The sequence below is a fragment of the Passer montanus genome, unplaced genomic scaffold (genome assembly GCF_014805655.1).
Source record: "Passer montanus isolate IOZ18808 unplaced genomic scaffold, ASM1480565v1 scaffold72, whole genome shotgun sequence".
Lineage (NCBI taxonomy): Eukaryota > Metazoa > Chordata > Aves > Passeriformes > Passeridae > Passer > Passer montanus.
Window position 1 is genome coordinate 2,207,205 of NW_024372370.1, and position 71,719 is coordinate 2,278,923.

Genomic DNA, 71,719 nt, shown 5'->3' on the forward strand with positions numbered 1-71,719 from the left:
CTGTTCCTTGAAAAAGTTTTTTATAGTGAGGAGAGCAGCAAGTGACCCAGCAACATGTTATGCTGACAAGTAGATTATTTATGTGCTGCAGTTTCAGTTTATGAAATATATTATGTAATTTCAGGTGGTTTATATACTGTCATATTGTAACCTTTGTATTGAATGCATTTTACTCAGCTGCCTTTGCAAGAAGGAAAAAGCTGTCGTTGGTTGGATTTCTGTTATTGTGGTTTGGGGTTCTTTTTTTTTTCTTTCTTTCTTTTCAAAGTCTCCCACTCTTTAAGAGGAAAATGGGTTGACCTGTTCGATTTGTTTACACTTCCTGCAAAGTAACAGCAGATCCTGGGCTTTTTAAGTGTGAGAAAGTAAGAGAACCTCCTTTTTCTAGAAGCTGACAGAACAAAATAATTGGATTGTGTTGTGGTGCTTATTGGGAATCCATTGCTCAGGAGTGTCAAGAACAAAGAAAGTAAGAATACAACTACATAGGTCAATAACATCCTAACATATCTTTTTGCTAATGTGGACAAATATCACAACAATAAGGAGAATACCTAGAGAAGGTTAGAGGTGCTACTGGAAAAGACTAAAGAGGAGTGGAGAGGCAGGGAAGCACTCAGGGGTACTGCAGTGCACAGGTGAATTAATCCAGTTGAGCCCTGGATGCTGTGATCTTTCAATAGCAACAGACCTGACCAAGACTTCTAAGATGAAATATAAAAATTGGCTTTTTAGAAACTTCATGAGAGAGCAGTGAGATAAGTGAATCTGTTAAAATCCAATTATGTTAAATTCTGTCAGATACTGCTGTTAAAATTTTCATTTAAATCTGAACAATACACAGGACAGCTCTGGGTAGTGAAAAAAGGAGGTTTTGTAACCTGTGGTGAAAATATGAATGTGGAAATAATATAAAAATCCATTTCAGGAGGAGTGAATCCATCTGCAAACTTCTAACAGGGCTTTAACAGGTAGACAGTGTCAGCTCTTGATCTCCAGCTGCAGAATTTCCACACTGGAAAATTTGTCTTTAGAAAATTAAATTATATTGTCCTGTTATCTAAACTCAAAATACATTATTTCTACTGTGGACATTGATGTCATCTGTATTCAGGTATGCTTTGTATATCAGTGCTGTCTCACCCACCCCAAAAATTCTGTATAAAGTCAAAGGATGTTAGGATGCTTTCCCTTGAAAATGTGAGCACCCAATCTTGTAAGATAGTTTATTTGAGGGTGGTGGGGTGTTGTGTGTGTTGGGTGCATCACTTAAAAATAATCCCTTAAGTATCTTCACAAGTTAAAATACAAATCTCATATCCATTCCTAAATATTGTGTCAGTTTAACTCCAGTCTTTTAACATCTGCTTGAGTCAAAACACAGATTGGTCAAGAGATGACACTTGTACTTGCATGGTCCAGTCAACAACATGATTCATGTTGTAGGGCTGGTTGCATAAATTGACAAGATAATCCAGTCAGCTCTACCTAGCAGCTGCTGTGTTGATGACACTCTCATATGCTCTCCTTATGAAAAAAAAAGCTGAACACAACGCGGCTTAAAACATGCTAGAACTGAAACTTCAGCAGACACAATGCAATGAGAAGATAAAAAGTTCACTTGAAAATGTTAGGTCTCACAACACAGACCTGAAGTTTCAAAAGAATAGCAGTGTGGCAGTACAAAGAAAAAAGACTGTTGAGATGTTTGGATGGTTTCAAGGTGGTTTGAACAACATTCAGCATCCTTGCACTGCCTTAGGTGAGAGAGGGTGATGCTGTGTGTCAGGAAAATTCACATTTAATATGAAGAAAAGCAGAGGTACATAATTCAAAATAAAAAAAACAACTTTCATGACCCAGTGAAAGGCTAGAATCCCAGCTTGGGTGAAGGATACTCATACACTTGTTTATTTTTTTTTTCCTTGAATACAGTACATACTTCAAGGGTGGAAATAGGTGTTTACCTGGTGTAGAAAGGAGTATGTAAAGGCTTTGAATCAGGAGCTCTTTTGTTCTGCCCTACTTCCCTTGCCAGCTGCCCTTAATACTTATGCTTACACTCCTATTTGTCTATCCCACATACCTGCTGGGAGTGCCCTCCCTTGGCAGGGAGAATCTCCCAGCCTCAGAGATGGGTTGCACAACATCTGACCATAAATCAGCATCAAATCTGGGATTACTGCGTGTGTTTCTGTTCTCCTTGCCTCATGCATTGTGAAGGCACAACACAATGACAGCTCACATTTGGCTGTGGCTGTGGTACAAAGACTCAGGCTGAAGGCTGGATCCACAAAGGCCTTTCAGGGCTGGAAGGGATGGTCACATCTCTAAGTGCAAAGTGAAGATTTTGAATGCTTCCTTGCAACTGTCCCCTAAGGCTGGTTTCCATACAGACTTGCATTTCCAGAACCAAGGTTCCCTATTAAATCCAGAAATTGCAGAAAAGATCCCCTTCAGATTCCCCAAGGGGAAAACCCATGGAAGGAAACAGCATCAAAGGTGTTGTCAGGATGAAGATAGATATAAAGAGAACTGGACAAGGTGTAAATCTGGCTCTACCAAGGAAACAATGTTATCAGAGTAAATGAAGGGGAAACAAAAGGACTTATCAACCTCAAGTTATGTTTTCGGTAAAAACAAAAGGAACAAACCCACATCTTGGCAGGAGTGACTTCACAATGTATTGTTTACCATGAACTCATTAGGTCTACATCTGCCATATTAGTTAACTCTGCATGTTGTCACAGGCACTGGTAATGAGTCAAAGACTTTTGCCATTGCTTTTGCCTGGGAGCTCCGGTAAATAGAGCTCACTCGTTTACTTTATTTAGATACAAGTCTGCGCTCTAGTTCCCCCTGCCCTGCTTTACTCTCCGCCCACATCCAGTGTGTGTACATAAAGACATGCCAGAGAAGCCAAGTCCCTTGTGGGCCACAGCACATTAACTCTTTTCCGTTTTGTGGAGACGATTACTTTGAATGCTGCTGAGCTGGGCAGGCAGGCTGGGCTGGTAGAAACCTCTTTCTCTGCATGTCCCTGCTCTGGTTTAGAAAACTCTGGAAGAAGCAAGTCCATATGTTTTAGGGCCAGAGTTGCTCCTTGCACCCAAGCTGAGTGAGCATCTCAAATACTAGCTTATGCCACTATGTGTGCACAGTGCCCAGTAGCTGGACTGCTGCTGCTTGAAAGCACCTGAACTGCTGCAGACCCCTCCCGGAGACCCCTGGTGCCCTCCTTCCCAGCAGTCCCCATCTCCTCCAGACTGTCCCATATGTTATTTGTTCTGCAAGCAAAACATGACACAGTGCATGAAAAAAGTCAGAGCAAACAAATCACTTTACTCCCTGAGATTCCCTATATGGAAAGCAGGAATAAACTTTTCTTGGAAGGATGTATTATCTTGGGAGGAGTAGTTACTGGGAAGTGACAAGTGTTAGTGTTTGCCTACTACCATCATGAAAGCCCAGTGGATTGTGGTTGTAGAACAAGATCCATTAGCCTTTGTTTAGAATGAATGAATGTACAACCTCACTCAGTTTGCAGCATCCCATGCTATACTGGCTATCCCATGATGAGCTGCACACCCCTGCAAATTCTTCATCCTTATTACAATTCTTCCAATCTAAAAAAAATTAGTCAAAAACATCTATTAATATTTATAAATCACATGTTTTCTAAACAGATAGTCATATGCCCTGATTTTCTTTAAAATACTTCAATCTCAAGTCAGGTTGTTGGTCCTTAAATAATGAACAGTTGTTATCAACTATTCCATGTTATGGACTCACCTCACCAGCTCCTCTGAAACGACTGTATTCTTCCTTCCTAGGAGGTGCAAGGAAAGAATCGGACAGACTAAGCTACAACCTTTAACTGAGCAATATGTGGAACGGTCCCTCCTGTGGAAGGATCATTACAGTAGGAACACACAGCCTGGGAGGTTCCTGCAGGGCACTGTTGATAACTTTTGGACATGGGTGGTGGAAGAGTCATTAAGGATCTGTGCTGCTGGACCTTGAACTAAGACAGAAGGACTGGTTTGGGATATGAGAGCTGGGAGTAGTCTTGGTTGTAGTGACCATGAGATGGTGGAGTAGAGGATCCTGTGTGGAAGAAGCAGGACAGTATTCTATTACACCTTGAAAATATGATTCTGTGACTTCAGAGTTTTGTAGAAAACAGCAGAAATGCATTTCTGCTTGCTTTTTTTTTTTGAATATTTAACAGCCCTGTTGTGCTCTGAGTTCTCCTAGAAAAGGGAGCCTCACAGGGAAACTTCAATCCTCTGAGAACAAATTCTGACCCCCTAACAAGTACAACCATAAAATAGCTCCACAGAGACCAACCCCGTGGCATCCGCTTACTAAAGAACAGCAGAAGCCAATTCACCTCAGAAACAGTTGTGAAGTGATTGTGTGTCCTTTTATCTCTCTCTGTGGTACAAATTAAAATGTGTACTCATCAGGGTGAATACTTTGTAGATTAATAGAGACCTTAAATATTGAAAGATAACCTGAGTGAAAGTCAGGGTGACCAAATTACCTCATTTATCTCAAATTTTTAAGAAAACAGGTGTTTTTCCTTAATTTCTGCATTTCACTTGTATGTTGCTTTCTAAGAAGAAACAAAGGCCTACTCTTCTCACTAAATGCATAGGTCCATATAAGATGTGCCTGTGAACTAACCTTTTACTGCCACTGGTCATGAAATGGCAAGTTTTCCATTATTCAGAAAAGAAATTACATCTTTAATTCCATATTTTAACAGAAAATGGTGGTAATATCTCAATTATTTTTGTAGATGAATGAGCCACTGGAGATTTCAGCATTCTTTGCTGCATTACAGATTGCTTGTTTTGCTGGAGTAACCATAATAGAGAAACGCAACACTGCCTGTGCTGTGTGGCCAAATATGTATATCCCACTGAGAAGTGATACATGACTAGCATCAGCTGTGTCAGTGGAGCTTATACAGCAAGATTTATGTTTCTTACTGGAGAACTTGCTATAAATATAGCTATAACCACCTACTCATGTTTTGTCTTAAGAATTTATTCACTAATTTTTACAGTCAAGGCTACAGGTAACTGCTAAGAGGTTAGAGATCTTTTGAGTAGATTACCCTCATATAGATACAATTCACAAAATCCAGGATCAGCTGTAGCTCTGTATCACAAATCAGAGCAGCCTTCTTTAGCAGCTGAAGTGCTGGCTGTGGATATTCCAAATTGCAATGCATTGCAATGCTTGTTTGATTTGTACCCAAGACAAAATGAACCTGTTCAGCAGCCAGGTAATTATTAAGTGCCTGCCATAGAAAATGCTATTGGATTGGTTGCATCAACTAGAGCATACCACTTCAAGCCTCAAAGAAAGAGCTCATTCTTCTTTCAGAAAATTCTTTTTATTGGTAATGTCTGCTAATGTTTTACTGTTTCTGCATTCTGAGTTCATTCAAGCCTTAGTAACATGTAGCTTCCCCTAGCTGTTCTTCTTGTCAGCCTTGCCCTCTGGCTCTCCTGCTCATGTTAAACTTCTCATCCATTTATTCCGTGTACATGGCTCAGTAAGGTGTGTGCATGAAATGTACATCACGTTGTACTGATGTGCATTATCCCAGCTTTCCATATGGCTTGTGGCACAAATGGCACATGGGACAGACTTCTGCTGTGGACTGACCAAGAGATGATCAAAGTGGGTCATAGAAACATAGACTCACAGGATGGTTTGAGTTGGAAGAACTGAAAGTTCTTCTATTCCCATGCCCTGCTTTGGGCAGGGACACCTTCCACTGGACCAGGTTGCTCAAAGCGCAAAGTGGGTCATAGAAATATATAAACTCACAGGATGGTTTGGGTTGGAAGAACTGAAAGTTCTTCTAGTTCCCATGCCCTGCTTTGGGCAGGGACACCTTCCACTGGACCAGGTTGCTCAAAGCCCGATGCAGCCTGGCCTTGAACACTTCCAGGGATGCATCCACATCTTCTCTGGCCAACTTCTCAGAAGCATCTGTCCACAGGAGCCACAGGTCATCAGAATCATTCGATCATTAGAAACCGGTGGCAGCAGCAGTCTAGGAGATCTGTTTCCTTGGCTCGAGAGGAGGGAACGAGGCAGAAAGCTGCTCTCCACATAGTGTATTTCACTTGCTTGCTAAGTTTTCCCTCACGCCGTTGGCATCAAAGGGACAACGCGGAGCTGGCAGCCCCGCAGGGCGCTCGGTTGAGCTGATGGCGCTGTGTGTGTCGGTGCTTCCCGGCGGCCGGAGAGCGCAGCGAGCCCCGAGCAGCAGGTGACAGCCCTCATTTGGCAGGGGGAGCGGAGGCAGGGAGGAGCGCTGGGCTCCCCGGAGCGCTGGGCTCGGGCAGCCGGGGCCGCTGGCGGCGGCTGCAGGCCAGGTGAGCCCCGGGATGGCTCCGCGGCCAGAGCGAGCCGCTCCCCGCCCCGACACCTGCGCGGCGCCGCCCCGCAGCACCCGGGGCCAGGCGGGGCCCCGCCGCCGCCCTTAAAGCCCGGCCGCCCCCGGCAGCTTCCTCCCTTCTTTCCCTGCCTTCCCGCTGCCTTTCAGCCCCGAGCGCTCCGGCGGGACCGCGCCGGCGACATGGGTAGGTGTGGCGGTGCGGGATGGGGCAGCCCGGAGCGGGTGGCGGGCTGGCGGTGCCCGGCCCGCGGCAGGGATGCCGCCCCGGGATGAGCATCCCTCCAGCCGCTCCACCCGAGCCGGGTGATCGTGCCGGGCTGCGAGCTGACGGCGTGGCCAAGGGTCTCGCCCGCCCAGGGCTGTCTCTGCTGCTCGGTGTCGGTCTGAGGAAGTTCCCGGCTACTCTTGGGTCTCTCCCTCTTCCTCCGGGGCAACTCTCCCTCTGCCAACGCTGTATCCTGGTTTGTACGACCCTGCCTTGAAACCCGAGTGAGAGCCGAGAGATGGTGCCTCGGTCTCTCTGTGAGCTCTGAGAGTTGAGCCGCTGGCCGGTAAGGCTTTCCTACACTACACTTCTAAGGCATGTGGAGCTTGAGATCTGAGCACAAGTTAAATATGGTGTTCCTTGCAGATGTTATATAATGCTTTTTCATTGAGGGTGTTTGCCTAGGGTTGACCTAGTGCTTTTTAAATACATAGATACATAGCTGGAAGATTCATATAAGGGCAGAACCCATGTATCTAATTAATCCTGAAGATTTTTTTCCTGTCTAAACTGGAACACTGAGTAGTAGAGGTACAAATCCAACTTTTTTGTGATGTATCTCTCCATTGCCTTTTGTCTGGACTTTTGGTCCTGCAGTGTCTGAGTGCATTGGTGTCTCTCACAGCAAGCAGTTCCGGGGCTGGAGAAACCATGTCTCACTTAGGAAAGGAGCCTGAAACGCCCACCCTCCACCCCCCAAAAAAATGAACCTAAGAAAGTGCCATTGCATCTTCAGCAAGCAAATCTGTGTTGTGGGGACAAGCAACCATAGTGATGAGCAGGCAGGACATGTCAATGGTGCTGCCAGGGATCGTGCTGGCTTGGGCAGACAACAAGAAGAATGGAGATAGTACTCTGGAGAGAAAGAAATGGGATGCAGCTGTGTCTGCCCATTTAATATCAGGTTTGTGGCTTTATGGATTTGCTTAGATAGTTTCTGTGTGGGTGTTTTTCTGGAGTAGCAAGGTGTGAAGCAGGGGCTCCAGAAGGGGTATGTCCTGATGGTAGCAGCAACCTTGTGAAGGTGCTGTAGGGCTGCTCCGGGGAGCAGAGGCAATAGGCTTGTCTGTGCCCCAAGTCAGGTGTTAGGACTGTAGGCTTGCTCTGGAGCCAGAAGCATCCTGGGTGACAGCATGGTGCGTGCAGATTTACGGTGGCCATGGACAGAAGCATTTCATCTGGGCAGAGTTGCTGTGACGGCTGCATGGAACAATACAGTGTGCTCCCATCTTGTGTCACAGACTGTGAGCTGCAAGACCTGCAGCATCCACTGCATCTCTGTGACTGCAGGGAAGGAACCACCCTGGTGGGAGGGGGCTATAAGGCTGCCCCACCTGACCTGCAAGGTTGGGATGGAGAGAATGGCACACTGATCATTATTTAGATGTGGTGCTGAAACCAAGAACTGAGTGGCTGTTAACTTTCCATGTCTTAAAAAATATTAAAGGGAATACAAAGTGCACAACTGTTTAGAGCTTTATATTGAAAATTGTGGAGCTCTTTGGTATTTTGGTGTTATGAAAATGAGCAGTTCTGCGGGTCATTCTTTGTGGGGAAACAATAAGAGAGGCTGAAGGTTGCCCCAAAGAGGGACTGCTCCAACATGCCACTAGCAAACTTCAGATTTATTACTGAAAATGATGCAAGATGGTGGGTGCTCTGTGCTTTGTAGGTCAGACCCTGAAGCTGCCTGACAGTGGAGTCCTCAGTTTAGGTGCCTGTGTTGAAAGGTTGGCTTTAATTCTGTCTGGAGTTTCCCCAACCCTCTCTGCAAAATGAGAGTAGAGGGGTGAAGTAAAAATGTTTAGAAATAATTGTGTTTCTTAAACATTGAAGTCAGACAATGTTGTCTGAAAAAAATCGCCTCTGTGATGTCTTGTGGGTAAGGTTTCTTGCAGAGGTGATACTTTTGCCATCAGGAAAGCAGAAAAGACCTCAAACCCAACAAACAACCCAATCCTAAATTTTTTTTTTTTGCCCAAGGCATAGCTGCCCAATCTCTTTTTCTCTGTGCATGTTAAAAAAACTGTCAGTGTAATGCACATGTGCTGGGAAGGCCAACAAGTGGAAATAACCGAGGAACTGATAGGGAGATGGGCTTTTGGTGGCACCTTGGTGTCCTTGAATGTATCCTCTCTGGTGGGTTGTGGAAGGGACATTGCCAATAACTTCGATAACTCGTGTACCTGCAAATGCCCTGAATGGAGTGTGTTAGCACTTTCAGAATGTTGCTTGCTCTCTAGGAAAATATATTCTTGAATCATCTACATAGTACTACTGTCTCTGTTGTGAAGGTACTTGTCCACAGCAGTGAAGAAAAGAATTGGAATAATCTGTTTCAGTGATTTCTAAAGATTTAATTGATTTAATATTTTACCAAACGCTATAGTGTTGCTGTCAGCTGTTTTCATCTGTTGTGGACTATGGACTAAATAATGATTTTCACAAGCATACTTTTTAATGTATTATGGCCTTATAGATGTATTATGGCCTGACTTGATTTACAAGCAGGGATTTCAACGTTCACATCTTGTACTTGGTCTTATCTTAATGATAATGAGCTTGCTCATGTGGTTTTATGTAAAATGTTGGCATCCACTGTATGGGCACGGGGCCTTTATCTGACACAGTGAAAGCTCAGCCTCCAAGCCTGTCTGCTGAGCTGGGGAAGCCCTGCAGGGCTCTACTTGGAGTGCTGCCAGGGGTAGAGGACCTGCCAAGAGCAGCTGGAAGTGACTTCAGGGCTGCAAGCACCTCTCTGCTCTTGCTGCTCTCAGTGGGACCCCTCTGCTCTTTCAGGTCTTCCCAGGTTAAAGGTTCAGGTTATGAGAATGCCTGCTGAAGTGGATCACTCAGTTGGGCTTTATATTCAGTCCTCTGTAAGTCCCTTTCTGGGACTTGACCCATCCCTGGCAGGTCATCTCGAGCCTCTTCTTTAATCTTGACTTGCCTTTAAGGTAACATCCCCAAGAGTGAGTTGTTGCAGGACTCATCATCTGTGGGTGGCTGGTTTACCACCCCCTTGACTGATGTGTGGTGAGCAACCATGGGATGCTTTTCCTCATCAGTCCTTTTGAGCTTCTCCTGGGAGTTTATGCACACTCTAACAAACCAAAGGCTGTTGAGTGAAGCTTTGCCTAATAACTATGAAGTCTCCCTTTACTAAACTGAAAATTTACTCACCCTGACCAGTACTGTGTTTATATTTCAATATGTATTTAGAGTTGAACCTTTTTGGAATCTTCTACAGGTTTTTAAGGGAGTATTACTTATTAGTTGCTATTAACTTGTATTTTGGTTTTTTCCCTCCACAGGTGGAAAAACTACTGGCAAGTCGGTAAGTATTATTTTCCCTCATCAAAAGTTGCTCTACTGATTCTCTTTGGGTTACATTGTTTTGGTAATGTTACCAGTGCCCAAAAGAAAAATAACCCTATAAAAATACATTTAATACATACAGTAAAGACTTACTGGCAAGTGTGCAAAAGCAGCCTAGTAACTTATTAAATTCTAGCTAAGCATTAATTTGCTCAACACCCTGATAAAATGCTTGAAGATTCTTTGCTGACTGAGCAGATGTTGGTAGGGAGGAGATTGGTTCCTGGAGCCCATGCTTCTTGCAGCTGTGTTGAATCTTTGAACTGCACCTGCTCTTGAATCTTTGAACTGCTAATGACATGTGTCTCAGGAACCCTAACTCTGCCTTTGTATTTCTTATCTTGCAAGGTTTTTCCCCACAGACTTTTCCTCAGCAGCCCAAGTCAAAGCTGCAGCAGGGTGGTGGCATCCCCGGGGCAGGACGAGGTTATGCAGGGGATTATAAAACATAACCTTCAGGTTACCTTTTTGGTGGTGGATTTGGTGCTTCCTGACCAATGAGGGTAAAAATAGAAAAGGTTTTGATAGATGTGTGTATGGGCACATGAATACTGTAACAGAGGACAGTACAGTGCAAAACAAGGAAAAGCAGACATTATATATTAGCAAGGATAAATTGTATTGTCTCTTTTTCTTGTAGCAACTTGGAAAAACAGAAGGCCTGGGTCACCTGGGAAAGACCCAGAAGGTTTCTCTTACATACCCCTGTCCATGCTCAGCGCCAGCTGTGACATGCAGACCCCCTCCAGTTTGGGGGCAGCCACTAAAAACACACCAGTGGCTGCTGTGCCAGCTTGGGAATGCAGGACAGCTCCACCAGGCACAGATGCAGTGGTGGCTTGAATGAAAATTCTAGCCTTGCTGGATTGTGACCTCCCCAGACCAGCATGTAACCCCCTCCTAAAGAATAAGGTCTTGCGTTGGGTGATGTGCAAACATTGGAGAGGTTTGTGAGAACCCCAAGTGGTCAGAAGATTTTAGTGAGTTTTTGTGAAATGCAGGTGGAGATAGGTCCCACCAGTTCCTGGGCCAGGACTGCTCTGTCTTTCTTTTCCTCTGTAGGCAAGAAAAGACATGGGAGGTCTTTGTTCTGCTTCAGGAACAGACATTCCCTCCTCTCCACCTGGGCTATTCCCAATTAAAAGTCATGCAGCCAGGATTACTGTTTCAGTCACCAACTTAACATGTGCTGAACCAGAACTTCAGTGTGTGACTCTCCATCCCGTGACCATTTGCATGGCTTAGGGGAATGCTTTGTGGATGGGGCATAAGGCATTCTTCTGTGTGAATTCCAGCCCACCAACACCTGTGTCCAAGGTGGGTGTAGTTGTCCAAGCCTCCTGCTGCCTTCAGCTGAAGGAAATGGGCAAGCTCAAGTGAATTTTATCTAATTCTGGGATACATGTGAATGATCTTCCTTTGGAGACACCTCTTTCTGCCCATGGAGGATGTGATAAGTCAAGACTGACAAATTTATATTTAGGGCTCAAAATTTTTGTTCTTTAAAGCTAGAGGAGTCCCACCTGGCACTTGCCCTCAGCTGAGTTTGGGTTCTTGCTGTGAGGCCTGCTTATCATGGGTAAGATATGCAGCATCTACTTGGTTCTGCAAACAATGAAGGTCAATGCTGTTCATGCTGCTCAGGCATCCTCACAAACTGAGTCAGATCAGACAACAATGCTCCTGCCACTCTCTTATTTTCATTTCTTTTGCAGGATTCAAAAAAAAAAGCTTCTTGTCTCCAAGCCTGCAAGTCTCCAAGTGTTGTGTTGTTTGTTGAGACTTTGCTGGAGACAGTGGCTTGCAATTTACTTGTGTCAGGCATGATTTCCCTGTCTCAGGTTTTTTTCCTTTTGATTTGTAAAGTTAACTTCTTCCTGTTTCACACAAAATAAAGATTAGTTGAATTCCTAAACCTTCACAATCCAAACAGTGCCATTTTTAATTAAAGTTTAGCATGGAGAAGAACTGTTTTGCCTCTGGAATGTTCTGAAATGTCTTTAAAATCTGATTCTTTGATACAAAAAAAAAAAGATTAAAAGGTAGGATTATGTGTAAATGGCATCCCTACTATTTTTAATAGAAATTATATCATATATTCATCCGCTCCATGAAGACTGGTAGGAGATCAGAAATTAAAGTTGCAGTTCCTAGTGACCATGTGAGATTTGTACCTGATGCATGCTTTTGAACCATTGTCTCAATGGCAAGAACTGCATGATGATGACCATGGACATGGCTGTTGCAGCAGGTGAAGGCTCAGTGAACCTGGCAGCCAAAGCCATGCCAATTTAGGTTAGAAATAAAGACCGTTCTGTTATCAGGTCTGAAGAAATGAAAGATTCATCATCAAGCAGAGTATTTTTAAGGATAAGAAGATTTCCTGAGGTATTTCCTTGAATGAAAAGTGTTAATGTTTATTTGTTTTAATTACAGGTGCTTAAAAATAGCCCCGAGTTTCTAACTGGTGTAGTGCAGCAGTTTGGTGCATTTTTGGTTGGCCTTGGGTTTTTTCCAGAAACATTGGCTTTTTGCATATTTTTGGATACCAGTCAAGATTGCTGTAAGGGTTAGGTGCTGGAGACCTCAAATGTACATAGTGGAACACTTGCAGGTCATTCCCAGCATTGCTAAAGGTCTCTTGCAAAGGGCAGATGAGAGGTGTGCAGACCTCTTGGGACCAAGAGAGGAAAGTGAAAACTGACTCTTGGTTCAGGTAAACCACTGTCATCCCACAGAAGCCTGTGCAGGGTACAGACCCTGAGTACCTACCCACTCCTACTGGGTCCATGTTGAGCTTGCTTGAGTGTGGGTTGCAGTGAAGTGTGTTAGTCTGGGTTGCACTGCTCTGAGCTCACATTGTCTCTTGCCTCCAGGTGCTCTGCTTTGGCTTCCCTTTGAGCATTTTCTTCATCGTCATCAATGAGTTCTGCGAGCGGTTCTCCTACTATGGCATGAAAGGTACGTCCCTTGTCTCCTTGTGCTAAGCATTACCCAGTGCTGACTTGGGTTTGTAACCTGTTGTTTTGTTGTTCTTCCTACAGCTGTGCTCACTTTGTATTTCTCACGTTTCCTACACTGGGAAGACAACTTTGCCACTGCCATCTACCATACGTTTGTTGCTCTGTGTTACTTGACGCCAATCCTTGGAGCAATCATTGCGGACTCTTGGCTGGGAAAGTTTAGGTGAGTGATTCCTCAGAAAGCAGCCAAAGATCTTGAAAGCTCACCTGAAACCAGTGTTACTTAAACTATCGCCTAAAACTGCAGCTCTGAGCAACAGCTTCAGAGCTGGTGTTGACTGCTCCAGGATAGTTTGCTTTTATTTCACCAAAGCTTGAGATTTTCATTGATTCAGCTCAGACTTGAAACTGAACTGTGAATTTACAAATGTTCCATTTCTGCTAGTTGGTTAAGGGTGGTAGCATGCTTTCTGAGCATGCTGCATGTTTTTGCTCTCACCTGGGCAAAATGTAAGCAAAACTAAGAAGAGTGTTCACCAAGTTTTGAAAATAGATACCGGAGGCTGTAATAACATAGGCAGTCTCTTTACCTGTTGCAAGGTGGCCAATGAAATAGTGAATTACTGTGTTGTCTGGTGTTAACTGGGCCTTAAAATAAGTTTTAAAATAGTGTGTGATTTCAGAATTGACAGGTCAGTGAAGGGTCTTCTGAATAGCAGTTCTTTCCCTAAATGATGTTTTTTGTGTCTTTAGCTGCAGGCTAGTTGGTCAGGATAGTACCAGTGCAGTGCTTTGAAATGTAACCAAGTTATTTCCAACAGCTTTATCTCCCTCTCCTTTCCTGATGTTTTGATTCTAAAAGTGTTTACTTTGCCTGAGAAAAAGCACAGTAAAGATTTTATGGAGGGTTATGAGCCAATAATGTAAGTGGACTTGCCAAAGGTCTCCCAGAGATTAGAGATGTGCTGTGCAGTCAGCTGCACTGTCTCCTTCTGCTGTAGGGACAGCCCCTGGGAGCCCAGGGCTGTGACCACAGCCCTGTGTGCCCTGTGCAGCTGCTCTGAGCACTGCAAACTCACTGCAACTAGCTGGATGTCTTACAGATTGCAACCTAAATATATTGTGCACTTGCTTGTCTAGATGCTGTGGTTTGTTTTTAAAATTTTTTTTGGCTTTTTCATGTTTTATCAAGATGAAACTTTGCAGATCTTGCATGTCTTCTCCTTTGGTACTTGGATATGCCAGTGCCGCAAATGAAAGGCCCAGACCTTTAACAGAAGCTTGTTAGGATGGCCTAAACAAGAGAAAACATGCTTTAGGATATACCATTAGGCTTTACCACCCACAAATGCAGCAAGGTGTCATAAGGAAGGCTTAAACGAGAAATTTAAAAAATCTGTGATGTCAAGAGGAAGAGGAGATAACCTAGGCACTGTTAAGCACTCTTAAAGGAGTGACTCCAACCTTCCACAGTCCATGTACTTGGTGTAATGTCTGTCAAGAAATGTGATGGGACCTGCTCACATAATGTTGGATGTGAATTTCTTGAGGAAAATAGTACAGAAACCACAGTAATATTTTAATTGTGCACCATCAATGCAGTGCCAATTAAGTAAGTCTTTGCAGTGGGTTTATAAGCCTCACAAATAAAACTCAGAAGTTTCACTCCTGATCAGCTCAGGTTCTACTTTAATTGGAGACTTTTTCCCAGGTTGCTAGGTAAATAAAGTAACTTTATGGAAGTGCTATTAAAAAAACCAACCCATTCAACTGTGTCTATTAAATACCACTAAACAGCAGACTGTATGTTGCCCAACTTGAGAGATTTTTTTTTTACTACATTACAGGCAATGGTAATTTTAAGTCCAAGAAACCTTGTTTTAAAGTGAGGGGAACTTGGTCAATGTCCCTCTTGTGTCAGGGCACTGCTCCACGCTTGCTGCGAGGATCTCTTGCCTGTGTCAAATAAGTGGATTGTTCTTGGTCTTTGAGCATTGTCCTGCATTCTCCTGCCTAGTACTTGGTTTGGGACTACTCCTGAAAACAGGGTTTTCAATATTTTCACATCATTGCATAGTTTTCCTCCTGCTTTTCCTCCAAACTGGAGCCCTGTGTCTGTGCCTGTTGAATGGAGACCCACCCAAGGACACAAGTGAACATGGGTTAAACTTCAGCTATGTACTTCAGGTCCAACAAAGTGCAAGTGGAACATGCTTTTGCTTACAGAAAAGAGGATTGGACACCCAAGCCAGGGTGGGAGGGCTGGTGGTTATGCAGTACTATCATCCTAGGCACCTCCTGGCCAAGGTAGTCAGGCTGAAAGGCTGCAGTCTGGACTCTTCAGTGCAGCTCTCACTCATATCTGAGTGTAAAAATGTTGGTACACTTACAGCAAAGAAGGTGGGCTGAAAGGCTGCAGCCTGGACTCTTCATGAGTGCGGTTCTCACTCATATCTGAGTGTAAAAATGTTGGTACACTTACAGCAAAGAAGGTGGGGGTATAGAGTTGTTGTTCACACCAGTATTTCAGGGGCATTTCCATGTTTGAAGCAGATTTTTGATTTTTCTTTTTTCTTTACTCCTGCAACTAAAATCTAAAATAACATAGTGAATGTTTAATGATACTTAAATCAGTGCAAATTGCAGATTTTAGTGTTGGAGAGTAGTTGGAGAAATTTGATCTTTGGCATATAAAAATATGAAAATGGCATTCTTGAATTGGTCATTAAAAAGGCAACCACTGAAGATATTGTGACCTAGTGATATCTATAAGAATCCATTTGTTGTCATGCCTTAATTAAAGACTACCTTAATTAATTAAAAGTTACCTAGAATAATAATAATAAAAAGAATATAAATACTGTGGCAATGGCATGTGGCCAGATTTTTATAGTAGCTTCTGACAAGTTCAGTCCATAACTTATTGTATCTGTTAGTTTTTTTCATTACCAGGATTCTTTAAAGTAAGCAGAAGTCTGCATTAGCTGTGTAATTGTGTCTGTGTTAACATATTTAAGAAAATGTATTGCCTCTCTTGACAACAGGACCATTCTCTACCTGTCCATTGTTTATGCAATTGGGCAGGCAGTGCTCTCTGTGGGCTCCATAAATGACCTGACAGATCACAACCAAGATGGCTTTCCCGATGCTATCGCAGTGAACATGTGAGTTGCCTTGTACACATTTTTTGTCCCAGGCGGATGAAACATGGGACAACTTAAGTTTGTTACTTGAATTTCAACTGTCTTTCAACCAATCTATTATGTATGCTGTAAGAACTAACACAGATTTTTGTTTTCTCCTTTGTTCCAGTGCTTTGTCCATTGTTGGCTTGATCCTTATTGCCTTGGGTACTGGTGGGATCAAACCGTGTGTGTCAGCATTTGGTGGAGATCAGTTTGAAGATGATCAGGTAACAATGTCTTTCAGATTTTCAGTTATACAGATACTCTAATGTATAACTGTTATAGTACTCTAATAATATGCATGTTTAGATGGATGCATTACTGCAGGGTTTTCCTGAGGAGCTGAAGAAGGAGCTAGTTAATTATTTGTCTTGAACTTTGAAAATAGAGGTGCTGGTTTTTTGATCTAGGCTCATCAATGTGGTTGTGGCTAAGCCTTTCTAGACATCTTTCTTTTTTTACTGTAGGAAAAGCAAAGAGGTACCTTCTTCTCTCTCTTTTATTTGTCCATTAATGCTGGAAGTCTCTTATCTACTTTAATCACTCCAACTATCAGAGGTAAGACGACATGTTTGTTGACAATTGTTAAACACCAGAAAAGGCATGTTGGATTGCAGTCCAGTCTGGTTTAAATTAAAGTTCTGTTCTCTGATACACTGGAGTTATCTAGCAAATAGTCTTCAGTGTGTCATCCAGCTTCTCAGAGATGATGTACTCTCAAAAACAAGCCAGTTGAAGATCTTCATTGCCTTTAGGGTCAGAAGTACTAGATCTGAAAAAACATGCTGGAGCTAGCATCTTGTATGCCTAATGCATATTTTAATTCCACTAAAGTACAAATGTGTCACAACAAAATACAAATGAAATACAAATCTTGCAACACCTTTAAAATTATCACACTAGAAAGAATTGTATTGCTTCCTGGGGGAAAGGAAGGGGAGAGAGAGCCTTTTCCTCTGGAAATGTGCCCATGCTAAGTACAGAAGCATCTCTGCATGTAGGAGGATATTAATACATGTGACAAGGTAAATAATTTTTCATATTGTTAAATAAGAAAGTGATGTTCTCTTTTGCTTGTGAAGAATAGCATGATCCTAAACAAAAGTGAGCAATTTGCTAACCTATATGCATCTGGATTTCTGTGGCAAGCTTGCACAGATGGTGCTGTATGGATGCACTTGCCAGCAGTTTCAGAAGGCTGCTTTTCTCAAAAGCAAGGAAACAGCATGTGAATTCTGTAATAACCCAAAAGCACCAGGCTGAACTTCTGGCCTTGGGATTTCTTGACTGGAAAAGACCCTGTAGAAGAGTTTTGGATGTTTGCTTGAAGCAAATTCTCTCCTTTCCCAAAAAAGGAAGTAGAGATGCATAAGGCATAGCATGTAGATTACTTCCTTGCTGTTACAGGGTGAAAAATTCCTTGGAAAAAAATTACAAGTTGAGTCAAGGGAAGTGATAACCTGTTTCAGCCTGGAAAGATTTGACCACAAGACTAATACAACTAAATCAAGACATTCATTATCTGCAAGCTAACATTTTTTTCCAAATCATACTCTCTAATTTTCCTCTTAGAAGAAGTATAGTGGAGAATGTAATGATTTTGTTTAGTCTTTTAGTTTATACTGCTGAAGTCAGTAAGAGTCAAATCTGTGACTAATGCCAAGGAGGGGAGGGGGCTGGTGATTGTGATTTTGTTTTTGATTTCAACAAGCTACACTTACATCACTAGAATCTTTGTTAATGAACTTAGCCCAAAACTTTTGTAATCTAGTTTCTTTCTCACTAAGGACATGCTTTTGACCCCTCTGGTGTAATTCTTCATGTCTCAGTGTAAAACTAGATGTAAATTTCCTGTGAGGAGATCCTGAGAGGCATTAGGCTGTTTGGCCTGGACAAGAGAAGGCAAAGAGGGAGTTTTGTTAAAGTATAAAAATAGCTGATGGGAAGTGAAGAGGATGGAGACAGGCTTTCCTCAGTGGTACCCAGTGTCAGGTCAAGGGGCAATGGGCACAAGCTGAAATACAGGAGGTTCCCTCTGAATATTAGGAAATGCTTTTTCACTCTGAGGGTGATCAACAGTTGGCACAAGCTGCCAGAGAGGTTGTGGAGTCTCCATCCGTGGAAATACTCAAAAGCCATCTGGACACAGTCCCAGACAATTGCTTCCAGGTAGCCCTAGTTGAGCAGGGTGCTTGGCCCAGATGATGCCCAGAGGTCCCTTCCAACCTGAATGATTCTGTGACACATAAATCCCCTTTCCAATAACGAGAGATAAGTTGGATACTGATCCTCTGAGGATGTCAGTAGACTGATTTGCTGTTCCCCTGTGAGTTTTCAGTTAATGCAAAGAACAGAAACCATATTTAAAACATCAGCAGTGCTGACTGGGATTTTTATTTGATGTTATTTTTGTTTCAGCTTCACAGTGTGGCATTCATAGCAAACAGGAATGTTACCCGCTTGCTTTTGGAGTTCCTGCTATCCTCATGGCTGTTGCCTTGGGTAGGTGATCCTCTTGCTGTCCTGTTGCCTTGGTAATTAGATTATAACAATCTCAGAATAATGCAAGTGTGATAGAAATCCACTGGTATTGACCACTACCAGTACCTGATAATTTCTGCTATTTTTGACTTAATTTTTTTTCCTGCATGGGATTAATCTGAAGTACTCACTTTCATAGCAGAGTCTGATTTGCCAGGAGGGTTGGATGGGGTTGGGCTGAGGCACGAATATATCCTTGAATTCTGTACGTTATGTAAACTACTGGGTATGTTTCTTGGATTACTGGTGTGTACAAATTGATCTTTTGAATGCAGGGTGAGAACTCTCAAAAAATGTGTGTTTTGGACATTATCTCTAGTCCAGGATTATAAACTGTGTGAGGCAATTGTCTCTGAGCTGGAGAAATCCTGTATTTGATATGTCAGTACTTCTCAAACACCTGCATTTTTACCCTCTGAGCCTTACTGCTGACCAAGTAACTGGGGGTGCCATTATATACTGCAGCATCCCTTGTGCCCCTTGTCCTTCATGGTCCTGACTGGGAGCCCACCTGCCTTGCAGTGACCTTGCCTTGCCCGTGAGCCCAGCCCAGGCTGTGGGGGTTTGCCTGTGTCCTGCCCTGCGTGTGGGATGATGAGGCTGAGCAACATGCCTGGGAGCAGAGGACACCTTGGCCAGTCCTGCAGCTCAGGCAGAGCCTTGTGTGTCCCTGCATGATGTGAGCTGCAGCATTGTGAGCTCCTGAAAAGGAGCCCCTACAGCAAGGCCAGAGTCAAGGTCCTAAATGCCCTTGTTTTGACCATCCCTCAGTTGAGCAAACCTCCCACTGAGCACTTGCTGTAAGAGTTGCCAGATTTATTTTTTGTCTTGAATAGAAGCAATCTGCTGGTATTAATTTGATTTGTCTTACTGTATCATAGGATGTGGATAGGCAATTGCATTGCTTCTTGGGAGGCTTATTCCCACCCTGATTACCTCCTTGACTTGCAGTTTCCATACCAAATTATTTGCCACTATTTTAATTTAATCCTGAGTTGCTTTTCTGTTTGCATATTGTAGTTGTGTTCGTAATTGGAAGCAAAATGTACAAGAAAGTTAAACCACAAGGAAACGTAATGCTTGAAGTTTTCAAATGTGTTAGAGTAAGTACTGCTTACATTTCCCAAACCCCTGGCAGCCATTCCCAAAGCTGTTCTGTATATGTGCCTAAATCAGAAATCTGTCTTAATATGAGGAAAGTTTCTGAAGTTTTTTGCTTTATCACAGAAGGCTTCTTGCTGGCACCTGCACATTTAGGGTGTCTTTTTCTCTATATCTTGATTTATATGTGGATTTATACACATAGAAAACAAAATAAGGTGTCAGTGTTATGTAAAAATATATCCCAACTTTTGGGAGTCATTCCTTCCACATTTGTGCCCCTTTATGCAGAAAGAGGTAAACATGCCTTGAGCTGAGTCAAGAGCAGAGCTACTAGTGCATCTTCTCAGCAAGAACTTATTACTTATTAAAAGAATATTATTTGCAATGCAGAAGTTGTTTGATCCTCACTGTGTTAAGGAAATTCTGGGGGTTGCACATTAGTGTGATCCTGCAAGGAAATGAGTGAAATCTACATGAATAGCACTGCATGTCCCAACTTTGCAGAGCCCCTACTTTGAGATCACATTTATTCATGTATGAGTTGCTTCATTTTCCATTGTTGTGATTTGACATTGGCCAAATGCCAGGCACCCATGCAAGTAGTTTGCTTAGCTTTTTTTGCTACAGCTGGGCAAAGAAGTGGGAAAAGATCAAAGGAGGTCTCGTGAGCTGAGACAAGGACTGGGGAAAAAAAACCACTCCAAGGGCAAAATAGGTTCAAATATAAAGACATAAAATAAATTTACTATCAACAGAGACAGAGGAGGACAATGAGAAGCAAAAATAAGCTTTCAAAACCTTTCCCCCCTCCCAGCTCCTCCCTCTTTCTCAATCACAGTGCAGAAAAACAGGTAGTGGAGATCTTCGTCAGTTCATCATTTGAGATCATAATTTCTTTCTTGAGTTAATAATTTCTGTTTGCTCAGAGAGAGAAGTCTTTTTTCTGCTGTATCATGGGGTCCCTCCCACAGGCAAACAGTCATACCACAATTGTTCTGTCATGGGTCATTTGTCCACAGGGTGCAGCTTTTTAACGATAGGCTGTTCTAGTTTAGAAACAAGGGCTCTTTCTATCTCCGGGAGTGGGGGCCCTCTCTCTCCGTTCCGATCTCCCACTACACCACAGCTTTCTCTAACATTCACCTGCTCCTGTGTAAGCACTTTCCCCACTTCCCCAAGCTGAGAGTGGATCTCGGCACCTGCCATGGACTTCATGCATTACAAGGGGACAGTTTGTTTTACCACAGTCCTCAGCTCTGATGCTTGAAGCACTTCCTCCTCCCTCTTTCTTCTCCACTGACTCTGGTGCCACCATGTTGTTCTGCCTCATGTCCTCACTTCCTTCTCTTCTCTGACTAAAAGAAAAACTGTTGCTTACAGGTACCATTGTCAACAAGTTGCAGTGATTCAAAGATTGTTGCAGGATCCTGCAGCACAGAGAAGTTGATCTTATCTAGGTTCCGCATCTGGGAATCGCTTGTCATGCTTCTGCTGTCGGCTGGGTGGTCCCACCACCATTGTGCATGTATTGGCAGCTGTAGTGGTGCTGATGCAATTTAATGTCTCTTCATGTGGGGAAGGAGAAGCTGCTCCACTGCCCCTGCTCTTTTCACTTGCAGTGCAGTTAGTTAGGGGCAGTTAGGCAGTTAGTCCACACCAAGCCCGTGTATTGTTGTGGGCAGTGCCAACGTGGTGTTTCCCCACTTTTGGGGAAAAAACTGCATGTGCCCTGTTCTTTCTTCTTAAATATGTCATCACAGAGGCATTACCAACCTCTCAAATTGGGTCAGCAGTGTGTCCATCTTCAGAGCCATCAGAGATTGGCTCTGTCAGACATGGTGGAAGCTGTGGCTCTCCCTCCACTGTTAAAAGTCAGGCTGAGCCAAATAAGCACACCCCTACAGATCTGCGAGCTTTATACAGCTCAGCCTGTTACTATCTTGTAAGCACTGTCAAAACCAAATCTCTGTAGGTGACTTTGGCCATTGCTTAGTGCTGCTCTTAAGGCCCAGCTTAGCTGTGTTATTCCATGCAGAAAATCTTAGGAGTTCTTTGGGACCATATTTGTGTATATTCAATGTCAAGGTGTGAGACATACCTACAAGATGGACCTTGTCATAGGAGCTTCTCTTCTACAGCCATTCAGTTCTGAAAACCTGTGCATATGACACTACTCTATTTACTGCTGTATATAAGTCTGAAGAAGGCAGATCTTCCAGCTCCTCACAGCAACCCACACTGAGAGGGACTGCTCTGAGCTGTTTGGTCCGCCTAACCCCAAGTGCACATTCTGCTGGTTAGGCAGTGTGAGGCCTTCAAAACAACATTCCCCATGATGATTGGAGCAGGTAACAGAAGTTTAGCACCCTCTAAACACAAGAAGCCAGGAGCATCATCTCTAATGACAAACTAGTTTGTAGTTTTAAATATTTGTAGCACCATTAAACATAATTCTGTCTCTCCTCAGTTTGCCATCAGAAACAAGTTTCGTCATCGAAGCAAGGGATACCCCAAGAGAGAGCACTGGCTGGACTGGGCAAGTGAGAAGTATGATGTAAGTACTGGGAGAGCCTCCTGAGCTGTGACATCTGCTGACCCTCAGCTTCTCTCTGTCTGCTCTGATCCATTGCCTCATGCGCTGGGCAAATAGTTTTGGGCCTCTCCATCATTCATAGCTGACCTGGCCAATCCCTGGTGCTGTCCTGGCATTGTGGGTTATCTCTTCAGCTCCTGTGGGAGAAAGTAGAGCTGTGTTACTGAATGCTCTGTATAATCATGGGTTGTCCAGGGAAATTCAAGGGAGACAAAAAAATACTTTCTCTTGCCAAAAAAATACAGACATTTAAGTTTTTTGGTTAGGAAAATAGCAAGCATTATCTTTCCTTCTCTTTTTCCTGTATCTCATGGCTGCAGAGGGGAAGAGGGAAATGATGCTGCCTGTCAGGATTAATGCACAGAGCCATATTACTTGTCTTGGTATGAAACATCAGAATTATGCTTTGGAATTTCAGTTTAAGTGGGTAAACACTGCATCCCCTCCACACTCGGTACAATTTCTTATCATGACTCTCAAAGCCTTGTATCCCATAGTTCCCAACTTGTCCTTTGCCTACTGTCCTCTCTGCCCTATTGCCAATGGCAGCACAAACCTTTGCCTGTCACCGTTTTTTTCCTTTGCCTGTATGCTTTGTTTGTATGTGAAATTCCTCAGTTGCCTATTGCTCAAATGCCCAGTTCACAAAGAGCTGAATCTCATGCTGCCATCAGTGTACATGTAAAAAGGCCCAAGTCTTTGTGGTATCAGTCACCTTTAACCAGCAGCCCTTCCCACCCACACAAACAGACTTTGTACTGTTTTAGCAGAAATCATCAGAGATAGCCACAACACGCAAAGTTGAATGTGTGGGTAAACATTACATGATGAGTCTTTACCTGTTGCTGTGATGCAAGTAGTGGTCTGAAACTGTCTTCTTTTTTTTCCTTTCTTTTTTGAACCAATTCCTCTTGTGTAATTTTTATTTTCTGCAGAAACGACTGATTGCTCAGATAAAGATGGTGTTGAGGGTGCTTTTCCTTTACATCCCTCTCCCCATGTTCTGGGCAGTTTTTGACCAGCAGGTAAGCAGAAATGGTTTGGCTTGGTAAGTAAAGCTGTACCATGTCAGTCTCTATGGAGTATGGAAAAACAAATTCTTTATCCCTGTTTTATTGCAAAGGGGTAGTCACTGAGTCATGTCAGTACAAGATCATCTGCAGCCAGGGGCAATCTTGGTTTATCTGAGTATACCTAGGCCAGATTCAGTGACCAAGGCCTTTCAGATCTTGTATCAGCCTGGGACTCAAGGGACAAAACAATAATTTAAAGTTTTCTTAGTGCTAATTGCTAAGAAGAACACTAATTGTTTCTTCAATTGTCAGTTGTCAGGTGAAATTTAGGGTCCTTGTGTAAATGAGCTGGAGAACCAGGGTTTAAATGATCTGGATGCCAGTTTGCTTAATCACTCATACCCTGTTATAAATACCTTACACCTTCAAGCAGAAATATAAGCCTCTAATTCCCATTTACTTGGTGGACTGGGTGCTCAAGACTCACAAAAGCATCATTCATAGTTAAGCACTGAAGTATGAATTTAGGAAGATGCTTGAGAGAACCGGGGGTGAAAGCCTTATCCAAGTCAGATGGGAGGAAGTTTAGTCCAGACTCCCCCTATCCTACAGCTTCAGTCCAGTGCCTGTGAGCTGTAGCTGCCAGTGTGACCTGTTGCAATTGGAGCTGTGAATTTCTGCTAGGAAATTCAGAGCTCAGGACTCATTCCATGGGTAATATCTCGGGCAGTGCTGTGTCGTGGGTGGTTGAGGGATCTTGTCACAGATGCAGTAGTAGCGTTCTTGTCTCTTCCTGGGCTCAGGCCTGAAGTCTGACCTGCTTGTCCCAGCCACAGGCAGGTTTCTGGGGCAGAGGGCTCCAGGCAGCTCAGGCCCTGGCTTGTCCTCTGGCTCTGGGCTGTGGGAAGGAAGGATGGGTGTATGGGATGTGTGGGCTGCTGGGCCTCAGGCTGGTGGCAAATGGGCCCGGGGTGGCTCCTGTGCCCAGCACACGGCAGTGCCCTACACAGGATGGTCCTGCCCTCTCTCCAGCTGATTTCTGCACTAAGTTATTTTTGCTGTTTTTTGCTGTTTCACAAAACAAGTAAGTGGAGTGGAATGGGCCATGAGGCTCACTTTGTTCAAAGGTTTGCATTGCAGAGTGAGAATACTCCCATAGCAAGCTAGCTTTACTTTTTCTTGTATTGCATGTCTTTTCCAATACTTGACTTAGAAAAAAAAATTCAAAAGGAACTTTAGAACACTGATTTACTGTGACACCTAATTTTTATTTCTCTTTTTAAGGGGTCAAGATGGACACTGCAAGCCACAGCAATGAATGGGGATTTTGTAGGTTACTTTTTATTCATTTTTTCTTTAATTAACACTTTTCAGACCCATGTTATTGTTGTCATAATATTAAAAAAATATTTCTATTTTTCTTCACCAGGGTTTTCAAATTCAACCAGACCAAATGCAGGTATGTTAATTTTCTATCTGCCAATTTCAAGTGCTTCTGAAAGATTGTATACATATTGCCCTTACTTATAAAAAGCACTTTGAGAAATACTTAATTGTTCTCTCATGTTCATCTTCCCCAGATTGTGAATCCAATCCTGATTGTTGTAATGGTCCCAGTTGTAAATTCTGTGGTTTATCCTTTAATCAAGAAATGCAAGCTGAATTTTACGTAAGTTGATGTAATTATCTGATTTCAACAGAGGCTCATTTTAGTTGTTTCTTCAACTGGCTCTTCCAGCACTAAAGTAAAAAGAGCAAGCATTCAGCTAAGGATGAAAGAAAAGTGTATTAAAAATATTAAAAAAAACCCCAGAATACTGCAAATGTTATGTAGAGGTGTCATAGATTAGAAGAGGAGAATCTAAGAGAAGAGGAACAATGTTTTTCAGTTAAGGACAAAATCTTTTGATTGCAGGAGAGGTGGTCTTGATTGTTTTCCATATCCCTTATGTCTATCCCCTCTCTCTCCTGAAGAAAAGGAGGTAAAAATACAAAATACATCCTCAGCATTTGTCATGTTTTGGGCTAAAAAACAACTGAGGCACAGGACATTTCCTCTTCAGTCTCAGCTGGGAGTCTGGTTTACTGAATCCTTCTAGGTGGAGCTTTGGGGACATTGCACATTGTTTTTCAATGTTGGTAATGAAGTTGCAAGAGTGCTTGGAGAGGCAGGAGAGAATATAGTTCTTCAAATAATTTTCAGTGAGCTAAGGTGCACTGCTGTTATTCCATATAGCTGTTAAAAATCTGGGGTGTGTGCTGTGCTGGGATCACTGCCATTCATTTGTGGATATTCTGTACTGGATAAATGACATATATACTCTCTCTCTATATATATACTCTAAATCTATCTTTATAGCTTAACTGCATGCCAGTAGATGTCTCCTAATTTAACAAATTTCTCTGACCGTTTTTGTTCAATTTTATTTAAACACGGCACTATGGAGACAAGTTGTCACTCTGTTTTTAACAAAGGCATATCTTCTTGTCTGTTTCTTGTTTTACAGCTAACAACTGTGTTGGATTGGGTTTTTTCTTCCTGCAAAACAGATTTTTTTCAGTAACCTAATAATCATGGTCAATGTTTGAGCCTAACAGATGCAGAGTAACAGGTTATTAGGATACTGCAGGAAAAATGCATTTCCTGACAGTGTAACTATGAATTGAGTGGTTCCCAGCTCAGCAGAACACTTTCTGTAATAACATCAGCCCTCCAAATGGTGATAATGTGCCATTTGAGTTTCCCAGGGTGGAAAGAAAAACCAAGCAGCTGAAGCTTTGAATTGGCACTTCTCTTAAATCTCACGTGTCTTTTGTTGTATCAGGCCCCTGAAGAAGATGACTGTGGGGATGTTCCTTGGCTCTATGGCTTTTGTTGCTGCTGCCCTTGTGCAAGTGCAAATAGATGTAAGTTCAGCCACATGCAAGTATTTACAATTAATATTTAGCTGTTAATTCGGGAAAAAAAAGTGTGTTTAAGAGGAAATTGAACCAAGACTTCTAAATTTGCAGCCAATGATATAAACATAGAAGCAGAGGGAGAGGAAATTTATTGCAATACTGTTGTTAGCACAGTAAAATTAACAAACAACAAACACCATTCTGCAAAATATCACACTGCAGTTAATACAAATCATGCATGAAAGGCAACCTCAATCTCTAAACTGAGACTAAAAGCTGGAAACCAGACACTTGCTCGGCCTACCAGAGTGCAGCTTTGTATGTTTGACCTCTTCTGAGATTTAGTCTGGAGGTTGAAGTGTGATAGTCTGGGAAGCATCATCACAGCAGGAGCAAGGATGACACTTGTTGAAGGAAGGATTTGTCTCCCCTAACCTTCCTTGCCCCAAAGGGAGGTGCCATGCCTGAACCCAATGAATCTTTCCCCTGTAGCTGGGATGTTGGCAACACCTCTGGGTGGTGATCCATTGCATCCCAAGATCTGAGCAGCTGTCTAGGTGTGTCTGTTGTGGATGAGAGACTTCTTTCCTAAGGCAACTTGTGAGACTAGTAACAAAACCTGATTCCAGTCTCCTCTGTCAGACAGTTACAGACCAGCAGGCAAATGCTAATTTTCAACATGAAATAATAAAGATTACAGTAATTATAGTAACTTTTCCAAGTGACTTAGGGCACTGATTTTACTTTTTTTTCTGTACTATAGAGGAGCAATCCAGTTTTCCCTGCAGCTGGGCAAGCTCAAATTAAATTAATAAATCTGGGTGCTGTTCCTGCAACAGTTCAATTCCAGCCTCAACTTCAGACTGTGAATGTAACACCTAATGAAGGGGTAAGTAAGGGCAGATGTGCAATATTAAAAAATAATTAAAATTAATTATGCTAAAAAATGTAATGGAGTAAGTCAGAGTCATTCTTAACTAATGGTTCAAAATTGATTATTTTCTAGGACATTTTTACTCCAATAATTTTAATGAGTTCTCTTTTTTTTTTGTATTGTGGAATGAATTGTTAATGAAAACACAGCAACTGAAGAAATAGTAACTATGTTAATATTTGAAGTATTACTACTTTGTTCTGACAAGAATAGGTTTTTTTCCAATAAACTTTCATAAACTTAAGTGACTTGGAACTAGATGAAAATTTCACTCTTGTTAAAAAGGTTCCATTTCCTAAAAGTAGCCCCATCCTGCAGTAAATGTCCATTCAGCTCCCATGAGCTGCTGCTATTACTGTGAGGAATGACTTACCTCAACAGGGAGCTGCTTCTGTGGCCACACCACACATTAGGCTTCATGTTTTGCTGTCAGAGAACTTTTTCAGGTTCTAGTACAGCACAGCATTGGTGGCTCTACTGACAGCAAAATATGGTGGCTCTGATGGATGTTTTTGATAAGGGATCTTAGAAAGTGTGTTCTCTGATAGTCTGCAGTTCTCTTTCCCTTGAAGAGGAGAGATCTTACTCCAACCTCCTCCAAATTTGCCTCACATAGGAACAGCGTTGTGAGGAGAAGATAAGGGCACCCAAACTGTATACTGTCAGGGAATTGATGTACCATGGTACATACCTGAAAATGAAAGGTATAGAATGCTCTATTCCCTATTACAGACACTTTATCATCCAGATGTGGATTATAAAGGGCTTTTGATAATCCTATAAAACAAAGGGCCTATTTTAGTGTGGTACTAACATGTTTACTAATGGTTTAAGTATGTTATGTTGAATAAATGTGGTTTGAATATTTAAAACATATCATTACTGCTTTTTGGAAAATATAGCATCACATCTTATGCTAGTGCTTCTTCTGTGGCTGAATAGAATTTTTCTTGGTGGTTATGGTAAGCCTGATTTATCTGGAGAAAGAAACAGGAAATCAGAAGAGCTATTCCATAGTGCTTGTGGGGAGCTCATGTAACTTTGAACTTGTGTAACCAATTAAAGTAATAAAAAATAATGATCAAATGGAATTAATGCTTGATGTAGAAAACAAATCAAAAATGAAAGTTAGGTGATGTTCATGATCTCTGGCACTTCAGAAGTAACATCTGTAAACTTCTGACTCTCCCAAGAGCCCTCAACATTCCCTCAAAAGTGTAGACAAATATGCAGTTGCACAGAAATCCATTGCAACTTGTCTTTGTAGACTGACTACATGACATTTGAGACTTCTAAGCTGCAATCATTAGACATAATTTCTGCAAATCAAAATAAAACTGAGCATTTGGAGCTGCAGGAGGGACAGCGCTACACTTTGGCATTTAAATGGGTTCCAATGGACATCAATTATACTTGGGTAAGTCTGCTTATTTCTTAAGATATAAATCAATGTTCTGACAGCCATCTGTGTGGAGTGTGTGAAGCTGAGAGGACAAGCTTTGGATAAATTTTTTCCGTTATCTTGTTTTCTGTCTCTCCTTATCTCTGCCGTACCTAGTAAGTCCTAGTAGGACTGGTCAGCTGCAGAGAGTACACCAGGATGTCCTTTAGAAAAAAAATTACCAATGTCTTATGTACCTTGACAACTACACTTTCACCAAGACTTAGGTGTGCAGTCATACAGTGTTTTCTAGTAGATGTGTGTGCTAGTAGGAACCTAAAGTGGAAGTCTTGCTCTGAAGCCTCTGTTAATTCCCTCTGCTGTATAATAGTGCATGTTTAAGCTGTTCTCTGATGCCAATTATATATTTTCATGATGGTCTCTTCCACCAGATAGAGGACAATGTCACATCAAAACCAAAAGATGGAAGAAGTCTTGTCAGGTAGAGTTTTCTTGGTGTCTACATTTTGACAGTAGTGTGACTCTTCAATCTTGGGTCTTTGGGTAGCCTCTTCTTGTTGAAGTAAAGTTTTCTGTACTGTAGGAACTCGTATCTTGCTGGACACAGCACTTAATGTTTTAGGGGATGGGATAACATCTGAGTCCTGATTAACTTAAATTATCTTACACACCTGTTTGGGTGTAATTTAGCTAAAATTGGAAGTGTATGCTTTGTTCCATTGCCTAGATTTTTTATTGCACAAATGGCATGTATTACATATCTATACCTTGTTTTTAATTTTGCATTAGAGGTATCCAAGATTACCTCTCCCCTCTCTGCTTTTCTTTTGCATCTCCCACTTCAGATGGATTACCTACTGGTTGTAGTAGTGGCTTGTTTTTGATGTTCTCCTAAGGCTGATGGGAGTGTAACTGGCTTTTTGTATTAGCTACATTTCTAGGAGATTAAGAGTTTTTTCCAGAATGTTAATAGAATTTTTTAAAAGAAAGGTATTAAATGGGAAGACTTGATACTTGTTGTGCTGCCAATATATAATTAAAAGTAAAACATGTATTCTTTGACTTCTGCTTGTTTTGTGTAGTATTTAATCACTCTTCCATTTTAAAGGTTCATAAACAATTTCAGTTTTACTGTCAATGTTACTATGGATGACATGGTTTTTGGAGAACTGGATCCTCTTTCTGTCACAAATTACACCGTCATTCCAAATCCAGGCTGGTAAGCATTTTCCTTTATCCTGATTTAATCTCCTAGGCCTACCTGTCCTTGGGAAAAGGGCTCAGAGCTTTTTTAAATATGTGATGCACACAATTGACTATACCTATGGTCTGAACTGTGGGTTTTGGGTTTTTCTTTTTCAGGTCATATACAATTAGGGCTTCAATGCCTCAATACACTTGTACAGTTGGTTCAAAGGAATTTGGATATGGTGGTGTCTATACCATTTCACTTGATGATGTGAGTTGCCACTGCTGTTGGATGGACAATATAGAATTCCTTTCCATGTTGATACTTCAATTAAAAAAACACTTGTAGAATTATTCCTCTTGTCTTTAATCCTTAAATTTCCTCTGGTCTACCATATACAAGTATATATGATAGAATTCTGGTATCCTAAACAGGACAATAAGCCATTATTAACTATAAAAATAATTATGGTTATGATAATACATAATCCAAGAATTCATGATCACCATTAATGGCCTTAAACCTTTAGCCCTGTTAGACACTACGGATTTGCATGAAGTGGGCTGTAAAAAAGCTATACTTTATAACTAGGTATGCAGTGCTTCATGTGCAATATTTGTTATTTACTCTGAACTTTCTGTATGATTATAGAACTTCTTAGAATGCCTTAACTGTGCACACTCATTATTACTGTTCCTAACATGCTGTTTTAATTTCCAGTGTGTTGAAAAGAAACTTATCATTACACACTTTGAAGATATTGCACCAAATACAGTCCATATGGCTTGGCAGATCCCTCAGTATTTTCTTCTTACATGTGCAGAAGTGCTGTTCTCTGTCACTGGACTGGAGTTTTCATACTCACAGGTATTCTTTTTCCTGAGCTAAGAATCTTGGTGTGAGTTAAGATTTTCTATGATGTATTGTTTTTAAGTGGTGGTTCTGTGCTGCTGCTTAGATCCCTGTGTCCCTCACAGCTCCTAGAAGGACTGTATAGGCTGATGCAAGTTGGCCCTGTTTCAAATAGGATTTGGTGTTTTCCATGAAGCTATGCTGAGTTATATCATTTGAAGACTTGACTACCAGTCCTCAAATTTCCTTCCCCCATGTAACTATGACAACTGACAACTATCCATTGAAAATAAGTGCAACTGTACTGCTGCAATAAAACTGAACTGGAGAGGTCTCAAACATAAAATGAGGAAGTAGTGGCACTTCATCTCCACAGCATTTACACCATACAGCCTTTTCATTGGCCTTTTATTAGTTATACACTTTTAGTGTATACACTTTAATTTATTAGTTATACACTTTTAATTCCTTTGTCTCCTGACTCCACTTTAGTAGCTGTGTGTATTTCTTCTCTTAAGTCTGAATCTAGAAACTGCAGTGATGGAAATGTTGTCAGCTGTGATTTGCTAGGTGATGCACTGAATTTCTTCATGTCATGTGTGCCATGTGTTCCTGAGATGTAAAATTACACCTGTGTACCTGTTACTTACTTGGTGTGTGTAAGTAAAAAGTGTTATAGTTAGTGTGCTTGTGGTCTCTTGCTCCTCAAAGACTTCTCCAGACCTGTTTAGCTCTCTAGCAATTTTTAATGTCAAAAAAAAATTTAAAAAAAGCCCCAACCACCACCAAAACCTAGCAAACCATGACATCCTCTTCCCCCCAGAGAAAGTGTTTATTATAAGGTAAAGATTACAGTGAATGCATCAGAAAATAAATTATACCACCCAAACTTAAATGTGTGTCTCCACAGGCCCCGTCTAACATGTACATCCTCTTCCCCCAGAGAAACAGTGTTTATTGTAAGGTAAAGATTGCAGTAAATGCATCAGAAAATAAATGACACTACCAGAAGTTAAATGTGTGTCTCCACAGGCCCCGTCTAACATGAAGTCAGTGCTGCAGGCAGGATGGCTGCTGACTGTGGCTGTTGGTAACATAATTGTCCTTATTGTGGCTGGGGTATCTGCAATCCAACAGCAGGTAAGCATGCAAGCAGTAGGTGTGCTATTATATTACACTGGGAGAAAGCAGTTCCAATCCAGTAGGAAATGATGGCAGATAAATAGTTTTCTGCAAAGATTTCTACTTACCTATTACTTAACTCTCGTTGGCAGGCTCCTTTGCTTGCAAGCAGCAGTTTCTAGCATCTCTGCAGTAAATTTCTTCTCATGGTATAGAAAGTCTGTGAACTTTTGAGCTGAAATTCTGCGTGAATGGTATAAAACCTACCAAAGTTCTGTTAATTGCTAATGAGCCTTCACCTGCATACCACAGCCTTGCCACATCCCTTCTTCTGGCTTCATTGTTTTCAAATCTCATTATATGTGGCATAAAAACTATGTCTGTCCTGGTGAAGAGCAGTTGTAGAAGATTTTCTGTTTATTAGTGGTGCTCTGTAATGAATTAAAATGGATATCTGAGAGAAGGAAGAGCTTTTCTCTGAAACTGGCAGTTGCCAGTTTAAGCTAAATTAAATCAGAAAGAGCATGAAACAGTGATTTTGAGGCTTTTCAGGTAGAGTTTCTGATCTCTGCCCACGTTTGTATTCACTAATTCAGCTGTGAAAATCTTTAAGTGGAAGCAGAATCAGTGCCCACCTGGTTTAGAGATCTGACCAAAAAGAAGGGGCTGAGTTTCCTTCTCAGTCTTTCATTCAGTTCCCAGTTCCTCCAGGAAAAGGATGTTGCAGAATTTTTTAGCATTCGCAGAATTTTTATCTTTTTAGTGAAGATAGAAATGCTGGAAGAGCCTCAATTCTGGGTTGCTTTAATACGTATTATACGCTTAATTAATACTTAGTCCTGTAAGCCATATGATACTTGTTATGTACACTCAGTTTCACATTTTGAGTTTCCTTCCTGAAGATACTAAAATAGTGTAATACTGAAATAAATATTGGTGAATAAATTCTCTCTTTTTTTTTTTCTTCTTTGCAGTGGGCAGAGTATGTGCTGTTTGCTGCCCTGCTGTTGGTAGTTTGCGTCATTTTTGCTATCATGGCTTCTTTTTATACCTATATTGATCCCAATGAGATTGAAGCTCAGTTCAGCAAGGAAGAAAAGGAAGAAGACAAGAAGGATCAAGACAGCAATGAAAAGAAAACTGAAAATGATTCTCGACTGTAAAAGCTGTATTCAAGGAGTGTTTGTAAATCATGGAATCAAGGAAATCCCACTCATTCTCCTGCAGTCAGAGGAATCAGGGTATCAGTAATAACACCTCTGGTTTACATGCCTTGTGGAAGACATTAAGCAAAACTGGTTTAACTTAAAGTGCAGCCTCTCTAGGGAAGCAACAGGAAAATATTGTTCTCTCTTGTACTGAATGTGGTGTCCTGAAGAAACTCCAGCAGAAGTTGCACTCTTAATGTACCTCAATCTTATATATTATAGCATTATAATATTGAAATTAGACTTGGAAGTTTTGGACCCTTTGAAAAGATGTATTTTTATACTGTATTTCAATTTTATATTGTGAAAGAAACAAGACTTTTTCAAGGAACAGCAATTGAAGCCAAGCTCTCTGCCTGATCTCTAGCATCACTGTTACTTGAAAACAGCAGGTCACACGTGCCTTAAATTCTTTTGTACTTCCTTGTAGATAATGGGAGCAAAGCTCTGGCAGTGATCAGATTAAAATGTTGTCCGTGTTCCAAGTGGCAGGAACTTGGATGTGCACTGTAATATAATGCTTTATCTGCCTGTTAACTACCCATTTAACTCCTGTTATGTCTTTAGTTAATATTAGAAGTGCCCACTCAGGTAAAATGATAACAGCAAATGACCTTTGGAACAAGCAAGAGCAATAAAACTTACATAAAAACAAAATAAGGAAAGTGTTTTAAGAACATGGCTTACAGTTGTATGGTAACAAAACTCAATACCACCTCCGTGGTGCCCTGATCTACACTCTCCATCACTTAAAGCTAACGGATCAGTGCTGCTCTTCTCTATGTGAATCTACCAGAACACTTGTCAAATTTATGCTAGGGGAGATGAAATTTTGCTGCTTAACAGGACCTGCTCCCGTAGTCCTGAGCTCCATGTAATGGAGTGCCAGGGGTCTGCATGTTGTTTTGGTAATTCTCCTTCTTTAGGGTCTACATCCTTCACTTTTCCAGCACCTTGGGCTCACTGGCCCCTCCAGTAGCCTGCCCAGACTTTCAGCTGCTTTCTCACCTGCCTTGCAATACTCTTATCCTATTTTACAGCAATTCCATTTTGGTGTTGGCAAGTGATGGCACAGACATCCACATTCAAGCCATGGCTGTTCTGCTCACACTGCAGGTCCATGGGTCCCTGTGCTCGCTGTTCCCACTGCAGCTGCTGCACCTAGGCACTGAGAATAGAGTCCCTCACCCATGGAGACAGTTTCAAATGGAGTTTGAAAAGGCAAGTCCAAGGCACTCTTTGTTTGTGTCAGAGATAGTCCTGTTACCCCCGAGGCAGCAATCCCCTCCTGGTCTCTTGGGTCATCTGGGGGGAACCTTTCCCATGGATTTATGATACTGCATGTTCCCCAGCCAATGGAACTGAGGGTCTACTGTAACAGCCACAGGAGCAACTGGCTCCCTGCCATCCTCTGAGGATTTAAGGGAATTTTATACCAGCTTTATTTATGGCCAAGTAGCCAGCTTTTCCTCTGCCACGCAAGTTAAGCAAAATAAATTATCTCCTAACTGTATCCAATAGAGTAGCATCTTCTGCCTACTACTCTACCCATGCCAGGTGAATTGTTTGTCATTTTAACACTACCTACTTTTTCCTTTGGAATACAGGTCATGTGTCTAGTTTTTATACCATAAAAGCTAAAACCATAAGCTTTTGTATTTTAGTGCTTTAGTAAACCCACTGTTTTCTACAACACGATGGATGTGGTTAATGTTTAGAAAGCCAAATAATACTGTAAAATTAGATAGGGAACCTTTCTGATGAGGTGAAAGTGACCCGTAAGGTAGAATGGAGACAGTTGTGTGTGACAAGATTTTAATCTCATTTTCAACAGGGACTTTAATTACTTAAGTTAAAATATCTCTGTGCCTAGCCAGGTAGTTCCTTGTCAGCATTGCTGTGACTGTGTTTAGAAGCTGTGTGTGGAGAATCGGTCTTTGGGCTGAAATGGAATGTTTTCAGTTCCTTAGTTTTAAGCATTGAAGATGTACAGTTAACCTCTAAATGTGACAGTGTTGAGTTTAGCATGCTGCTGTCTAGCCTATCAGACTTGCTGAGAGGGGCTTTTGCGTATAATGTTCTGTTACAGAGAAGATGCCCTGAACTGAATCAAATTAACAGTTGATCATTCTAAACTAACAATGTGCAAGAGTAATGAATTATGACACCCTGCTCTAGCAATTCAATCTACACTCATGCATGGCCAGGTAGATACAGGAATGTGTATGTTTGTATGCTTAATAATATTACAGATATACTGTAAAGGTTCTGTTTTTTCCATATTCCCTCTTGGCTCAGCCTAAAGACACTTGACTTAAAATAGTTCAATATCATATTCTCTGCACCATGTGAATCCATCTTCTGCCATTTGCTGGTCTTAAAAATTGCTTTATTAGCAGCATAATCTTTGGAAAAACTTGACAAATGTCTATACAAAGTTGCTGGGTTTCTTAAAATTTCCTGGAAGCAATTGCAAGCCACCTATACATACTCAACACCTTGCTTTTGCCTCCTTCTTTCACAGCTTGATGTAGTACTTTAGCATAATATTCACTGACCATCGTGGTAATAAAACAACTGGGTCTTCCCTTAAAATGTGAAAGGGAGACAAATTAGCAAAGGGGAAGTAACAAGTAAAATCATCCTACTCCACCAAGAAGAGGTTCAGAAAAATCAAAGATGCCCTATTTCCCCCTAATTCAATCAATGCTGTTCTTCCTACAGCCACCATGCATCACCTGGGCTGCTGGCTCATGTTCAGCCGGCTCTTGACCAGCACCCCGAGGTACTTTTCTGCTGGGAACTTTTCCAGCCCCTTGTCCCCAGCCTGTAGCACTACAGGTGGTTGTGACCCAAGGGCAGGACCCATCACTTGGTCTTTTTGAGCCTCGTAGCATTGGCCACTGCCCATGGATCCCTGCTCTCCAGATGCCTCTGCAGAGCCTTCCTACTCTACCCAGACTGAGACTCCCATCCAGCTTGGTGTCCCCTGCAAACTGACTGAGGGAGAATTTGATCCCCTTGTCAAGGCTATCTGTAAAGACATTAAACAGGACTGTTCCCTGTACAATGGAGGTAACTCCATCCACTACCACTCCTGACAATGAGTGCACCTGTCCAAGCTGTGGCCTCCCAGCTTTTCCAGTAGAATTCTGTGGGAGACAGTGACAGAGGCTTTACTGAATTCTAGGTAGACAACACCCCCAGCCTTTCCCTCATCCACTGGGCAGATCACCTTGTCAGAAGGAAAGCAGGTTGGTCAAGCAGGACCTGCCTTTCCTAAAGCTCTGCTGACTGGGCCTGATCCCCTGCACGTGCTGTGTGATCACACTCAAGATAATCTGTTCCATAACCTGCCTTAAGCACTGAGGTCAGGCTGACAGGCTGCTGGAATCCTCCTTCTGACCTTTCTTGCAGATGGGTGTCACACTGGCTAGCCAGCAACTACTTCCTAATTATTGCAGGTGCTAATCAGACAGCTTTGCTTTTGGTGGCAGATGTACTGGGATGAAAGGGCTGGTTTTCCCTTCAATGCCAAAATGGCCGTAAGACCTTCTGAAACACACATAAGGAGAATATCTGCAGTGGAAGTGGCTCTGTCTCTGTAACACTATTGCTGTATTTTGGGGGGGAGGGGAATTAAAATTCGAAACTGTGGAAGATGCATAATTAAATAATGAATAAAAATTATCCAAGTGCTAAGCACGAAATATTGAGGCACTGTGACATCATGGTTCTCAACCTGCTGTTGCAATCCCTCATTTGACCTGCTGCCTCTGTAAGTGGCAATAAAACTCTCATGAGATTAAGATGAAATTTCAGCTGTCTGCTCATGTGAAATTATGTTTATCCTCCTCCTGTGAGATTCATAGGACTGCAATGTATCTTCCTGGCTGAGCTTCTTTCCATCTTAGCCCATAAAGGGCTTTTAAAAAAATTCCAAGTCCTTTCCCAGCTGGGAAAAAAATATTTTATTTAAGCCTTGCAAACATAAAATAAATAAATAAATAAATTTATTTTAAAAAATCAATGCTCCCAGAGCCATACCATCCTTCCTTTTGGTAGTGAAAATTTGAAATATTTTCTACTTAGGTGGGAGTTCTATTTCCTAAAGGTCTCACTGTACAAAAAAATATTTCAAGTAAAGGTTAACTCAATTTTTTCAGCTCCTTTAGGCTGGTACTTTAGTTCAACAGAGTGCCTGAGGCCAGGTCTGTAACCACCTAAGTGAATTCATGATATTGAATTCATTTTTAGTGAAATCTGATCCCAAACGTGGGAGGATGGAAGTAGAACACTGCTACACAAGTGTACTCACATTATAGCCGTGGATGTCCCAGGGTGGCAGGGCCTGGCTGAGTGCTGAAACTGGATGGGGAGACTTTGTTTAAGAAACTGAGCATGGAAATTGGGAAGGGTGGGAAGGGAGAACCTCCAGAATCTCTACATCTTCCCCTTCTGTCTTGCAGGGAGCAGGAATATGACACTAATGGTATTCTCTGTTGCTGCAGAGCAAGGTGTTATTGTCACAGACCATCTCTTCTCCCCATTTAGGACCAGGCTGTGGTCACTCACCAACACATTCCTGATTGAGTTATGGAAACCAGGGCTGGGGCTTGGCATCTTTTGATTGGCTGTTTTTCAGTTTTAGGTGTTTATTTCACGCATCCATTGCAAGTGTGACTCATGATTTCCCCACTGCAGCCTCACAGCACCCACAGCACACAAGTGATGAACCCAGCTCCCTCTCTGACTTGCTGCCGCGCCTGTTGTAGGGGGCAGACCCAAGATGCTGTCCTCTGACACCCATTTCCAGCTCAGAGAGCTTGGCAGAACCAGGAGGAATTAGAGAAGCCCAGAGCCATTTCCCACCTGCCTTGAGGCAGCTTGTTTAACAGGAAGGATTTATTTACTTTTTCCGGTTTGGGCTTTTTGCAGTGGAACGCCAGTCTGTTAACACAGACTCTAGGTAATATTGGTAGGTATAAAATACACGACATTGCCCTACCTTTATTTAACCTTTCTTTCTTTGCCAATTCTAGGCCCCTTCCTCAGGCAAAGCTTTCTTAATTGTAGCCCGGGGTCCCTTACCAGAACCTCAATTTCCACCACCAGGTGGCAGAAAAGTACTCTACAGTGCAGGGAAGGGGACGGAGAGGCACACCCAGAAAACCCCCCGACATAATTAACTTAATCACTCTTCACTCGCAGGTATCACAAGCTTCAGATTACCCTATGAAAATATCTAGATTGCTATTGTATCATATGAGACACATAGATCAGTATTGCTTTTGAAGACCACAGGGCTGCTGTGTGTTTAGAAAAATAAAAATATTTGGGTGGATTTTAGCAAGAGAGAGTCTCTGGCAGCATTGGTGGAAATTGCCTCTCTTATAAACTTTTAAAAACTTGTTAAAATTGCCAAAATACCACATAGTATTACAAAAAAGAGACTTTGATATTGAAGAATAGTAAAGAACATGAATAAAGCTGATTGTGCTGCAACACCCAACACTCACCCCAAAAGGTGATAAAATCCCTCGCTACAGCTTCATGTTGTGCTTAATTCAATTTAACTGCAGGACTCAAACCCCAGGCATGAAAGTCTGCCCCAACAATGACACAAGAAAGTTTAGGGGGCTTTTTGTAACTGAGCAAAATGTCAGTCAGACAAAGCAATATTGCCTTCTGTGGGCACAGCAGACTAATCCCCAGAAAAAACCACCACCCTGTTAAACAGAGGGATGTGTAGCATTAGCACTTCAGCATTAAGTGGATACAAATTTGGGCTGAATTGGACTGCTTTTGGTTCTGACAGATTGAGTATGCACTGATTTCAGAATCCTGCCTCCTGGATGATTTCCCAGACTGTTAATCTGTAGTACAACTACTTAGCCCACCCTGTCTTTAACAAGAAAGCCATAATCTCTGCATTTGATAGGGACCCCAGCTCTCCAAGATGGTTCTTGGTGAGGCCATGCCAGCTAGACACTGTCCATTAAGGGAGTTTGTTGGAAGAGCACCTCATTCCTAAATAACATTCAGTTTTAGACATCTCCTAAGCATTGCACTTTTCATCCTGGCATCTTGTCAGTTGTGTAGAGATGCAGATTTTAGAGCTATCCTGCAAACTTTAGAGTTAAACTCGAACATGCTACGAAAAGAGATTTGGTTATAGTCCTTGAGAGGACAACAAGGAACATCCATAGCCTATGGAGTTACGGCTGCTACTGCCATAAAGGTTGAGAGAATTGTGATCAGCCCCTGGATGGACCCTCAGGCAACTGGACCTGGGGAGATGGTCAAAGCAGAAGGGATTTGCAGTGAATTGTAACTTGGATGGGAGAGCTTTGGGAGGCAGGACTGCTCAGGGGAGATTTACATTACCCAAACATCACATACTTGACATAATTTGGGAAGGGCTCATGTGGGCACTTGAGATGCGCACTGACAAAGGTTTGGGACGGGAGGAGTTAGGAAAGTCACTGGATGGCAGCTCCTCAGGCACTTCTAACCAGATCTCCAGACTGGGGCCAAGGACCTGTGTGCAAGGACTGTTGGGGCTGCTCCTTCCTGCTCTGTCCCCCACTGTGTCTGCCCCATGGAAAGTAAAGGAAACTTTCAGCTTAGGATCTCTGTAGGGGAGAGGTGTGGTTTCCAGATCAGATTAAGTCAACATGAAATGATGCCAGTGTTGAAGAAAGACGTGGTTGTTGGGAAGGACAGTCTTTGAGTGGTTAAACACCCTAATGATGCTGCACCCTCATCCTCACATTGACATCTTGGGAAGCCTGGAATACAATCTTAAAGCTGAACTGAACTGAAATGCTTTTAAAATAATCTCTACAGAAGCTGGTTGAACACTTAATTCATTAAATATAAATACTTTGTGTGTATAAAAATCACAGGGATGCATATTTTGAAAGTGCTTCTTTGGTTAACAGAACATAAAAACTATGTGGTCTTGTATTTCTGCTGGAAGAATGATGTAAACACACATGGTAAAACCTTTAGCTATCGTGAGGAACAGTAAAGTAAAATAAAGATTTTTATTTTACTTTCATAAATATATGTAACTGCAAGCATAGAGCTGTATTACATTCTTTGAGAAAACTGCTCATGGAAATATGTCAGTGGCAATCATGTCAACCTCTATGCAGGTAAAAAGAAAGACCTTTTCCTGCCATGGGCTGAGAAACTTTTGTACTACCTACAAACATCAGAAATCAAGAGCCCAGTGAAGCTGATGAGAATCAGAACCACATTACCATATATATATATATATATATATAAAATGAGCTATAATACCTGATCCACAGTACCTGTGAGTTGGTACTGAAGAATTTCTCAAGAGAATGGTGGGGAAAGTAATGAATTGCACCTTGGAGAGTTTGGGAAGGTGCACTTTGGGGCGGGATATATTCCAGGTCCAAGATGCAGAATGAGCAGAACTGAGAGTAAATATCTGACAAAATTGCAGTATTCAGGTAAGAAATGAGAACCTCATCCAGGAAGCACAGACTATCAAGGTGAGTTCTGTACACTGAGTGTAGCAGAAATTTCCTTTTAACCCAAGTAAGTCTGTATACAAAATGTCTAGAAGAATCATCTCTGCTTTTTTTCACAATGGTAATTCTTTGTAGTAGTTTCAAGGGCTTATATGTGTTTTTCTCACTTAAGCTTCAACAGAAAAACATGTAGATTTGTGGCCTTCTGCAGCTGTGATGCTGAGGCAAATCCTTCTGCTGTCAGGAGACAGTGGGATGGGAAGACTGTGCAGCTCTACTACTCCACTGAAGTGTAAATAGAATGCCTACCATAGCTCACTCTGTAAATCTGCTTCTGTGCAGGGAAGAACAGTAGTGCTGATGTGGAACAGCAAGATCTGCTCTTGTTTGCAATAAAAGCATCAGGTACCCACTGCCTCAGCTGGCAGAAGAGATATCCACAGTTCAAAATCCTCAGAAAGCATGCTCTCATGAAAAAGATAGGAGGAAAACTGAGCTGGCAACTGCAGATGTAAAGGGAGCGCAAGGCTCTGGGATCTTGCCAAAGGTCTGGGGCAAGTGGGAAGTTGCAGCTGATTTTTGTGAATGAGAGGGGGTGGAAGATGGCTGGATCACGTCAGAGCATTGTGAGCACAACAGGAACTTACTGGGTAATTACTTTTAGGAGGCTAAATGGAAAAGGAATGATGGGCAGAATTGGAAGGTACACGCACAGGAGCTGCATTTTTGTGGGCACGGTTACAAGCCATAGCTGTCTCCCATACATACCTCGTGGGATGATGGCAGGTTCAAGTGCTAGAAAATAGCTCATGGCCTAATAAAAACCTTCCCAAAATAACAAGCTCACTTCTCATTTTTTTGAGGGTATCTAATTTCTGGCTTTTCCTTTTTGGGTGTTACATTTTGGGCCACGAAGGCTGCAGGGTCTCCGACTGCCCAGCAAAGAGTTTATTGTCAGCAAAGTCATCCCTCCATTGTTTCCTTCTGTACATTCTCTGTGGAGACTGACTGCTATGAATACACAGCTTAAACCACAGGCAGGAGCATTCATTCCTGCAAGCTGAGAAGGTGGCTTTTGTGGTATGACAGAGCTGGAGCCACCATCCCACTCCACAGAAGACATTCTGGATGGAGTTTCAACTCCGAGCTCATCTGAGCTAACTGTGGGCTAGCAGAGAATGGGAGGTGCTGCCCTCCCTCCCTCACTCCTTCCACATGGTGTCCCTGCTGCATGACACCCAGAGACTGCTGCCACAGGACACTAATCCAGCAGGATGTGGATGCATTTCCCATGGGATCAGTGAACTGATCCAAATCACCAAGCAGGCATGTGATTGCTAATGCAAGGACTGGAGCCCGGGCTGGGAGAAAAGAAGAGTGGGATCAGCACTTTGGCAGTAGACTGCAGTTAAGTTGGATTAAACACAGCACAAAGCTGTACTCTGAAAAACTCATCACATCATGATGATTTTAATTTGGTAACTACACTCCAGAGTGACAACTGGTACTTGCAGGAATCCGTATGTTTATTTATTCAACAGATGAATACAATATACTTTTGTCAACACAAGATTTTACAGGTAACAGCTACCATATAATGAAATTAATGAAGAGTAAAAAATGAGATAATCCTGGAATTAAAATAGTGAAGTAGTGCAGTCAGTTTTAGGACTGCTACTTATCAGTTATCAGTGAGATACAGTGCAATTTTTTCTGCTGGGACAACTGTAACCTGGAAGTAAACATTTCACATCTGTGATGACATGGACTGTCTAAGGCACCTGTCTCAGCATAATTACAGGGTCACAGAATCACAGAATAGTTTGGGTGGAAGGGACCTTTAAAGGTCATCTAGTCCAACCCCCCTGTTGGGGATAGGACCATTTCTAATAGACCAGGATGCTCAGAGCACAGTCCAATCAGACCTTTAATGTTTGCAGGGATGTGACATCCATCTGCCACCTCTCTGGACAACCTGTTCCAGTGTTTTATCACCCTCCTTGTAAAAAACTTCTTCCTTCTATCTAATCTAAATTGAGTCTATTTTAGTTTAAAACCATTAAAGGCCACCCTTAATGGATCCATTTAGTCCAGAGAGTTTGCTAGTCTGCTGTCTACACAGACATTAACCTGAGATAAGAACTGATGTTTCCATTATAAAATGTGAAATGTGAGAAGAAGATAGAGAAGGTATGTTTTGTTCCATTTGCATATGTTTGGTTTGTGTGACAAGGGGCTAAGAGAAAGGCTTATAAAAAGCAAGATATAATGCAATGATGCTCTGCAGGGGCAGAGGCATAGGACAGTAAAATCAATCTCATGTTTCTTAATAAGCTCTAGGTCTCCATCTAATTTTAATTGTCTGCCTGGAATACTAAAATACTTTCAGGCACTTATATTCTGCTCATTATTAATAAACAGCATATAACACTCAAGATGTTTCTTCCATTTCCTGCCTCATTCTGGCTAATCCATTATGATTCTCAGTACTACAAGAAAGTGAATTTTCTTCTATTACGAATCTCAAAAACCTGCCGTTTTCTATAAGTGATATGAATAACATCACTGCAGGAAGGAAAATATATACAAAATGGCATGTTTTATACAAACATAGAAAAAAAAGGCTTTTTCGTTGGGGAACATAATTTAATAACCAAACTTTTCCCCTTCAGCATTCACAAGATCTAAATTAGAATTCCATTGTTTGAACTTCCAGCTCTACTTTTGTATTTGACAAAACCATTTTCTGACAACGTAAATGCACAGCCAAATCTAGCTGTGGAAGGCAAGCTGTGTGCTTTAGGAACTACACAAGCTTCCTCTGCTGGAAGAAATACACAGCTGCAGGGCTACTCATGCATTTTGAGAAGAAGAAAGGCTCCATCACGAACTTTGTAGAAGGGACAGGACACCCTTTCCAATGGAAATTGAAAACTGAAATGTTACAATTTTTGTTGGAAACAGAGAAAACGCCAATGGTTTTGTAGGTGTATCATTGCTGCCTAGTTTGGAAGTACACTGGAAACTAATCTTGTGGGGCATACACAACCAAAAGCAGGGAAAACATCAGTCCTGGACAACACAGGGATATTTTTTGTTATTTACAGGGAAATGTGCTTTTTATCATTAAACTTTTTGTTTTGGGGTTTTGGTTTTTTTTTAATAAAATTGCATCCTACCCTTCTCTGGTACCTTGGCTCATTCCTGGGAGATTAAGTTGCTGTTTGAGCAATTCTCCCAGAAAGGAAAGCTGAAAGGACTGGACATTGATCTGAAAAGAGAAGCACACTCAGGATGACTCAGTGTGCAGGAATGAACGTACTTATATCATGGGGTTTAATTCACTGATTTAGATCTTTAGATATTTCATGTTTATAAAGTTTTACCAGGAAGCTGCTTTTCTGCAGGGCCACACTGAGGATATTTACAGCACTCTGACATTCTTCTACTCTGCTGAAGGAGCCCATTTTCAGTGCTGATCCCCCATCTGCTGGCATGTCACTCAGCAGTCACTCACTCTGAGATTTTTCTTCAACTCCTTGGGCTTTTAGTTTCTCCCTCGTGATGATTGGCAATATGAGACTGTCAATTTTCTTCACTCTATTTCCTAGCTCATTCATGGATATACTGAGCAAGATGGGTCCCATATTGGTCCTGCAGCAGCCTACTGGTAACACCCCCCTCTGTGAAAGGTTTTTGTCTTTTTCTTTCCTCTCTATCTTCAGTTAGAGACCCCTGTGAGGACCTCCCCTCTTGCCCCTGGAACACTTAAATTCTTAAAGGTCCATTTGTGAAGAGTCTTGTTAAAGCTGCTGTGCATTTTGTGATACAGGCAAGAGACACACTTTTATTATTATAAATTTAAAACGAGCTGGGTTCGTGGTACACCTTTCATAGTAGTAAACACCAATGATCTTACGTTGTTCATTTGAGAAGTTTCAGTTTTTGTCAGTAAAGAAAACATTTTTTCTTCAGAGGTATTTATAAGAAGAAGTTCACAGTCGCTTGTCAGAGCCTTTACAATTATGTCATTATATTTTTCTTTTGTAACTTTTATCTTACTGTTAGAGACTGAAATGTTATAATTTATGGTTTAAACATAACCAGCAAGGCAGAAAATCTCTGTATATGCAAAGTATCATGTTAAATTGAAAGCAAACCAGTTATTGAGAAGTAGAAACATAAAATAAAATAAATTGGATCTTGGAATGCTTGGAAGATCTGGCTTCAAAAAGATACATCAGGGAACTCTCTTAATGATAAGAAGTGTTTATTTTTGAAGTCTCAGTCATTGTATTGGGATGGTTGGCTAGCAAAACATGTAATCATTCTATTTAATAAAGGTTTATGCAAGACTAGCCTTTCTTTGGACTACAATACACAATTTTTTTTTCTCTCAGAAAAGATTAAAAACCACAAAAGGTTGAGAAAAGGAGAGGAAAATTTGAAAGGCTTCTGTTATTTAGTATGTGAGATGAAATTTAGACGGAAAGACTAGCATTTACAAAATGAAGAGCAAACACACACATTCATTATTTTAAAATTACATTCAAAACTATTATTTAAAAATATCTACAAGTCCTGGATTGGAAGTGTATCAGAACATGATATACAGTACAAAATTTAGAAGCTGACAAGATATTAGACCTTCTAATACATTGTTCTGACTCCATTAGAATTTCACTTGGACTGGTATCTGGTTTGTCACTGAAGAGTTTTGAATCTGCTCCTTTGTTTTCCTGCATTTGAGAAGTAAATCTGCCCACAGAGTTTATTCCATGGCCCAAACAATAATTTTTCAGGCACAGAATCTTGTTGAACATATAATGCAGAACTTCAAAACCTTGAGATGAAATAAATCCACCATGGTACACAAACAACAGAAAGACCTCACGATGGCCCCAGGCCAGGAGCTTACATGGTGGAAAGCACTTCAGAGCAGCAAGGGAACTTTTTGTCCTTATGTGCCTTGAGCTAGAGAATCTACCAAGTCAAGTATATATTCCTTGTGAAAATTAATTAAGTGCCAAATAATGTACTCATGGACAGAAAATAACAGTTGTGTACCTTTCTCAATACAAAAGAGGAAAGTCGTGTACCTTCTTTATTTTGACTTCACACTGAATGTGCAACTGCAGAAAAAGTAAAGCAGCTGATAAAATCTGTATCATAATGACTATATAGAAAAAAAACCCCCAAAAATAAAACTGCATAAACAATAGTAATTGGCTATAAAGGCATTTTCTCAATGAGAATTTATAATATTATATGATGTAAAAAAGCTCAGTGCTATTCATGAGACAAAGGAAAAGTAGCCCACTGACTTTCTCCCCAGCTAGCCAGAAAAACTTACTGCAAACAGTGAAGCAACCATGGAGATATAAAACCTTTTTTTTCTTTTTTTAATAAGAACATTGCAAAAATGCTTTAGTAAACAATCTAAACATAGAGTTTTGATATTGATTCTTGCAACTGTTATTCGATTTTTGATTTGAATGAAAAGACTTTACATTTATTTGAAAATTACATACCAGAAGACAGTAGAAACTTGTTCATATTTCCTGAAGCCAAACCCCACAGAATCTCAACTCCATCCCAGCATTAAGGAAATTTTCAACTCATTCATGAACAACTGAAAAAGGAATTTCAATATTTCAATTTTCATGTCTAGCCATCATCCTTTCCTGTTTCACTGTACTGGTATATTTAGTTTATTTTCTCAGGTAAAAAACCAATGTGCTTGTGTGTGGGCACACTTATTTGCCTGCATAAGGCTGTTGGCTAATTTTATTTGAATAATACTCTGACATAGACATCTTAGGAACATTTATGTATCTCCAAGTTTCAGGAAAGCCAGATTGGGTAGCATAACTCAGCCCACATAAGACAACAAAGGCAAAGACTATCATAACTATAGAAAAAACTTCAGTGGAAGTTCCAACCGCATTTCAATAAGGCCATTTTCTATTTTCAAATGTTTCTTGCAGTTAAGAGATATGTACAAACTTTAGTAATTATCTAATGAAAAGCAACTTATGCTGTAGTGGATGCTCGTATAATTTTAAAAAATCGTTTGAAAAGACAGTGAACCTCGCTGTCCTATGGATCCCAGCCCCACTGGGACTGACAGGTTTCAAAAACTTTAACACTCATGAAACTCCCTAGGTTTTTGTGTTGGGGGAAAAGGAGAGAATCTTAGGGTATCCCATAGCACATGGGAAGCTGCGCGACTGAGCTGCTAAATTCCAGTTGTAACAAAGAATAGAACATCGTCGAGTTCTCAAGGGATTTGCATGTACGCAGAACTTCAGCGTGGGAGCGACCGCAGTGCTGACCCACTCTGCTCCCGCTTAGCAACTACAGGACAAGCACGACTGGCATTTTGGGCTGGGGCTCCTGCAGCTTCTGACAGCAAGCCAAGCGCTTCCTGGCACCGCAGCCTTCGGCGGAGCGCCGGTGTGCCGGTGCCTTGTCCGGGCCCGGGCCCCGCCGTGAGGGGAGCCGGCCGCGCCCATGGCGGCGGGCGGGCAGGTACCGCGCAGGGCAGGCGGGGCCGCCGCGGCCGCTCCGCCCCCTCCTCCTTCGCCTCCTCCTCCCGCCTCAGGTTTGTCATCGTGTCGCCGGCACGGCCCGGAGGAGGAGGAGGAAGAAGAGGAGGAGGGATGAGGAAGCCGCTGCCGCCTTTGCATCCGTGACGGGGGCCTGGAGAGCCCGGGCTTGGGACGGCCCCTTTCCCACCGCCGGCGCACAGGCGCTGCTCGCCCGGGGGAAGGGCCAGGAGGAGGAAGAGGAGGAGGAGGAGGTGGACGGCGGTGCTGTGTGTGAGAGAGCGTGGAGATGAGCTCAGCTCTGTGCCCTGGAGCCGCCTGAGGAGACCCGGCTGCCTCCCAGCCTCCCTCGCCGCCGCCGCCATGGCTCACTCCCCCGTGCAGGCGGGGCTGCCGGGGATGCAGGTGAGCGGCTGCCCCAAGGGCAGGCACGGACACGCACCTCGGGCCGGCTGGGTGTCAAGGGAGGATTCCCGGGGCTGGGCGGACAGGGCGAGGGGAAAAAGCGCCTCTGGGCCCTGGCTCGGCTGGGGGCAGAGGAGCGGGATGGAGACGGAACGTGCTGTCAGTGCTTGGCGTGGAGCCCAGCGAGGTCCCTCCGCCCGGCGGGTCCCTGCGTGCCTCCGCCTCCCTCCATCCGTGCCCGGCAGCCGCTCTGTCGCTGCGGGCGTGCGGAGCGGAGCGGAGCGGGTGGCCCCCTCCCCCGGCCGGGAGTTCTCCGCGGTGTTTTAATTCCTGAAGCCAGCCGCGGCTCAGTGGGCGATTTTCGGCCCCGTTAGTTTGAGGTGCGTAGGGGAAGCATACGTGCAGCCAGTCCGTACAAGCAGGGCCTGGAAACGATGACCTTCAGCGCATGCTGCAGTGCCCATGGCTGTGGTGCTGCTCCGTGGTGGGTGCTCGGGGATCGTGTTTGGCCCCTGTGTTTGATTCCGAGAGCTGGTCAGCTGCTGTTGTTATACGTTGGAATTTGCTCCTTCTGTGTCGTAGCTATATATTTGAAATAACTAGTGCGTTTTTGTGCCGGCTGAGCTGGCTCAGTCTGAGCCTCCCCCCCACACACCTCGTTTTTCTTGGTTTGAATGGAAACTGCTGCTAGGAAAACATTAAGGTCATTGGTATCTGTGTGTTGTTACTCTAATATTTCCCACATCTGATTAGAAACTTTCTTGCCCTTACCTCCGAAGGAATAACTTCTGAATGACATGTAAGAGTCTCTCTCAAATTTGTTCCCTGGTCTGAAAGTGTTTTGCATAATTTGGTTTAAATATTGATTTACCATGGTTTATTTTATTGTGAGTCAGGATTCTAAGTCATGAATAATTTTTCTTTCCAAAATCTGAGGATTTGAATTGAAAATGTTGCATGCTTAGGCATAGCATGAATTACGTGCTCATACATAGTACCGGATGCCCCGTAGCCTACGTAGGCCCTCTCTCTGAGCTAATTAATTTATTGCTGTGTAGGTCCTGCTGTTGAGAGTTCAAGTTCACCTTCCAAATATGAGCAGTTTGCTGATTGCCAGAGACAGAGAAATGAAGGTTTCTTGGTTGACTATGGATATTGTTTGGGCTTTTTTTTATTCCTTTGAGACATATTAGAAATAAGACAGCTACCTACTTTGAGACAGAACCTATAACACTTAGCATTTAAAAATCAGATTTGTAGCTGCTTGGAAGTGAGGGAAGGAAGATTATTCCATCAGTATGCGTGTACTGATGATGTATGTCACTGCATGATTCGAGGACCTGTGCTTTTTATGGACTTATTATTTGCTTTGTAGTACTGTTAGCTGTACTAAATGCGTGGATCTTCAGGGTTCCTGTCAGTCCATGTAATTTGGGATTTGCTTCAAATAGTTTTATTCAAAATGGTGTTTTTTTCTCATGATTTTTGTTCTATTACTATGAGAGTTGCTCAAGTGTGAACTTTCATGGTCTAAAGAAAACCCCCAGAATACCAAACTAGAGATCTGCTGATAGGCAGAGGCACAAAGTCTGTGAGCAATGTGAATGCTGCTCACTAATTGTCTGTGCCCAGTTCAAGATGTCTATATCCATTTCCATTCTGTCAGAATATATAGCAGTTTTTCTAGAGGTCTGTTTTCAGTACACGATTCTCTTTGATTTTACTTCCAAATAAATGTTCAAAGAGTAAAGTACATACAATGTGTGACATCTGCTAAGACAAGAAAAAGATTTGGGACTTTTTCGTTGTGTAGAAGAGAGGAATAGAGCTTAGTTTTCTGTGTTATAATTAAAGTGCCTAAATCACGAGACTATCTCTTCTTTTTCTGTAGTGTGATCCCTCCTCCCCACCTACCCGCTTCTGCCACAAACGGTGCAAGCAGTGTCAGTGACAAGTTGTGCAGCTTTCTCTGACATTCTTTGCTGTCCTCACACAGGAGAGCAGCCATTGTGCTTGTGTGAGCGGGGTAGCTTCTTGACCCCAAAAAATCACTTGGAGGGACATCACTTTATTAATGCTGTTTGGCGTGAGCATGGTAGTGTCAGCAGAGCAGAGGAATAAAGGATTGATATGTTTCTCCCTAAGCAAGATGTCTGATCGGTATTTGAAGAGTGATGCATAGAATGAGTGGGTAGAGAGTGAGCCAAAGGAATGAAAAACTGTGGAGGAAATGTAGGATGGTGCTGGAAGGTTGTCAAAACCTGAGATTTGCTGTCTGCTGCACAGTGGGCATGTTGTAACCTGAATAAAAACAGAGTTGAGTTTTGACCTAAATTTCTGTGCGTGCAGTTTAAGTTTGGACTCAGAGTTTTTTCTGCTGTTGTCTTGATGGCTCTGTATAGATATGAGTTTGAGTGTGCAGGGTGAAGCTGCATCATGACTAACTGAGGATGTGTTGTCTTGCTTCTTCATGCCTTATGGAAGTGGCCTGGGAAGAGTGTTTGCCTGTAAATGTGTGAGATTCCTGCAAGACTGGCTCGGAGTAAGTGTATGTATACGACCTTGATTTTTAGACTGGTCTGCATTTCAAGGCTGTGGTAAGCCTCTGGAGCTTCTTTAAGGCAGCTGGATTTTAAATCAAGTACTGTGTTTATAAATTTATGGTAATAAATTCCTGTGGTGCTTTAAAATTCCATCATCTTGAAGACAAGCCTCTTCTGTGTGATAAACCCCTTTTTTTATCTTCCTCCCTTTTCAGTTGTTTTTGTAGCAATAACAATGTTTATGCAGTAAGTTATTTTTATTCATTCTGCATTGTATTTTCAGTACAAGAGCTGCAGGTTCTTCATGCAAAATGTAAATAAGCGTTGACATTCAAGCTGTGTTGTTTCAAGAAATGGTAGAAGTTTAACTAAATTTAAGTGGGAACTTGACAAGTGAACAGAAAAGGTTTTTAAGCATAAAGGCACCATTTTGGGCACAGAAAGTGTCTGAAGTGTCAGTTCGCTGGAGACTGGGAGGGTGTTTTGGGAAATGCTGCTGTTTACTTGTCTATTTTTGTGCTGTTCCCAAGATGTTCACTTTTGACTGTTGTAGGAAAAGTGTCCTGGCCTAGACGATCCTTTGTTCTGATCTGGCATGGCTGTTCTTTTGTAGTTACACACTATAGATATTACTGTCTTCCTTATTGTAACTCGTTCTCCTTTCACAATCAACTGTTTTAAGCGCTTCCTATGAGAGCTCTGTGTTTGGTAACTGCAAAATATTGTGTTGCTAAATCAAAGGCACTGTGGAAAGGCCACTTAGCTTCTGCTTTCCATTTGCAGCTTCTGTGGAGGAGATTAGCTTTTTAGCTTTCCCCAGTTTTTTTTTTTTTTTTTTTTTTTTTTTTTTTTCTAGCTTTTTAGCTTTCCCCAGTTTTGGTTTTTTTTTTTTTTTTTTTTTTTTTTTGAGAGAGTTTGTGCTCATTGTTACTGTTTATGTTACAGTTTGACAAAAACCTTGCAGTAACTTAGAGTACCTAAACACTGGACAGATCCTTGGACTGTTATGGTCTTGGCTAATCAGTTTTAAAATATCCTGGATACAGATGTCTTGGTTCTGGGACATACTACAAGCCCAGCCCTTGGGTTCCAGGACAGAAGAGTTTTATTTGGTGAAAAAGAAGTGGTCATCTTCTCACTCTGTAGTCAAAGGCTGTTTCAACACTATGTAGTAGATGTATGGAGCTGTTTGAGAGTCAGGAAAACCTATTTCCATTGTGTGGCCTTCCAGAATAGGTAGATAGATGCAGCTTATGGCGACTGTGTCCTTCAGGTGTCCTCACAGACCAGTCACCCTGGCCCTGTGTTGTGGCAAGTTTCATGTGTGTGTAAGGTACCCTCTCAGCCAGCTGGCATCTTTGTTCCCCAGAGAGACAAAAGGCTACTGATGCAGCAGACACATTTAAATACCGGGCCTTGTGTTAGGAGTGGTGTACAAAGCTCTGATGTCAGCTTTTACATAGTGGCATCTTTTGTGTTTCTGAAGTAGAAAACGTATCTTGGCTGCATTTTCAAAATTTGCTTAAATTCTTCTCATACTCCCTTTCTTGTGGGTGGGATGGGAAGGGGAATAGAAGATGCACAAAATACTGATGGACAAGTCAACAAGGCATCAAATATAAATTAATAGTAATAAAAAATACTGCATCCATCCTGTAATAATTTGGTCCCTTCTATACAGAAAATGATGTGGACAGCTGGAGAGGATCAAGAGAAGGGCCACAAAGATAACTGGAGGACTGGGAAACCTTTCACATGGGAGGGCTGAGAGAGCTGGATGTGTTTAACCTTGAGAAAAGGTCTCCTGGGCCATCCTATCACTATGTTCCTGTATTTAAAAGGTATTTGAAGAGAAGAAGGAGACTCCCTTTTTACTAGGAATCCCATGGAAAGATGAGGGATGAGAGGTACAAATTACACCTGGGGAGGATTCTGATTGGACACAAATGGAAAATTCTTCGCAATTAGGACAGTCAGCCATTGGAATAATCTTCTTGAGGAAATGGTGGGTTCCCCAATGCTGGACTCAAAATTTTAAGTCTTGCCTGAACAGAGTGTTGGGCTACCTTGTCTAGACTGTGTTTTTGCTGGGAAAGGTTGGACCATATTTTCCTTGAGATCCCTTCCAACCTGGTGTCCTATGACTGATTGGTTTTGATCTGGTTATTGCTTTTGTGAGGATACACCTTTTGTGGAGTACTGTTTAATTCAGAACACAGGTATTCTGTGTGCCTGAAACTAATAATTTGTGTGGATGCAGCTTTATAAACAAAACTGTTTTTACTCGTAAGTTCTTTGTTGATCTGGGTAATTTTCTATGTGCAGGTATGTGCAAATGTCAGACTGTGCTGTTGTATATTAGTATAGAACTAAGAGCCTGCAGTGTAACTTGATAAAAAGTGAGGCTTGAATCAGGAGAATTTATTGTATTCTTAGTTGCTCTGCTTGCCAGCTTCTTGGGCAGCTTCTGTATCTGACAGAAAACCCAGACAGACATCTGGGTTTTCTGTCAGATACAGTGGGTGCAAGAAGAGTCTTCCCTCAAATTATGGGATTACTGTAGAACCTAAAATTCACTATTTTTCTTACTTTTCTCAAGTAGTATTAATGCAACATAACTTTCTAATTGCTTCTATTAGCATTCTTTATTCAGCCATTTGTCATAATGATGGGGTTTTCCCTAAAGAGCTACTTTTTTATTTTTCTTTTTATCAGTAGCTGAACTAATTAAGAATAATTTTCATCGAGGAAGTTTTAGCTTTTTAGCAAGTGTAAACCAGTGAGAGACATTATTCTAAAACTGGTTTTGGGACATTTTTCCTTAGCTATCTTTCTCTTGGCGTCTAAAATACATCTTCTGTTTCACTGCTGTACTGTACATACTGCTGATACTTGTGTGTTATCACTGTGTGCCCAAGGCATGGAGGGATTTTTAATTGCAGTAATTTACAGTTTAGAAGTGTAATGGATGGAAGGAAGGAAGTCAGGTACGGCATTATGAAATTTTTTTGTGATGTAGCACTAAAAACTCATAAAAAATTCCAATTAAATATGTTTTCTGGAAGCAGGCTACAGTTAGGTAACTATTTATTTTGGTACTAAATTCTTAGGGGTGTACACTAAGCAGTTTTCTGAATGAAAAATACCAGAAAGTTTCAGACTGATTTGTGCAGGCCACATTGCACCCAGAAGATAGTATTGGTTAATTAGAAATTTGGAAGCATGCTTTGCATATTTGTGTTACTGATAAAGAATTGAATATTTTGTGTTCTGAATGTGCACCTTCCTTGAAAATAAGTGGAAAGAGAGTTATACAAGGGCTGAGGAATACTTTTATGATAGGCTAACTTGCTTACACCCTGTTTCCATATAATTAGAAATCAGAACAAGAGAGTTAACTGTGTGACAAATATGAGTGTTAGTAGGCCATAGTGATTCATGCTAAATGTTTTTACCTTCAGTGTTTGAGATACAACGTTTACAGCTTTATTTTTTGCTTCCTCTCTCCCCTGTTTCAACCCATTGAAGTTTCACAGCAAAATTTATGGCAGTTGATCCTTTTTCTTGAGAGTTAAAAGTATTGCTATTGCTAATTCTCCATATTTTTGGCATATTGTATTTCTCCCAGAAAAAAGCAATTTCCTTATGGTAGCATGTGTCTGAATTGAATAATTATAGTATTGGAGATGGAAAGTGAGAAATATGGAATGTAGTCACACAGAGTAAAATTTCTAGCTGCTCAGGCTTCTCTTTTCCAAGCTAAACAATCGCCAGAGATCTCTGAACCTCTTCAGATTATCATATTTTGGGCTTAGACTTGATAGAGAATGAGAATTGGACTGAAAAATTGGAAATTGATTTGGTGAAATGAAAAGTATACAAAATGAGATATTGGAAGATGATTGTCTATTTCAAACAAGCTGCAAAGAGACCTAACAGATCTGCAAGTACAATTAGTTGCACAGTAAGGCTTAAGAACATGAATTATGGAGATGCTTTATAATTCTTGTCATTTAAAGAGAAATACTTTTAATGCTTTCTAGAATGACTGGAACAACTCTTCATAAAAAGAGGTTAGAAATAAGAACTGGAGTGAGATGTGGATAAAGACTCAAAGCTGTATCTTCACTCAGAATGGTTATGGATAAAGTTGGATCTAACTAGTTTAAAGTACAGTGACATATTCTGTTGAGCTTTGAGGGACAGTTAGTGTGAATGAGAATTGGGGATTAATAAAAATAAATAAGTTGCAAGGTGTGTGTAATCCTCACTGTGAAGAGGATACTGCAGAGGTGGTATCGAAGTGGGTGACACTGCTGGTTTCTCCAGGACTGTTCTTATCAATTGCTGACTGAAAAGTGACCTTTGTGTAGAAAAAGGCAATGCCTGAAAAAGACAAAATTTAAAGGCACCTGTTACATGTGAAAGGCAGTGCTGAAGAACTGTGCAACCCTGGGGATTGGAATTACTGAACAAAACAGCATAAAGTGCAGCTTGTCATAAGTATGAGTGTTACAAAGAGCCTTTGCAAAAGTCTGGCAGCTCATTAGTTGGAAATACAGAGCATTAGGAGGAGGTAATTTGGTTTATTTGGCTGCAGCTGAGCAATGAGACCAAACTGAACAAATAGGATCTGAGAATGTATCGGACTACTTTTATTCTGTAGAAGTAGGCAACAGTATTGTTAGGTACTAAGAAGAGTTAATTTTAAATGGAGTATGTTTTTCTGGCTGATTAAGGTCAAAAGTAATGAATCTAATGTGGAACAAGTACAGAGAGATTACTCAAATTATTGGATGAATGGTGGCTTTGCTTATGGTGAAAAGGACTTTGTTCTGCATGGCTGAACAAGCTGGACTGTGAGACAAGATGGTCGCAGTTTGTGTTCAGAAGTGTGAAAAACTATTTGAAATAAAAAGCAAAGTAATTCAAGTGTCTGTGTAAATCGAAAGTTCTGGAATCATTCAATCTGAATGCTCCATAATTTGTTTTTGAATTGTATGTATTCTGTGATAAGCTTTGAAAAAAAATGTTGTAGTGGTAGAGATCTAGTTCTTTATCAAGGTGATCAGTTTTACCAGTTTGCAGCAGATATTGATGTTCTCATCTGTGGTTTCTAGCAATATTTGATGTGCTCCATTACACGAAAGTTCTTTTATCAGCTGCCATTATTTTAATATTAGTAAGAGTAAGCTCTATGCTTAGTAGAAGTTTGCAAAGAATAGAGTCAGCAAAACTATAGTCTGTGGAAGTAGTTTTCTCTGTGTAGCTGTGTAGAGAGAATATTTATAAAGCTATTTGTTTATTTTGTCTCTGTTGGAAGTATTTAGAAAACCAAGCAAAATCAAATTTGGCAAGAATCCTTTCCAGATGTGATTTTTGGAAAAAAGGGTGGGAATTGGCCATTCATGCACTTTCAGATTCAAGCAGTTCATTATGTGTCTGGAGACCTGATCTCTGTATTTTTGAAAGACAGCAGGTCATTAAAGAAACCAGCTCTTAGTTCTTGCAAAAACACAGGTTGCCAAGGGTTTAAGGCTCTCACTTCAAACACCTGGTGTTCTGAGAAGAAAACTGAGACCTTTCTTACAGAGCAAGAGTGTGTTGTTTGGGTTTTTTGAAGCAACTGTTACCTCCTGTTGCTCAGAAGAAGATTCAGGAATGGCAACTGCTACATATTAGAACAAAGGAATGTGTTTACAAACAAAGGAAAAGTTGTGAACTGGGAAGGAAGGATTTGTTTGTTTAATAATTAGGATTAAAATGTTCAGTTCATTTCACAGGAAGCTTCTGAAATAATATTATTATTGATAATGATTTTGATCCCATTAAGTTGTGTTATTATTGAACAATTAACATTTCAAAATGGCTGCAAAATTTTGGTTATAAAAATTTAAGCGAACAGTTGTTCCCTTCTTCTTTGATCTTCCAGCAAGTTATCTTCCTCGCTTTTCTGTAATTGTTAATTCTCTTTTACATTTGTCTTTTAGAACTGCCAGCCTAACACCAGAATCCCAGGAGCTTGACACTGTCAAAAAGTGTCAGAAAGTGTAAAAAAGAAGCTGTGAGGTTCCTGAAAGTCTCTGAAGAATGTGGTGCTGTGAAACAAGGAGCTTTAATATATGATAGTCATAGATTGTTGAGGGGAAAAGGGAAAATAGGGGGTGTATGCATACAGCCAGCAGAACTTAAAAAAGCTGCTGGCAGGTAGCTCTTGCATTTTCTCCATATGAACAACTGCAGTGCACTGCAACTGAGCAGTGCTGGCTTTTTAGTCTCAGGAGGTGAAACATGGAATGTTTTAGGCAGCTGCAACTGGGGTTGGTTTGTGGTTTACCCAGATGCCTTTGTGATGATGTAATGCTCAGATTCCTGTGGCTAGTGAAAGGAACTAGAAGGCTTGTGTGGTTGGATTAGGTGTGCACGGCTCTCTACAGCACGTCATCTCAAATTCCAGCACAGGATGTATGAAAGTGTAGACAGATAATTGTTTTCCACAAGGGAAAACATCTGATGCTGGTATTAAGGTTATTTTTATTCATGAAGAGTTCTCAGAGAAGACTGGTTTGAATATTGAGAGCAGAGCATTCTGTGAGGTATGAGAAGAAACACAGTTTGGTTTGTAGTTTAGTGATCTCTTAGAAATTGTGTCCCTGGAAGTGTTGGTAAGGGTTACTGTGCACCTAAGGGATGACTGTTTGTGGGAAAACATGAAGTGCCCTGGTCTGGTTTCTTAAGTGGGAGATACATAAATATATACATATATAGCTATATTATGTAATATTTAATAGTGTGTAATAGTATGTTGTTCTCTTGACTTTGAAATTAACGGAGGAACAAGCTGCTTTTGGTGGAAGGGATGTGGGTCTGTTGCTCCATTCCTTTAATGGCAAGAGGGTGAAATAACCCTATGCCCTTCTGTTTGCTTCCCAAAACTGACTTTGGATAAAAGGATGGATCAGTAAGATGTAAAGCAGGGGGAATTTCTTGGGGCTGGTGAAGTTGTGCAGTAGGTACATTAGAGTTTTTGCTTTGGGCTGATCTCACCAGTGATGTGTTTCTGGAATGACTCTCTGAAAGCTGTGATGTCTTACAGCTTTAAAGTACTAAAAGTTGTACTCCCAGTTTGTGCCAGATGATGATAAAGTGCTTTGAGAACCAAGTGGGTTTATCTTTGGGTTCAGTCAGACCCAGCTACCTGGTCCTCAAAGCACCTCTTTCAGCTGTGAAATTTAGATACCTCTGGAGAAACTGTGTTCTAGGCTATCTTCCTCTTGCGGCTGTGTGGGTTAATTATGTGACTTTGAGATGTGAGAGCAGAAAAGTATAGATGGGAGGTGCTTTATAAGCTAAATTTAATTGTTAAAGAAAATGTTGCTTCAGTGCTTGTCAGTGGTCACCTAGAAATTCTCAATCCCCTCTTCATGCTACTACACAGTTCAGCTAAGCATAAACTGTGGTTTTATGTTTATTTAGGCATTACTGAATTCTTCTTGTATGAGCCTTTTTCTGTATGAACTACGTATTTTCACTTTGCTAGCATGAGTGTCATCCTTTTAAAAACACAATGTCTGAAGTATTTTAAAGTATTAATTTTATTTTTTAAGGACCGGATTCTAAACAATCCTGTCCTGTCTTTCTTAATTTTATGACTATTCCCTCTCTTTATGACTTTTTCAGTTTAATCATAGAAAAGTTTGGATTGGAAGAGCTCATTAAAGGTCATACAGTGCAACCCCCCTGTAGTTGTAATGTATGTATTTTTTGTTAGCTAGTGAGACTCCATGCTGTTAGATTAGAATGTGTACTGTGGAACTTACCATCTGTGCACTCAAAGTGAGAAGCAATAGTGAACTGAATACTTAATAGTGGAGAAAAAGCAAATGTGGCAGCATGGTCCCCCTCAGTCCTACGTTTGCATGTTTAGGTGAGCACTTGTGGCTTTTATGTGACTGCTCAAATCAAGAAAGCTGGGAACAGGATGTTTTTTAGGAGTGAATGACTTTACGCAACTGAGAGATGAAGAAAAAGATAAATAAATCCTGATTGAGAAAACCGTGGCGTCAGGGAGAGGGAGGAAGCATGGCTATTCATGCAGGTGATCCTTAGTAAGAGAAAATTGAAGAGGATTCTTTGTCACACAAACAAAAGCAAATAGTGCTCTGTGCACTGAAGAAGGTGAATGAAATCCTTGGCAGGATGAGATACGAGAAAAATATGAAAGAGGGATTCTGGGATCTAGGAGGGAGCTAATTGAAAGAGAAAAGGTTAGACTAAAGGCTTACTTTTATAGGTGGTGGTGTTTGATCTATTTGCTTTTAATAAAAACCAAATCTTTGTAATGATCTTCTGGATACTCTTTATTGGCAAAGAAAGATAAATTGAGATGGCACTATTTCCTGTTGCCAGATAGGATAAAACCCTGACACATGGACAGTATTAAATTTGTTCTTTATGTACAGCAAAATAGAAACATATCAGTGTGTGCATATAAGGGATTTAGAAATAGCATAACAATTATGGAGATAGAAAAAGGTAGCTAGATAAATAGGACTATGCAGAATTTGAAGTGTTTGTTGCCTTTAAAAATAGCACATTTTGTTACAAATACTGAGCTACTTGTCTTTTTATATTTCTTTTTAACAGACTCTGAAGGCAGATCCAGAAGAACTGTTTACGAAACTGGAGAGAATTGGTAAGGGGTCTTTTGGTGAAGTTTTTAAAGGAATTGACAATCGGACTCAGAAAGTTGTTGCTATAAAAATTATTGACCTAGAAGAAGCAGAAGATGAAATAGAAGACATCCAACAAGAAATCACGGTGTTGAGTCAGTGTGACAGTCCATATGTAACTAAATATTATGGATCCTATTTAAAGGTAAGATACTCACAGATGGTGGTGATTTGATTTTACAGGTAATTCTTTTCCAGGCTATCTAGTTGTGCCTGTTTTTGTTGGTGAGGTTTGTCAAATCTCAGTTGACGAAAAATATATTTTTGTCCTTTCAACTCTAAAGAAAGAATGAGTTACTACATTTTGTGAAGTGACAGAATTTAATAAGGAAAGATGCACATCTATTGCTATTTCTGTACAAAAACCCCTTTAAATAACATGAGTTTGTTGAGCTCTAATATGTTTAGATTCTCTTAATATTAGTTAATTTAAATTCAGAAAATTCAACCTAAGTCTGCATTTGAGTTGTCAAAACATTAAAAGCAATTAGTATCAGCTGTTTTGTGAAGCTTGAAATTTTTTGTCAAGGTTTGATCCCTGATCATTCTAAGCTCTTAGGTTGTTCTTCTGAGCAGACTGAACCCAGCCTTAATCTGAGTGATTTAAAAATTAAAATCTGAAAGTAAATAATTTTGCACATTAGACATGAGTGACGCTAATAATGGAAGGGGTTTCTGTTAACTGTCTTGTGAATTTGTTTCCCTTTCCTCCCACTGCCACATTATTATTATTGTCAGGATTCAGTTTGAAGTGTGCCAGATAGTTTGCTCTTCTGTTAAGGTTTTCTTTTTTTGTTATTGTTTTTGATTGGATGGATGTAATGATTTATTGCGTCTTTAAGGTGGTGGAAGTATCTGGAAGCTTTTGATATTACTTTATTCCTTGGGCACACTTTGTTCCCATCTCAACAGCTCTTTCTTTTATGACAGTGAGATGAGAATCTAGATAAGAGATTGTTGTCTTGGCAGGATTTGAAGTTAGAAGTAGGCAGAAAGTACTTTATTCAGTCTGCTTTTGCTTTGGTAGAAGTATTCTATTTATTTGCAAAGACATGAAGGTTCTGAAAGGGTGACCCTGCTTTCTCTCTGTATTTCTGCGATTGCCAGTTGATTTCCAAAGAAAAAAGGACTTTTTCTGAATCTGGGATATGTGTTACTCAAATGAGAGACAGTTTTTCCTTTCTTCCTTGTGCTCTGAACCAGTTTACTTGTGTATCTTAGCAGTGAAGGGCTTTGGTAATGGTTTTTAGACCTGATAACCTGTTACCAGAGCTGGACTTCTGTGTTAGGTATAGGTTTGATCTCAGAAGCATCAGAAGGTAGTTAATTGAGCACAGTAAATGGGATAAAGTTTTCCTCATGGCTTCTACCACGCTTTTGAGATTACACTGTCGAGGACTGATAGTTAAATGAAGTATGGCAGCTGCACCACTGTGCCTTCCTGGTCTCTTTGCTCTAAACAGTTGTAGCCCTTCCCTGTGACATTCCAGCTGTGTGAGCTGTCCCATCATGTCATGGTAATTGCAATGAGATCAAAGCCCTGTAACTGCACAGAGATCTCAAATTCCTGCTGCTTGTTCCCTCTACTGCCTTCATTGGTGTGCCAGCACTTCACAGAGGTATTTGAGTTTGTGTGTGGCTCAGTAGGGGTGCAAGGGAATGTCTATCACACAATCCTTTCCTCTTCTCCCACTCCTAGTTCAAAGCTCACTTCACCAGGTTGGCCATTCTGTTGGCAAAGGCTTGTGTGACCTGTTTCATAAGGTGGGTTCCATCTCTTCCAATCAGCAGAGTCCTAAACAAAAACCTTGTTGCCAGCACCAGTGATGCAGCCAGTTTACTTTGTAAATCTACTTCTGCTCTCATCATTTGCCCAAACTGGCATAATTAAGGAAAAAACTACCTGGGCCTCCAGACCCTTGTCTCCAGAGCCCTGATATTGAGTGTTCCTATTCCCTTGGTGTTGTTTGTGTCCACATGAGAAACCAGCAAGGGGTGTTAGCTCTTACAGTATAAGAAATAGAATATAAGAAAAAGTCTCATGGGAAAACCTCTTATTAGTTTTAAAAATGTGTAGAATTACAATGAGGCTGAAAAAGAAAATCCAGTGTTCAAATTTGAACTAAGCGAATGTTGATGCTTTTTGAAGGTGTTATGGCAGTGGTTGCTTTTCCTGGTGGAAAGTGAGACGAGATTGTAGGGCTCTGTACCCTGAATGAGTTTGGCTGGGTGGAAGGGTCAATAGGGATTTTTGTGCTCATTGTTGTGAGGGGGACCTTCTGATACCTTCCATATCCCTTTTTCTGTTCAGTGCAGTAGCCTGTGAGTTTTTCAGCTTGTGTCAGCGTTCCAAGATGCAGCACCAATAGTGGCTGTGTGTGGCTCAGTTACTTTTGCAGTGAGGTACAGCAATTTCTACGACTAGTAGAATGTGAAGCTACTCATGTACTCCTTGCTTTAGTTCTTTGTGGATGAGTGTTGTTTCTAAGACACTTGCTACTGCAGGACTTTTGGTCTTCAAAACAAAAAGCTGATTTCTTTATGCTGTTAAAAATTAGTGTGTGGTTGTTACTAGATGATGCTGATAAGTCGTAGAATCTTTGTAAAATAAACATTTTGCAGTTCTGTTTGCTTTCTAAAATAAGAGTGAGGTCCTGTTATCAGGTAGAGATACTGTGTCATCACATATATATATACACACACAAATGGGTTTATATTAATATTTAAATGAATTTGTTCATATTCTTGGCTAGAAATCTAAGTTTGTTTGCTGCAGGTCTCTGTTGTGTGTGGAAGCCAGGACTGCCATATGTAGTTCTAAGGGTCTGACCATCTTTTAGCTCTGTTTTTGACAGTGCAGATAATCCATCACTGAGAATGTTCAACTCATTAATTTTCCATGTGTTGAGTGATTAGGAGACATTATTTCTTCTACTGGAGAGTTTAGCACTAATTAGAAGAAAGATAATTATGTCTTGTCACAGAACAAACTTCTTTGAAGTAAGCAAGTAGGAAAACAATAGGATCTCAGTTTATATTGTCTGCCACTTCACCAGTTGTCATCCTCTAGTCTGTGCAGCCTCATGCATGTTGACCATGTTTCTGATGGAGGTTGGATAGGAAGAGTTACTGTTTGTAGGGAACTCTTAATTTGATTTTCTGTTAATTATTTTGGCAGACAGATTGAAATTGTTTTTGGAATTGCTATCCTTTCTCTAAGTAGGCAGAATGTTTTGGGCTTGAGTTTTTTGTTTATTTTTTAGTAAACCAAATCATCTGTTTTTGAGAAATCTTTGTTGTTCTTCATTCTGTGTTACTCCACGCCTTCTTCCATTAAGCCAGGTGATTTTATATGCCAGTGTGTTCAGGAACCTGTTGTTAGAAATTTTAGAAGGCTTATATATTACCACTGTGCTTGCCTGAGGCCTCTTGCTGTCTTGAGATGATGTGAGAAGAGCTTTTCAAGCTCTTGGTGCCTTCTGCATGATGTACATGGTAGGACAGCTCAAAATAACTATTACAATTTAATGAGTTAATGAAAGTTTCTTTGTTCTAGTAACTTTTTAAAAACACTGGTTAATTTTTAGGTTCTACCTAGAATAGTGTGATATACCCAAAAGCCTTGTTAAATTTTCTTACTCTGCAATTCTCTGTATATCCTATTTGAATATTTTGGAAGTGTGTTTATAGCAAATTCTTCTTTCATATCCAAAAACAAAGCCATTTCTGTTAATATGAAATATTATTGCATTAGCACAATGAGTCTTAAATAAGAAGCAACTTATTGCTCTCATAAAGCAAGTCTTGCATTCCTTCCAGACTTTTTTCTGTGCATCTCTTTTTGGAGGTTTGTGTGCAGTTGCTGTGATCAGAGTTCATGCAAATAGAGCAAAAGCAATAGTGACATGGTACCAGTTTAGGTTGTCATTCTGAATATAAATTTATTTGTGGTACACCTTTTTGTCAGAAATCAACATGTGTGTATATAAAACAGAAATGGAAATGCCCTTTTCTAAGGGCACTGCCTTTTTAAATACAATGTCATAATGTTCCCATTCTATTGGGAAGAAAGGTCTTTTGTCTGTTGTATATACTAAGCAACTGCAGTGTTGCTTTTAAAGTGAATTGCATGGTTTACATAGGTGCAGATATCTACGGGGATTGCCATTCCTTGTCTGCCATGGTGTGTTAAAAACCTGTGTTGATAGTTCTTGCTGTCTTCCAAATGAGATGTTCATCTGTTCCTCTATGATCTGATTAAATGCTCCAAGGCTAGAAGAATAGCAGTTCTTTTTAGATCCTTATAGAATTAATTCATGAAACTTCTCTGGATCTGTTTACTTCTTTAGATTTTAGGTTAACAGCATCCACATTCTTCCTTGTAATGGATCAGGGATTCTTTTTGTTTTGTTAATTTTTTAAAAATGTCTTATAAATTTTGCTGCAATTTGCTGTCTCTTCTGAGTTTTGCTGAGCTGGAACTCTTAGGAAGTATTGCTATGCTACTTATTCCAAAACTTCTTCTGTCTAGAAACTTGTCAGCTCTGCTTTTTGCATCTTATTCTGCTTCACCAATTTTTCAAGAGGTTAGTTAGATTTGGTTCTATGGCTGTTTCTCCTGTCCTTGTTTGAAATTAGTTTTATTTGCAAGATTCAGATGTCTCTCTGGTGATGTTTCTTCAGTTTTGTTAATAACTTTAAAGATGTCTTTATTATAACTTTATAACATTTTTATATTTCTTGATCTTGTTTTATTATTTAGAAATATATGATCAAATTAATTTGTGTTTATATTTAAAACATTGGAGGTTAAAGACTCTTGATGTTTTTTCGTATATGGATATATATGTACATTACACTCCAAACTCAGGTTGATAAATGTATATGGTCAAAAGCTGAGATTGATGTGTTTATGTGTATGTATATGTTAAAAATTCTTTCATTTCTTCATCTTAGACTTCTGTACATATGCACGTAATGGCAGAGCAGATAAATTATAAGTAGTTCCATCATCCATTGTAACTAGGTACAAATGATATCAAACTGGTATTGAACTAGATTTGTAGTATGTATTTTAAAACATATTACTGTCTCTAAGCTTGTTTCTTCATCCTCCAAATATATTTTTTGTAGCACACTTTGGAGCTTCAGACAATACCCTCTTTTGAACTGTTAAATTTAGTGACCCAAGAAGAATAAGACTTACAGTATATTTCCCCCTTTATTTCACACAGACAGCTTCTCATTTTATAAATGTGTTTTAAGAATTAAAATAAAAATACAGAAAGCAGTGTTAGAAGGTGATAAAGAATAGCTGCCAATAATTTCAGCTTTAGGCCTTGTGTTACATAAAACCTGCATGGCTTTTTATTTCATGTCTAGGATGTAATATACCTACTGCTGAAAGTCAAGCTGGTGTTTCTGTAGACAGCAAGAACACAGAAAATAGCTTCTGGTTAGCTTTTATCAGTGACACAGTCTACCCTAATGAAAAAAGTGCCTTTATGAAGTTTAATTAACTGAATTCTGTAGTACAGTGAGTTCTGGCAAATGAACTCCTGCAAGAACAAAAAATTATTTATGAAATATGGTGATTCTGAAATTAATGTGCGGTTTTATTTTTGGTAATCACATGGATGGAGGTTGGTAAACAGTGCTGTGGCTGAGCCGTGGCAAGTCTTGTGGTGTTGGTTAGGGCTTTGGTATACACAGGATCAGTTATACTCAGAATAACGTGGCCAGTTCGCAGTGGGCTGGGAAACTGCAATGCAGTCAGTAAAGAGCTTCTCAGGAACAGTTTAAGGTTTGGGAAGCCTGTATTCTGGAGGATGCCTGAAGTTCAGACTGGGTTTTGTTTTTTCAAGAGAAGGTTGGAAGTGACTCAATGTGTGTATAGGAAAGCCCTTTCTGATAGTTTAGTGCTTTCTAATCAGTTATGCCAAACTATGACAAGATGTACTTGTTGAGTGGTCATGATAAGCAAATTTCATCAGATAATCTTGTGTACTGTTTTAAAGGGTAGACAACTTAAATATTGGAACAGCTTATGTGAGGTGGGTTTTATGCCACTACCAGGTTTTTGGGGGTTTTTTTTGTGTCAGTATTTGCTGAATTTAAAGAAGCCTGAGCTTGAATGCTTTAGGAGACTCATGAACTTTAATGTGGATGTGTTGAATATTCTAGGTAATGTAACCTGGAATGTGGGTGTTTATGTGGGACTTCAATAAGTTTAAAGTTGGTGTTCTTTTGCTTTACAGGTTTAACTGGTTTACTTGAACATTTACGAGCATCTCTGTACTGATGTGACCTTAAATGTATGCTGTGGGTCAGCCAGAAGTTAATGAACTTGGTGCATTTTGTCCTCATTTGATATAGCAGGCAGCCTTTGGCAGGTTTCATCATGCTTATTGGGGTGGGGGACAGAACAGAGATTTTTCCTGCTTAACTTTAAGACTGTAGAATCCGCTGCAACAGGGGCTGCTACCTCAGCACAGGGAGAAGTGAAACATGTGAGTAGTTTCTTGATGATCCATTGTTGTGCTTTGTGCCCAGCCCCACAGCAGCAGCTCGTGCCCTTGCAGAGCTGACTTTTGCAACTACAGTCCCTGAACTTTGGATGGGCGTTAGAACCATAGAGTCATAACATTAAGGTTGGAGAAGACCTTTCAAGATGAGGCCCAGCCATCAACTTACCACCATGCCCACTTTGTTCACCATTAAACCATGTGTTCACATTTTCTGAATGCTTTCCGGGCCGATGGCTACTGCTTCCCTGGGTACTCTGTTCCAGTGCTTTACAATCCTTTCTAGAAAGTGAAAGAAATTTTTCTGGGAAGAAATTTCTCCGCCTGGTACACTTGAGGCTGTTTCCTCTCATCCTGTCACTTGTTACCTGGGAGAAGAGACTGACCCCCAGCTCACTGCAGCCTCCCTTGAGCTTCCTGTTCTCTCCTGCCTCCCCCAGACAATCCTCATGAGACTTGTGCTCCACACCCTTCCCAGCCCCATTGTCCTCTGGACTCATTTAGGCAGGATTAAATGAAAAAAGCTGTAACCATCTTTCATTTTTCCTGCTACAGTTGTAACCATGTTGTCATTGCATTTTATGAGGGGTTGAAGTCCTGAAATGCCTTCTTCATTCTCTTGACTAAAGCTAGAGGGAATTGTCTTCACCTTTAGGAATTCCTGCAGCTGGAGTGAGAGGGAGGCTGGGGTTGCAAATTCTGTTCTTGTGGCAAAGTTAGGAACAAAATGACAAAATGAGGCTCACTTTCCTGTGAGCCAGCCTGTGTTCTGGTATGCTTACTCTTCTTCTGAAGGACCAGTAACCCTCTGTTCTCATTAGGCAGCCCTGGCCTGCAGAGAAGTTGAATGAGTGTTGCCTTCATTTATCTGTAGTAAATGTGGGAATGACATCTGGCTGGACTGCTCAGAGGGGGGTAGCAAGAAGGTTTCTGTAATGGTTTTGGTAGGCTCTCAGACTTTCTCAGTCTATTGGTTGAGAGAATGAGTAGGAAACTTCCGTTGATAGAGCCCCTAGTAGCCATAAATAAGACAAAGGCAAAAGGATGCCAGAGAACCCATAAACTCTGTTTCTAGAGTCATGTTGTTTTGCTGTGAAGTCCTGTTTTCATATTTAAAATAGTTTGGTCTCTTCTTATTTCAGAGATGTTACCTTGAACTCTAAACCTTTGTTGTCCATAGTCTTTACTACTGTCTTTCCCTGTAGTCATTTGCTGTGCTCTTAATGATAAAAAAGTCCCTGGTTTGTGTTGTCTTTATTCAAAGGTACTGTTGTAAATTGCAGTTTTAGAAACTTGTTATTCCAGTATTTTCCTTTAGCAGTTGGAAGGATTTTTAGCACTTTCTGGAATCTGCATCATATTGCCCTATTTTTTAATATCTGCTGAAAAATCTGCCTGGTAAACAATGGTGACTTCAAGAATTTTGCCATTCATCAGTGTAATCAGTTCTGCACTTTTAGCCTTTTATGGCTAAGTAATTCTTACTGTACAAGTATATCAAGGTTGGGAGGCATCACCTAGTATATGTCAAAGAAAACGGAGAGTCTGTAGTAACTATATTTTATATTTTGTGTAAGTACTTAACTGTATCATGTTATTCTGATCTTGCATTAAATAAAAATTTAGAAAGCTTAATGTGAAATATCATTTATTGGAAGCAATATGTTTGTGTTGTCCTTGTGATGGCCTTAACAGCTGCCTCTGTACTGCTGTGATTGCTGATCTCTGTATGGTATGTGTGGTGTATTTTCACATCTCAGTACCTCCTTTTAGGCAGATCTAACAGGTATGGAAAAGGCAGCAGTAGTATCTTGTTCCCCGTCCTGCTTACCCATTCCTGCCATGTAACTTGTGCTGGATCTGTTGGCTACATCATGACTTGGTTCATCTGGGAAACCAGTTTCTTCAAAATCTTTTCCCATCCCACCCAAAAACAACCTTGAAAAGAGCGCTAACAGATCAGCCAGTTCTGACTTGTGTCTACGAAACTGCTAGGTCTGGTGCAAAAAAAATATAAATAAAATAATGGTAGACTTGGGTGGCTTAAAAACAGGGAGGTGCGGGGAGAGAAAAGTAGCACAGGTTTTGGTAATGGCTTACTTCTGGATTAGCTGTAACATGAAGCCCTGTATTTAGTTTGACCATACACATGAGGATGACACAGCATCGCTTTCTAATCATATGTAATCTTGTGTCAAATGTCCTTCCATAACTTGTGCATTAACTGCTACACTTCTTACAGAAATAATTGAAATTAATTATTTCAATTATTAATTGAAATAATGAGAAAGATAATATTAATGTGGCATTGAGGTGTAAAATTTTTGCTGCTATTTGCTGCAAAGAGGAGGTCCAACTGTGCCTTACAAGTGTCCTCAGAGGCTGTTAGAACTTCCAGTGAAGTGGTTCAGCTCACCGAGTGGGGAGGGAACTAATGAACTCTTTTTAACTTACATTTTTAAATCTTCTGTCTTAAAAATTAGAGCACTGTACACTTATGGTTCAGATTAGTCTAAAGTTTTATGCAAGCCCACTGCCAATACACTGTTTATGGATGTTCTTCCATCAGCCAGCCAGCAGTAGAGCTGAAAAAAGAGAGTGTGTGTATGTATTTATGCCCAGGCCTAGGTGCATTAGTTTTGTGGGCTGGTTCCCTTTTTTTTTGCTCAGATACACTTCTGGCACAAAGCTTTTCATCTAGAGAGTGGTTAGTCCTGGGCTGCTAGCCTATTGATCTGATGTTCTCATGAACCTCTAGAGCACTTTGGTTGAAAACTTCTTTACTTATGTCCATCATAATCTGGTGCTTTTATGTAGTTACTGTGTTTTTGTTGCATTTTTGAATATGAATGTTAGGTAGTCTGCATTGCTCAGTTAACTTTATTTTACTTAAGCATACTTTGGCATTTATACAGCTTTTTGGGTCAAATTACTTATTCTAAGTGTCTGTGTGCTCTGTATGCACATAGTGGTGTAAAAGCAGAGGAGTCAAATTCTTTACACTTAAGGGACATTATGGCATGTTGCAAAATGTGTTTGTAAGCATTTTTAAATGGTTGAATGTTGAACTTTCAGAAATTGTTATTTGGAAAAAGTTGGTTAGACTCAGAAATGCTGAACTTCAGAAGGGAAGTTTCCCAATTAATAGGTTTAAGGACTGTAGTAGTTCTAAAACATTGCAGTTCTGGTATTCAGTAGCCAGTGTTTTCAAACAAATTCTTAAGGTTCTTTCTTTATACTATTAAATTATGTGCTGCTGCATAACAGTTGGGATAAAAATGATCATTTGGAGGTACTGAGCTTTCTCCCTTTCTGCTTCCTTCAATAGTTCCTTGAAAAAAACAACTTCTAAGAGCAAAACAATAGCATAAAAGAGGAAGGGAGAATGGGAATTATTTATGTGAATATAAGGTGTTTTTACCAGTAATTAAGAGTAAGGGTAAAATTTGTAGAGACAAAAAGTAGAAAATAATAAGGGGTTTCCAGAAAAATTACATGTTGTTGGGAGTGAAATGGTGAACTTGACAAAAATCTGAGTTGAAGATCCTGAGCTATTATAGGCTTGATATATGTGTACAACACCATTAGTAGTAAGAGTTTTGAAGAAGGATTGACCTAGAAGGTGTGTTCTGTGAAGGGAGTAGTGGAATTTAATAGTCTGTGAATTCAAAAGGGGTGGAAAAGAGGGTTATTGCTTGATAGGCTGCAGAACAGGGGCACAGAAGATGTTGGAAATTGTGGTAAGTGGTAAAAAAGGATTAAACTGATAAATGGACTGATATCTGAGCTAAGAAGTAAATCTGATTTGTAACTTTCATTTTGAATTTAATTTGATGTAATGGGTAAACAAGAACAGATGTAAGCATTAGAGCAATTGTATTTTTGGGCAGTTGGGAAGAAGGGGTTCTTGTGCCTCGTGTTTTTGTTGGAATTTTGTTTCTGGTATAGAGAAGGGAATAATTATAAACCCCCTGAGTTGTATTGATGTGAACTACTCCAGTGAAGAAGGTTTAAGATACACAGGTGTAGGGTGACATTTTTGTAGTGGGGAAATTGCTGATCTCAGTATTCGTTGGCTGCAAGGTTCTTTTGTTAGTTATGCTTTAGATGTTATGTAATTTATCTGAGATAAAGAATTCTGTGAACTAATGCTAATTTACTTCTGTTTCTAATTTCTTGATTTGTTTTTGCTTCCAATTTTCTGGTTTGGGACCTTGTACAGTTCATCAATAACCAATATCAGTAAAATTCTGCTCCATTTGGAGCTTTGATTGTGGGTTACATTTTTGTGTTACTTGTCTTCTTGGTGACTATTTATAAGAGGTGAGTAGATGGTCAGTTGGGATTATCATAGGACACATAAGTAATTTTTTACCATTTACAGAGACACACACATTGATCTTTGTGTGTCTCTGTAAGTGGACTCCTGGGAGCCCAGTTAGGAGGGAGATTTACCCCATTTAGCAGTTAGGTTTCCCCCCCACATAAGGCAATAGCTTGGTAGATGTGGTTATGAAGTACTTATCTACCTGGTAGACAGGAAAGGGAAGGATGAATCTTGTCAGTCTTACTAAGAATAAAAAACTTAACAGTTAAAAGGGTAGTGGCTGTAAGGGGGAGGATTTTTCATTCTTCTGCCACTGTGTTACGAAGCAAGGAAAGGGAAAGTGGCTGTGGGCAGGTGGGAGGAGGAAGAGTATGAGTTTGTGTACACTTAGCGTTCCAAAGTAGTCGTTACCCATTCCTTTATGAAGTGAAATGTGTGCTATTCTTCTGTTCTTGTGAAAGTTTCTTGAATTTACTAGCTAGGAGCTGGTTTTGCAGCCAATTCAAGAAATGTATGTCTGTGTGCTTCTACCATAATGTACTGTGGTAGAAAGTTACAGATCCAGATTGCCCACAAGTTTGCGGCTCTGGGAAATCATGTGCTTAATATGACATGCCTAGGCTTGTGACAGCTGAGCTATAAAGAATCATTTCTATGGTGGAAGGGCATGTGCCCAGGAAATGTGCCAAGGAGGCTGTGAATATGGACACTGTTAGAGATGACTCACACTAGGGAAAACATGTAGCTCGTGGCTTTAGCATGTTGGCATGCAAACAGTGAAGTCTGCTAAATGCTCTGCAGAAGGAATCTTTTTTCAGCACTATGACAGAACATTCATTGTTGTGGGTTTTTTTGCAAGCAAGTGGCTCTGCAAGCTCTCCTACTACTAGCTTATGGCAAAAAGGATGCATTTAAAGATTAATTGTATACTGCTGTGGTGATTGCAAGAGGTAATTGTTGAAGAGTGCTGCTGCCTTAGATACTAGAGTTGACTAGTATGTGTGTCTAGGAATTGAAATGTGACATTTTTTCTTGAGACCTGAAGAAGGCAAGAGTTTCAGAGGATTGGAAAATTATTCCAAAGGCAAACAGCTTATTTTATACATGTATACATGCATAAAATACTGTACACTGAGGTGTTTCTGCTTAGTCTGAAGTGTCATGTTACTTGTGTTTTTCGTGGACTTTACAGAGTCCAAACCGGAATGAGCAGTTCTTCTCTTAGTTTCTGTTCTGCATTGGCTACCCAGCAGATGCCTTTATTTTTTCCTTTGTGGTTGAACATATTAGATGGCTGACAGACCTTGATGAAAGGACATAAATGCGCCACATGCAAAACCACAATGATTTCTTTGATTGCAGGGACCTTTTGGCCAGCTTGCAGTAAGGACTTGTGTTTAGAAGAGAACCTTTGGGCTCATCTGTATCTCCCTCCCCTCAAAGGGATGGCAGCCCCAGGACAGCTAGCATTCATCCTGACGCCAAGAGACTTCAAAGGAGGTAAGCGCCTCAGAAACGCTCCCCAGACAAAACACTTGTCAGTCCTGCACCCAGCCTGGTAATATTCTTTATTAAAGCACTAGCATCATTCATGGCTCCTTTGTGATAATTTTTTGAGAACTCTATGGAGCCTCATCAGCTGGTTGCAGCCCCCTTAAGATTCACAAAGTTGTCCATTGCTGTTGATTTGCTTAAGGACGTGCCCCCAGTGGAAGGGAAAAATACATGTTACACTTCTCGGGTATAACTCAGACATATGCTCCCCTTTTTTTTCTTGTTTTTTTTTTTAATTTTCATATTTTGGATGAGGTTCAAACTTGTGATTTTTCTCAATTCTTCTTCCTTAAGGTTAAAGTTGGAGGAAGAAAAAAAAGAAACCAAAACCAAACGCTGCTTACTTCACATAGTTCTAAACCAATTTTTTAAAATAGATTTCTGAATTAGCCCTTTATATCCAGATGATCTCCACTTAATTCTTTGTGTGCTTGAATTTCTAGTGAGCATTATCCCTGAAAAGTTCTGTGGAAGAGAATTACTGCATTTTATTCTCCTTGAGGG

General features: G+C 40.9%; 2 protein-coding genes across 2 annotated transcripts in view; both read left to right on the top strand.

Annotated features, from left to right (window-relative positions):
• Positions 1 to 6,502: 6,502 nt before the first annotated feature.
• On the top strand, positions 6,503 to 34,551 carry SLC15A1 (solute carrier family 15 member 1). The gene is made up of 23 exons (XM_039730432.1): positions 6,503 to 6,608; positions 10,004 to 10,026; positions 12,944 to 13,028; positions 13,112 to 13,253; positions 16,075 to 16,194; positions 16,343 to 16,442; positions 16,683 to 16,773; positions 18,634 to 18,717; positions 19,777 to 19,859; positions 22,328 to 22,414; positions 23,389 to 23,478; positions 24,751 to 24,795; positions 24,896 to 24,925; positions 25,047 to 25,135; positions 26,292 to 26,373; positions 27,131 to 27,256; positions 28,569 to 28,718; positions 29,135 to 29,184; positions 29,812 to 29,922; positions 30,066 to 30,162; positions 30,613 to 30,759; positions 31,777 to 31,884; positions 32,841 to 34,551. Exons 1-23 carry the CDS (start codon positions 6,605 to 6,607, stop codon positions 33,027 to 33,029), a joined length of 2,133 nt encoding a protein of 710 aa, XP_039586366.1. The 5' UTR covers positions 6,503 to 6,604; the 3' UTR covers positions 33,030 to 34,551.
• Positions 34,552 to 47,209: 12,658 nt separating this feature from the next.
• Positions 47,210 to 71,719, top strand: part of STK24 (serine/threonine kinase 24) — a 53,684-nt gene continuing 29,174 nt past the window's right edge. Inside the window, exons 1-2 of the mRNA XM_039730417.1 lie at positions 47,210 to 47,535; positions 58,725 to 58,955. Of these exons, the coding sequence (XP_039586351.1) occupies positions 47,494 to 47,535; positions 58,725 to 58,955 (273 nt within the window). The 5' untranslated portion in view covers positions 47,210 to 47,493. The remainder of the gene's footprint in view (positions 47,536 to 58,724; positions 58,956 to 71,719) is intronic.

What these genes read in the sequence shown, in the direction of transcription:
- SLC15A1 (XM_039730432.1), top strand. An exon ending in CTCCTACTATGGCATGAAAG is followed by an intron (nt 13,029 to 13,111) that starts GTACGTCCCTTG and finishes TTCTTCCTACAG; the next exon opens with CTGTGCTCACTTTGTATTTC. An exon ending in GATGCTATCGCAGTGAACAT is followed by an intron (nt 16,195 to 16,342) that starts GTGAGTTGCCTT and finishes CCTTTGTTCCAG; the next exon opens with TGCTTTGTCCATTGTTGGCT.